The following is a 52,727-nucleotide window of genomic DNA, read 5'->3' on the forward strand; positions in this document are numbered from 1 at the left end:
AGGGTAGACACGGGGGCTGGCACACACAGAGGGTCCCTAATCCTTTCCAGTGCGCCAGGCGCGCGCGCACACACACACGCGCGCGCACACACACACACAGTCCGCAAGCTCCCTTCACCATCGCCGCAGTCCAGGCCCCCCCCCACCCGCCCCTGCTGCTCCGTTGACCCTGCAGTGAGGGATCTGGGCGGGGCGCAGGGGCGCGCCAGGGTCCGGGTCCGGGTTCGGGGGCGGGGCGCACCTGGGCTCCTCCCCGGGGCGGGCCCGACGCAGCGTCGCCAGCGCAAGCGGCCGCACCTGGCTCAGCAGCAGCAGCGGCGGCGGCGGCGACGGCGGCAGCGGCAGAGGCAGCAGCAGCGGGCCCGGCCCGGGGCGCGAGCGCGGCGCAGCCCAGCCCAGCCCAGTCCGAGCGCGGACCCGGCGCCCGCAGCCCCGGCGCCGCCATGGTGGAGGCGGCGCCCCCCGGGCCCGGGCCGCTGCGGAGGACCTTCCTGGTGCCCGAGATTAAGTCGCTGGACCAGTACGATTTCTCGCGGGCCAAGGCGGCGGCCAGCCTGGCGTGGGTGCTGCGGGCCGCGTTCGGGGGCGCAGGTACCGGGGCTCGGGCGACCGGGGTGGGGGGCGGCGGGCCGGGCGCGGCAGGTGCGGGGGGGGGCGGGGCGCTGGGCCGGGAAGGCCGGGGGCCGTGGGAACAATAGCGCCGGCCGCCGGGGGTCCCCGAGCTCTGGCCCCTGCCGCGCCGGGGCCTCCGAGCTTCCTGCTCGGCCCGGGCGGTGGACTTTGCCCCGCCGGCTGCGGGAGCGCGGTGGGGGTGGGGCCGGCGGCCCAGCTCCGCGCGGGGGTCCCCGGCGTCCAAGCCTCCAGGTGAGCCGGGCAGGGTCTGCGGGCTGGCCGGGTGGGGTCTCCCCGTGCAGACCTCTCGTTCCCGCCTCCCGCACCCCCGGGGCCTTCCCTTGCACGCCTTCTTCTCTTTTACACACATCACGCCCCTGCGAGGATCTCCGCCTCGGTCTCTTCCCCCCCACCACACACCCTGGAGACCCAGACCCCGGCCTCGCTGGGAGGTCTCAAGTGCTCCGGTCTCCACCACCGCACGACCCCCAGGCCCGGACACACACCCGGCGTCGGCCCTGGCCGCGCTGCGGGCGGCGACCGTGGAGCTCTGGGAACCCCCTCTTTCGCCTCCATAGCCCCCTCCAGCGCCTGGCAGCTGTGACTTATGGCCCCGTTTTACTGGGGAGGTTGGCGAGCCCAGCCGAAGGGAAATGGCTAGTCCAAGATCGCCCGGGGTGGGCCCCTCCACCCCCCCCTCCGGCTGCGGGGCCTTCTGCCATTAGAGCAGATCCTTCACTCCCTCCCCGAGGCCCGCTTGCCTGAGAACCCGAGCCACCCGAATGGGGAGGATGCTGTAATCCCGGGTCCCCGGGATTAGAGGCCCTGGACACACTCAGTCCCGGCTTCGGGCAGCTTCACAACCCCAGGCCAGAGCTGGGAGTCAGGGCCTGGCCTTGGAGAAGACAGGGGTTAATTAAGGTCTGGGCCTTACAGCGGGGAGCCGTGGGGGGGGACACCCTTTTCTCCCAGTGGTTCTGCCCACTGGTGTTGGCACAGCCCATCCCCCCTCTCCCTGGCCTTCCCAGATCAACCTGTTCTGGGTGTGGGTCTCGGTGACAGCTGTCCGTCCGTCTCCTGGTTCCGCCCCAGCCTGTCCCTCTTTCTCCCAGACTCTCTCTCTGTCTGCTCCTTTCCATGCATGCATGGCCCACTCGGGGGTCTACCTGCCTGCAGATGTTTGCTTGAGGAAGAAAGAGATTGGGGACTGGACAGCCAGGACAGCCCCAGCCCCAGCCACAGCCCCAGCCCCAGCCCCAGCCCCTCACTCGCAAGGTTACGAGGCTGTAGAGAACTCAACGTGGAGAGTCAGAATTGAATGTGAATCCCAGCTGCACCAGAATGCGAATTATTCCAATTATCTGAGCTTCTGTTTCCCCTTCTGTAAAAGAAGGCGTTCGTTCCCTGATTTATCCATTTTGCAAGTGTTTGTGAAGCAGAGGCACTTACTATGTATACAGCACTGCTCCGGTGATGGAGACCCCAGTTACCCCTTTACAAGGTTGCTGGGAGGCTAAAAAGCCATAGTGACCACAGAATCCTTCACGTGGCATGGGGCGCGCGATACGTGCGAAACAGATGCTCGCTGCTGGTGTGATTGGCGGTGGTATATTTTGATGAATAATATTAACGTTATCCATTATCCCCTGGCCAGGAATCAGAGTAGAAATTATCCCATTTTGAAGAAAGCAAAGCGAACTTCTGATGAGGGGTGTTGGTGAGCTCCCAGTGCCCTGACTCACCCAGTTCTGTTCTTGTTGACCCAGCTTCCTCTGCTGTGTGACACATGGCAGTGGCTGCCTCTACCCTGAGGGTCAAGTTCAATCTGTTCCCTGTTCAGCTCCCCTAAAAAGAGGAGGGGGGCTGAAGGAAATGGGAGCAGAGTTCTACAAGATTCATGAGCTCTGGGGACTCTTGACGGTATGATGCCTATCAGGTGCCGGGCTGAGCGCTTAGGGTGTAGAGGAGATGGCAGGGGATGGATACGGGGCGGAGGGAGATGGGCAGGAAACCAGATCATAGGGAAGCTGGCCAGCAGGGCCTGGGGGAGGAAATTCTTGAAATCTTCCAAGGAGGGAAGAGATCCCACAGGAGGAAAGATCTGAGTCTGGAAGGATGCATGGAAGTTAGACACGGAGAAGAGACGTGTGGGCAAAGGCTCGGAGTGTGGACTGGCAGGGAGTTCTCAGAGAAGAAGATGCAGGTCCCCGGGGTGGCGGTGGGAGATAAGGGAGGTTGGAGGTTGGTGAGACTGAGGACGGCCCTTCAGGTCCCTGGTTGTGGATCCAAGGGTACTGGGGAGCCACAGACCATGTTGGGAACTGACAAATTCAGGTATGCAGTGGCCCTGTGAGAACAGTGATGGCTCAGAGGAAGGGATAGTTCTGGTAAATCCCAGGCACAGGTGTGAGAAGGCTGTGCAGAAATAAAAGCGGAACACAAGCTCGGAGATTAGATAAGAAAGGGTTCCAAGCCTGGCCAACATGGTGAAACCCCGTGTCTACTAAAAATACAAAAAATTAGCCAGATGTGATGGCGCACGCCTGTAGTCCCAGCTACTTGGGAGGCTGAGGCAGGAGAATCCTTGAACCTGGGAGGCGGAGGTTGCAGTGAGCTGAGATCACACCACTGCACTCCAGCCTGGGTGAAAGAGTGAGACTCTGTCTCAAAAAAAAAAAAGAAAAAAAAAAAGGGTTCCACGTTAAACAAATTTGGGAAACACCCCATACGGTTCCTTATGCCTTCAGAACAGCTGCGTGATGTGTGAGGGAAACTTGAGTTCATGTTGGACGTTTTTATCCTGGACACGTTATCTCAACTCTCCAGGCCTTGGTTTTCTCATCTGTACAAGGGATATAATAATAAGTGTTGTAAGGATTCAATGACTGGATGCAGGGAAGGTCACGGTATAAATAAATGGTCGGGTGTGGTGGCATGCTCTTGTAGTCCCAGCTAGTCAGGAGGCTGAGGCAGGAGGATTGCTTGAGCCCAGGAGTTCCAGGGTACAGTGAGCTATGATCATGCCACTGCACATCAGGCTGGGCAACAGAGTGAGACCCTGTCTCAATCTTCCATCCATCCACCCACCCACCCACCCACTCATCCACCCACCCACCCACTCACCCACCCACTCATCTACCCACCAACCCACTCATCCACCCACCTACTCATCCTCCCACCCTCCCGCCTCCCCACCCACCCACCGACCCATCCATCTATCTACCCACCCATCCACCCACCCACCCATCCATCCACCCACCCACCCACCTATCTACCCACCCACCCATCCATCTATCTACCCACCCATCCACCCACCCACCCATCCATCTACCCACCCACCCACCCATCCATCCACCCACCCACCCATCCATCCATCCACCCACCCACCCACCTATCTACCCACCCACCCATCCATCCATCTACCCACCCATCCACCTACTCACCCATCCATCCACCCACCCACTCATCCACCCACCCACCCACTCATCCACCCACCTACCCATCCTCCCACCCTCCCGCCTCCCCACCCACCCACCGACCCATCCATCTATCCACCCACCCACCCACCCACTCACTCATCCACCCATCCACCCACTCATCCACCCACCCACCCACTCATCCACCCACCTACCCATCCTCCCACCCTCCCGCCTCCCCACCCACCCACCGACCCATCCATCTACCCACCCATCCACCCACCCACCCATCCAACTATCTACCCACCCACCCACCCACCCACCCATCCATCCACCCATCCATCCATCCATCCATCCATCCATCCATCCATCCACCCACCCACCCACCCACCCACCCATCCATCCTAGCTATGTTGTAGACTTGTGCTATTCAGTATGGTGGCCACCAGCCAGAGGTGGCTTCTGAGTCACTTAAATGTAGTCAGTCTGAACCAAGATGCACTGTAAATGTAAAATATACTCAGGGTTCCAAAGACTTGGTACAAAAACAAACAACAAAAACCAGTGTAAAATATATTATTAATAATATTTTTATGTTGATTACATGTTAAAATAAGAATTGGATATGTCTTGGGTCAGTATATTACTAAATTCTTATTGTTTGTACATATGTAATGTGGTTACTAGAAAACTTGACGGCTTATGTGGGCTCACATTATATGCATTATATTTCTCTTTTTTTTCTTTTTGAGACAGCGTCTTGCTCTGTGGCCCAGGCTGGAGGGCAGTGGCACGATCTTGGTTCACCACAGCCTCCACCTCCTGGGTTCAAGTGATTCTCATGCCTCAGCCTCCTGAGTAGCTGGGATTACAGGCATGCACCACCACGCCCGGCTAATTTTTGTATTTTTAGTAGAGATGGGGTTTCACCATGTTGGCCAGGCTGGGCACACTGTATTTCTATCAGACAGCAGTGTTCTGCTGTAAATAATGCTCAGTAAACATTTTAGCCAGCTGTGGTAGCACATGCCTGTAGTCCCAGCTATTCAGGAGGCTAAGGTGGGAGGGTCCTTTGAACTCAGGAGTCCAAGACCAGCCTGAGCAACATAGTGAGACCCCCAGCTCTAAAATAAAATAAATGAATAAATAAAAAGAAAGTGGGGCCAGGTGTAGTGGCTCATGCCTGTAATCCCAGCACTTTGGGAGGCTAAGGTGGGTGGGTCACTTGAGGTCAGGGTTCGAGACCAGCCTGGTCAACATGGTGAAACCCCATTTCTACTAAAAAATATGAAAATTAGTTGGGCGTGGTGGCGCACACCTGTAGTCCCAGCTACTTGGGAGGCTGAAGCAGGAGAATCGCTTGAACTTGGGAAGCAGAGGTCTCAGCGAGCTGAGATGGCTCCACTGCACTCCAGCCTGGGTGACAGAGTGAGACTGTCTCACAAAAAAAAAAAAAAAAGAAAAAGAAAATAAGTTTATAGTATAAGGAAGTGGTTCTCAACTGGTGATGATTTTGACACTTAATTGACATTTGGCAGTGTCTGGCGATATTTTTGGTTGTCATTACTCGGGAGGAATGTACTGCTGACGTCTGGTAAGTAGAGACCAGAGATTTTGCTAAATGTCTTACAGTGTACGGTACAGGACAGCATCCCCTGAATACAAAGAATTTTCCAGCCCCAAGTACCAGTGATACAAAGGTGGAAGAACATCGGTCTATAATAAGTGCCTGATACATGTCAGTGTAGCCCTCGCTCAAGGTTTTGGTGTGTGTTGTTTGTCTTTCATCTTAAACGCCCTGAGAAGTCCTGTAGGAAAGAAACACGTGTGATTTTGCTGGTGGGAGCAAGCTGTGCCCAGAGCTGGGGTGATAGAGAGGAGGGTTTGGATTTGGGAGATGTCAGGAGGTTGAAAGCCAAGGATGCATTAAATGTGGGTTGAGGGCGTAAAGAAAGGGAGGGAAGGTGATTTCTCACTGCCTTGGGGGCAGGGAGGAGGGGAGGTGTGGGTGAGATGTTGAGAGTTGTGGGAGATGCCCAGGGCACAGTGGGGGGCTCATGGTTGGGGCTGCCGCAGTTGCAGTCCTCAGGTGGCCCTGGAAGCTGTCACGGGGTAGGGTGGCCTGGGGTGGGGGTGGGGCACGTCCATTTACAAGGAGACGCCTGTGGGAGGAAGGTTTCTGGAAGAAGGAGGTGCTGGGCACAGAGCCCAGGCGAGATATGGGCCCACAGATATGCTTCGGAGGTCCCTGCTGGCCTTGGGGAGGCTGGAAGCCATGAGGGCAGCACCGAGCTCAGGGAAATTGAGGGAGAGTTAGAGCGGGGCTGGGAGGGCAGGGAGGAAGTGAGCCTGAAATACCTCTTCTTTCAAGGAGCCAAGATAGGAGGGGCAAAAAGAAGGCCCAAGTCTGTATGCAGGTGGCGCGTTAAGTGGGACGGTCCAATGTGGTTTTAGAAGGTGGGAAAGGAGCCAGGACAGGGAGGGACGGAAGGCAGCTAAGAGTGCCTGGGTCCTCACGGGTGGAGGAGTCACGTTCAAGTATGTGCTGGGCCAGGCGTGGTGGCTCAAGCCTGTAATCCCAGCACTTTGGGAGGCCGAGACAGGCAGATCACGAGGTCAGGAGATCGAGACCATCCTGGCTAACACGGTGAAACCCCGTCTCTACTAAAACATACAAAAAACTAGCCGGGCGAGGTGGCGGGCTCCTGTAGTCCCAGCTACTGGGGAGGCTGAGGCAGGAGAATGGCGTAAACCCTGGAGGCGGAGCTTGCAGCAAGCTGAGATCCAGCCACTGCACCCCAGCCTGGGAGACAGAGCAAGACTCCGTCTCAAAAAATAAAAAAAAGTATGTTCTGAAGCACTAGAACCCCCCCTCGCCCTCTTCTTTTCTTTTCCTTTTCCTTTTTTTTTTTTTTTTTGTGAGAGTCTTGTTCTGTCACCCAGGCTGGAGTGCAGTGGCGTGATCTCAGCTGGCTGCAACCTCTGCCTCCCAGGTTTAAGTGATTCTCCTGCCTCAGCTGCTCGAGTAGCTGGGATTATAGGCATGCGCCACCACGCCCAGCTCATTTTTGTATTTTTAGTAGAGATCGGGTTTCACCATGTTGCAAAGGCTGGTCTTGAACTCCTGACCTCAAAAGACCTGCCCACCTTGTTTTCCCAAAGTGATGGGATTACAGGCGTGAACCACTGCACCCGGCCCCCACTCTGTTCTTTCAAACACACACACAAAACCCCAATATACAAAACAAGGCTGGGCACAGTGGCTCACCCCTACAATCCCAGCACTTTGGGAAGCCGAGGCAGGTGGATCACTTGAGGCCAGGAAATTCGAGACCAGCCTGAGCAACATCATGAGACTTCCATCTTTACAAAAAATTTAAAAATTGGCTGGGTGTGGTGGCATGCGCCTGCAGTCCTAGCTACTAAGGAGGCTGAGGCAGGGAGGATCCCTTGAGCCTGGGAGTTGCAGGTTGCAGTGAGCCATGATCGTGCCACTGCACTCCAGCAAAAACTCAAACAGAGAAAGCTGTGCAGGTTGGGCGTGGTGGCTTACGCCTGTAATCCCAGCACTTTGGCAGGCCGAGGTGAGCAGATCGCTTGAGGCCAGAAGTTCAAAAGCAGCCTGGCCGAAATGGTGAAACCCTGTCTCTACAACATACAAAAATTAGCCCCGTATGGCAGCATCGCGCCTGTAATCCCGGCTACTCGGGAGGCTGAGGCAGGAGAATCATTCAAACCCAGGAGGCAGAGGTTGCTGCGAGCCAAGATTGCGCCACTGCACTCCAGCCTGGGCGACAGAGAGACTCTTATCTCCAAAAAAACAACACAAAAGCTGTGCAGATTAGAACAAGAGCTGGACGGGTTCCCTGCTGTTGATTTCAGTCATCTCTTCCCTGACCCCTGCCAGGCCCTCCTGGCTTTCTCCTCTCTACTCTCGGTCCTGTGTGGATTTCTGCCCCCAGGCCACCGTCCACCTGGGACTTCCTCACGCCTCTTCCCACTGTCCTATTTAGGGACCTTAGGCTGTCTCTATGATGTGACTTCACCATCTCCCTAAGCCCCAGCCTTTCACATAATCTGCCTCAAGCATGTCCTCAATTTCACCCCTTCACCTCCCATTCCTCCTGCATCCCACCTCAGTCATTCCTCCTCTGTTCCATCTTCCCCCTCAGACCCAGCAAGGCCCCGGCCATCTCCCTCTCTGTCCCTTGCCTCTTCCCTTCAATCACCAGGTTTACATCACTCAACTCCCTTGATGTGCCTGTGGTGTGCCCACCTCCCCTGCTCACCCATGTGCCCCCCTACTCATCTCACCCTGCCTGCAAGGCTGAGAGACGGCGTCCAGTTTGCTGGGTCTAACCTCAGTCCTGGCGTTGAAGAGCTGTTTGGCCTGGGCCAAGGGACTTTCCTTCTCTGTGCCTCAGTTTCCTCCTTTGTAACATGGGGGTTGCCAGTTGGGCCCTGGCTGCCTCCTAGCGTTGACGTAAGGCTCAGTGAGTCTACACTGGCAAGTGCAGGAAGGCTCTTAGGATTGCCGATGTTATTGTCTTTCCTGGGACCTACAAGAGCCAGTCCAGCTGGCCTGGGATTGGGGGTAGCCTCCCCTCCTTTCCACTCTAAGTGCCCGTCAGCACCCTGAGGCACGGTGTTCTCTCCCACCTCCTGGACTTTGCATCTGCAGGCCCCTCTGTCTACAACGCCGTCACCCCTTCCTCCAGCAAACTCCTGCACATCTGTACTCTCCTCCCAGATTCCCTCTCTCCCTTCCCAATGCCTTCCCCCCTGGTCCAGACCCACTCTTAATCCGGGCCATGTGGTCTCTCTCTGTGTGTGTGTGTGTGTGTGTGTGTGTTGTATCTGGTGACCTTGTGTGTGTGTGTGTGTGTGTGTGTGTGTGTGTGTGTTGTATCTGGTGACTGTGTGTGTGTGTGTGTGTGTGTGTGTGTGTGTGTGTTGTATCTGGTGACCCTGTGTGTGTGTGTGTGTGTGTGTGTGTGTGTTGTATCTGGTGACCCTGTGTGTGTGTGTGTGTGTGTGTGTGTGTGTGTGTGTTGTATCTGGTGACCCTGTGTGTGTGTGTGTGTGTTGTATCTGGTGACCCTGACCGTGTGTGTGTGTGTGTGTGTGTGTGTGTTGTATCTGGTGACCCTGACCCCTGTGTTTCCCCTCTATGCCCCCACAGAGCACGTGCCCCCGGAGCTGTGGGAGCCCTTCTATACCGACCAGTACGCGCAGGAGCATGTGAAGCCCCCGGTGACACGGCTGCTGCTCTCAGCCGAGCTCTACTGCAGAGCCTGGCGCCAGGCGCTGCCACAGCTTGAGACACCCCCCAACCCCTCTGCACTGCTGGCCCTGCTGGCGCGGAGGGGCACAGTGCCTGCTTTGCCCGAGCGCCCGGTGCGCGAGGCCGACCTGAGGCACCAGCCCATTCTCATGGTAGGCCCCGCCACTGCCTGTTAGACCACGCCTACCATGCTCATCTCCTTCCCCCAAGCTCCTCCCACTAGGACTGGCTCCTCCTTTCAAGCTTTGTCCATTAAGCCTAGCTCCTCCCATCAGGCTTGGCTCCTCCCCTCAAGCTTTAGCCATTATGCCTAGTTCCTCCCACCAGGTCTGGCTCCTCCCCTCAAGCGCTACCATTAAGCCTAGCTCCTCCTACCAGTCTTGGCTCCTTCCCTTAAGCTCTGTCAATCAAACCTAGCTCCTCCTATCACTCTTGGCGCCTTCCCTTAAGCTCTGTCCATCAAACCTAGCTCCTCCTACCAGTCCTGGCTCCTCCCCTCGAGCGCTGTTCATTAAGTCTAGCTCTGACCCCCAGCCCTGGCTCCTCGCCTCAAGATCTTCCCATCAAGCCTGGCCCCTCCCATCAAACCCAGCTCCCCAAAAAGGCGCCACTCTGGCCCTTGAGGATTTGCGTACACAGCCCACCCTATCCTAAGGCCTAGCATCTGACCTCAAAGTCCCGCCCATTGTGCGTGGCTCCTCCGGGACCCCATTTCTAGTTCCCTCCCTTAAGGCCCCACCCATGAACCACTGGCCCCACGCTCTCAAGCCCCACCCCCCATCAAGTCCCTTCCATCTCCAGGTTCTTCCTTTTCCCAGGCCTTTGGGGGTCAAGGTGCGCCCCCTGCAGCTCTCGGGTCTCACCCTCTAGCCCTTGCCCCCACAGGGAGCCCACCTAGCTGTCATTGATGCCCTCATGGCTGCCTTTGCCTTCGAGTGGACAAAGACCCTGCCAGGTCCCTTGGCCCTGACCAGCTTGGAGCACAAGCTGCTTTTCTGGGTGGACACGGTAGGTGGGGTTGGGCCCGGGGTGGGTTCAGGGACCAGCATTGTCCAGTGGCCAGACCACTGACCCCCTCCCTGCCCTCTAGACCGTCCGGCGGCTGCAGGAGAAGACAGAGCAGGAAGCGGCCCAGCGAGCCTCTCCAGCAGCCCCTGCAGACGGGGCGGCCCAGGCGCAGCCTTCGGTGAGGCCAGGGCATAGAACCATCGGAAGGATGGGGGACTGGAGATCTGGGAGGGCAGGGCGGGGCTGTGCTTCCCGGCCACTCCTGAAGTGGGGAGGGGGCTAGAGGTGACACACTCTCTCTTTCTTCCCCTTTTTCTCAATCTCTCTGTGCCCCACCCGTCCCCTGTGCCGGTACCCGCTGCCCTCCTCTCTGCCTCTCTGGCCTCAGTGCCCTACGCGCTGGTACTGGAAGCTGGTTCCTGTAAGTGGGGCTGTCTGTCCGCCCCGTCTGCCTGCCCTGCTTGTAGCTCTGTCTGTCTGTATGTCTGTTTCTGCCTGCCTGTCTGCACGCCCTCTCATACCTCCCCAAGCTGTGAGCAAAGGAAGTTGGACCCCAGTCCTGGGAGACAGAGAAATCCTCTGTGCACCGAGAAGGGTAGAATCTGGGCCATTAACTGAGAAGGCGGCCCCTCCCCAGCAAACTGATGGGTGGGGACGAACTTCCCCTCCCGTTATTCAGAAGGGCAAACGCTCCCCGTTCCCATTAATGAAGAGGGTGGGACCCCCTGAACCTGTCCCTCTTAACCGAGGTGGGGAGACCGCATAAATTTCTGGAGGGGGGACCTGCAGCCCATCACAAACGTGGATCCTGACCCTAGCAGGCAGGGCACCCTCTAGCCAGTGCAGAAGATAGAATAACCTTCCTGAGATCCCCAGCTTCCCTAGAGAAAAATCCCAGCTTTGAGAGGGAGGAGGAGGCCCATCCCTGAAGCTAGAGGTTGAAATTTCTCTCTTCCCTGAATGAGCTGTGTGACCTTGCAGAAGTATCTAAACCTCTCTGTGCTTCATATAAATTACTCCCATAGTAGATAAACAAGGAGGAAGTGGGGGAGGTTTTGGGCTGGCTGGCGTCCCCACCTTTGCTCACTCCTTCCCCCGACCCTGGGGCCTGGGTTGGGAGGTTCCCTTCCTGCCTACCCGCTTCCTCTGCATCCTCTCCCCAAGCTGGGGGCCTGGGTCTTTTGTGGGAGGAGGACTTCCCGCATAAGAGGGGGTCCCTACTCTGTGGGGTCCCTTGGGGCTGGGAGGAGCTGGGGTTCGCAAAGCCGGCCAGAGCAGTCAGGGAGCTGGACGGCCGGGGCTCAGGACCAGGGTCAGGGCTACCCCCTCCCCCCAAGGTGGGCTTGGGGGCCCAGCAGGTCAGCATCCCTCCGCCTTGCTGATGGCTGCTCCTCTCCCCCCAGCACGCAATTGCCTTCTGTTTGAAGGAGTCGGGGAGCAAACCCCCCATGGTAATGTATCCCCCGCCCCGGGGTCCCAGGAGTCCCTGTCCCCAGCCCCCGCTGCTGGCCTGGCTGCTTGAAGACATCTCCTCTGCCTCTTGCCGCTGCCCCTCCCCTGCTCCAGGCTGGCCCCCCAACTCTGTCTCTGGGACCCCCAGCTTCCCGCCCCCTCATGGCGGAAACCCCAGGCCTCCCCGCCCAGCCTGCATGACCGCTGACCCGGGGGGCCAGCCCGGCCACTCACCTGACCTGGCTCCCATCTGCAGATCCGATACCGCAAGGACCGTGTGGTGGCACGACGTGCCCCCTGCTTCCCGACGGTGACCAGCCTCCAGGACCTGGCCAGTGGGGCCGCACTGGCCGCCACCATCCACTGCTATTGTCCCCAGCTGCTTCGACTTGAGGGTGAGTAAATGGACGTGGACCAGATCTTGTGCAGGGGACTGGATATCCTAAGTCCCAGCCCCCAGGCCCTCTATCCCCAGGTCCGCGAGACCAGTAACGATGCCATGGTCATGAGGGCAGCTTCCGGAATTGGCAGGCCTGAGTTTGTGTCTCTCTCTTCCCCAATTAGCTGTGTGACCTCACGCAAGTGTATAAACCTCTCTGTGCTTCCACGAATTCATTCCTGCAGCAGATGAAACGTATGGAGTGTGGACTGCGTGCCAGACCTTGTTTTAGGCACTGGGGATCCAGCCACAATAGAGACACACTCCCGACCTCACAGATGGCTCTAGCTGGGGGAGAAAGATACTAAGTTTATCCAGAAGTACTTTTTTTTTTTTTTGAGACGGAGTCTCGCTGTGTCTCCCAGGCTGGAGTGCAGTGGCCGGATCTCGGCTCATTGCAAGCTCTGCCTCCCGGGTCCACGCCATTCTCCTGCCTCAGCCTCCGGAGTAGCTGGGACTACAGGCGCCTGCCGCCACCTCGCCCGGCTAGTTTTTTTTGTATTTTTTGGTAGAGACGGGGTTTCACCGTGTTAGCCAGGATGGTCTCGATCTCCTGACCTCGTGATCCACCCGTCTTGGCCTCCCAAGGTGCTGGGATTACAGGCTTGAGCCACTGCACCCGGCCTTTTTTTTTTTTTTTTTTTGAGACAGAGTCTTGTGTTGCCCAGGCTGGAGTGTAATGGCACGATCTTGGCTCACTGCCACCTCCACCTCCCAGGTTCAAGCCATTCTCCTGCCTCAGCCTCCCGAGTAGCTGGGACTACAGCCACATGTCACCACGCCCGGCTAATTTTTGTATTTTTAGTAGAGACAGGTTTCACCATATTGGCCAGGCTGGTCTCGAATTCTTGACCTCAAGTGATCTGCTCGCCTTGGCTTCCCTAAGTGCTGGGATTACTAGCGTAGACCACTGCACCCGGCCCAGAAGTATTTTTTGCATGCTGGGTACTCCTAAAAGCAATGGGTGGTGAGAAAAAACTTTTTTTTTTTTTTTAAACTTTTTTTCTTTTTATTAAAAAAAAAAAATTATAGGGCTGGGTGTGGTGCCTCATGCCTGTAATCCCAGCAGTTTGGGAGGGTGAGGCAGGTGGATCACGAGGTCACGAGTTCAAAACCAGCCTGGTCAGGATGGTGAAATCCTGTCTCTAGTAAAAATACAAAACTTAGCCAGGCGCGGTGGCAGGTGTCTGTAATCCCAGCTACTCAGGAGGCTGAGGCAGGAGAATCGCTTGAACCTAGGAAGTGGAGGTTGCAGTGAGCCAAGACCACGCCATTGCACTCCAGCCTGGGTGACAGAGTGAGACTCCATCTCAAAAAAAAAAAAAAAAAAAAAAATTATATAATAGAGATGGGGTCTTGCTATGTTGCCCACGCTGGTCTTGAACTCCTGGGCTCAAACATCCTCCCACCTCAGCCTCCCAAAGTGCTACAATTACAGGCATGAGCCACCACACCTGGCCCGGAAAAGCTTTTTGAGTTGAGGTCTTGGGGGAGAGTGTTCTAGAAAGATGCAAAGGCCAAAGGCAGTAGTCGCCAACTTTTTGGCTCCAGGGACCGGTTTTGTGGAAGGCAGTTTTTCCACGGATGGAGGCAGGGAGGTGGTTTTGGGATAATTCAAGCACGTTAATCTGTATTATGCACTTTATATCTAATACATTGTAATACAGAATGAAATAATTCTACAACTCACCATCATGGGGAATCAGTGGGAGCCCTGAGCTTGTTCCTGCAACTAGACGGTCCCAGCTGGGGGTGATGGGAGACAGTGACAGATCATCAGGCATTGGATTCTCATAAGGAGGGTGCAGCCTAGATCCCTCTATTGGAACATGCGGGGTTCCAATAGTGTTCGATCTCCTACGAAAATCGGCCGCTGCTGATCTGATGGAGGCGGGGCTCAGACGGGCCTGCAAATAATGGGGAGTGGCTGTAAATACACTCACTGCGGCTCACCTGCTGTACGGTCCGGTTCCTAACAGGCCACGCCCCGGGGGTTAAGGACCCCTGGCCTAAGGATGGTCTATCATAGAATTCACCTCGGCCGGGCGCGGTGGCTCACACCTGTAATCCCAGCACTTTGGGAGGCCGAGACAGGCAGATCACGAGGGGAGGAGATCGAGACCATCCTGGCTAACACGGTGAAACCCCATTTCTACTAAAACTACAAAAAATTAGCCTGGTGTGGTGGCACACTCCTGTAATCCCAGCTACTCGGGAGGCTGAGGCAGGAGAATCACTTGAACACGAGAGGCAGAGGTTGCAGTGACCCGGGATTGTGCCACTGCACTACAGCCTGGGTGACAGAGCAAGACTCAGTCTCAAAAAAAAAAAAAAAAAATTCACCTCTCGAACGGCACCTGGCGGAAGCTGGGTTCATAGGAGGTCTTCGTGTGTGGGGGCTGCTGGTCCCTGGCTTCCCTGGGGCCCGCGTTTTCCTCCTTATAGAGTCGGGGACCCACTCCTCCTGTCCCCACAGAGGTCTGCTTGAAGGACCCCATGTCTGTGGCGGACAGCCTGTACAACCTCCAGCTGGTGCAGGATTTCTGTGCCTCCCGCCTTCCTCGTGGCTGCCCCCTGTCCCTTGAGGACTTGCTGTACGTCCCACCGCCGCTCAAGGTAAGGCCATCCTGGGACCTCCTGGCCCGAGGCGGGCGTCTGGGGCCAGGGGTATCCCGTCTGCTGACCCAGCCTCCCACCTCCAGGTCAACTTGGTGGTGCTGCTGGCCGAGTTGTTCATGTGTTTTGAGGTGCTCAAGCCCGACTTCGTGCAAGTGAAGGACTTGCCCGATGGTCACGGTGAGGCCCTGGGGGCCTGGGGGCTGGGTGGGGGGTGGGTGGGATAGCCAAACCCCACCTGAACTTCTTCTGTGTCCCGCAGCTGCCTCCCCCCGGGGCACTGAGGCCTCCCCACCTCAGAACAACAGTGGCAGTAGGTACGGTCCCCACACCGGGCGAGTCTCTGGCATGTGGGTGGGCGGCGCCATGTCTGCCCTGCTGGGCACTGGGACGCAGCTGGGCGACGCTGATGTCTACCCCCTGGGGAGAGGCGGAGGAGGAGGTGGGGGTCCTGAGGCTGAAATACGTCTCTGTACAGTTCTCCTGTCTTCAACTTCCGCCACCCGCTCCTGTCACCTGGTGGCCCCCAGTCCCCACTCCGAGGATCCACAGGTGAGGAGAGGGTAGGTGGCTTCTGTCCTGGGGGACCCCCCCATCCACTGACTGCTCCAGTGGGCCTCATGTTGTCTCCTCGTGAGCCTTCCAGTAGCCCCTCCATCAGGTCCCCCTTGGGCATCCCAAGGTGACCCCCAGAATGGCCTCCCCAGTGGCCCCACAGTACCCTGTAGTGACAGCAAATGGCCCCGGGTATCTGTTTCTGGAAACCTCTGGTCTCACTAGACCACATGATGAGCCATCAGTGACTCAACCAGTGACCTTGCAGAGGTTGTCCCCAGATGCTGGCTGACCCCACTCAGGGTCCCCAGGGTCCCCATAGTAACCACTCATCGCCTACCCCAGGCTCCCTGAAGTCTTCCCCATCCATGTCCCATATGGAGGCCCTGGGCAAGGCCTGGAACCGGCAGCTCAGGTGAGTGCACCTCATGGGCCAGGGTAGGGGGTGGAGCAGGCTAGGGCGGGGGGTGGGGCCAAGGCTGGTCCCACGGGCTGACCCCTCCCTCCGGCCGCCCAGCCGTCCCCTCTCCCAGGCTGTGTCATTCAGCACCCCCTTTGGCCTGGACAGCGACGTGGATGTCGTCATGGGTGACCCCGTGCTTCTCCGCTCTGTGAGCTCGGACAGCCTGGGCCCCCCGCGCCCCGCGCCGGCCAGGACCCCCACCCAGCCACCCCCGGAGCCTGGTGACCTGCCCACCATCGAGGAGGCTCTGCAGATCATCCACAGTGCCGAGCCCCGGCTCCTCCCAGATGGGGCGGCCGACGGCAGCTTCTACCTCCACTCCCCTGAGGGGCCCTCCAAGCCATCCCTGGCCTCCCCCTACCTGCCTGAGGGGACCTCCAAACCACTCTCCGACAGGCCCACCAAAGCACCAGTGTACATGCCACACCCCGAGACCCCCTCAAAGCCATCTCCCTGTCTGGTGGGGGAGGCATCGAAACTGCCAGCCCCATCCGAGGGGTCCCCGAAGGCGGTGGCTTCGTCCCCAGCAGCCACCAACTCCGAGGTGAAAATGACCAGCTTTGCCGAACGCAAGAAACAGCTGGTGAAGGCAGAGGCTGAGGCTGGAGCGGGGTCCCCCACATCCACTCCGGCCCCGCCGGAGGCCCTGAGCTCGGAGATGAGTGAGCTCGGCGCCCGGCTGGAGGAGAAACGCAGAGCCATTGAGGCTCAGAAGCGACGGATTGAGGCCATCTTTGCCAAACACCGTCAGCGGCTGGGCAAAAGCGCCTTCTTGCAGGTGCAGCCGCGGGAGGCCTCCGGGGAGGCAGAGGCGGAGGCCGAGCCAGGCTCAGTCCCTGGTGGGGAGCGGCCGGCGGGTGAGGGCCAGGGTGAGCCGACCTCACGGCCCAAGGCAGTGACTTTCTCGCCAGACCTGGGCCCGGTGCCCCCTGAGGGGCTGGGGGAATACAATCGAGCGGTCAGCAAGCTGAGTGCCGCCTTGAGCTCACTGCAGCGGGACATGCAGAGGCTCACGGACCAGCAGCAGCGGCTTCTGGCCCCGCCGGAGGCCCCTGGACCCGCCCCACCACCCGCTGCGTGGATCATCCCTGGCCCCACGACAGGGCCCAAAGCTGCATCCCCTAGCCCCGCCCGGCGGGTCCCAGCCACCCGGCGCAGCCCTGGGCCCGGGCCCAGCCAGTCACCCCGCAGCCCGAAACACACGCGGCCGGCGGAGCTGCGGCTGGCACCCTTGACCAGGGTGCTCACGCCACCCCACGACGTAGACAGCCTCCCCCACCTGCGCAAGTTCTCGCCGAGCCAGGTGCCCGTACAGACGCGCTCTTCCATCCTCCTGGCAGAGGAGACGCCCCCCGAGGAGCCGACTGCCCGGCCAGGCCTCATCGAGATCCCTTTGGGCAGCCTGGCAGATCCCGCTGCCGAGGATGAGGGAGACGGGAGCCCTGCTGGTGCTGAGGATTCCTTGGAGGAGGAGGCGTCTTCAGAGGGGGAGCCCCGGGCGGGGCTGGGGTTCTTCTACAAGGTGAGTCCCCGAGCAGGTGGCTGGAGGGGCCTGGGCCTGGGCCTGGGCCTGGGGCGGGGGTGGGGGGTGCTGGACAGATGCATTGTTGGATGAATAGGGCTTTACTGAAGGGTGGGTGGGTGGGTGGGGGATGGATGGGGAACCAGGTGTGAGTGGACAGAAGAGGTGTGAGTGGCTGGGTAAGGCCTCCATGGGTATAGGGACAGGGACATTTGCATGGTGGGGGGCAGGTATGTGGGGTAACAGGGGCCTCAGATGGGATTTGACGTTGTCTGTTGGGTTAGGACTTCCACAAGGGGCTGTAGGGGTGCAGTGGGGTGAGAGGTCCTCCCTCTGTGGCTTAACGAGTGAGGCCCTCAGGTATGTTTGGGGGTGAGGGGTTTCCAGTGGGGGCTGGCCCAGTCATCTCCCTCCCAAACAAGGTATGGGTGGCCGGACAAGGGGGATAGATAGATGTGGGGAGGAGTGGAGAAACAGGGAGGAGTGATGGATAGACAGATGGATGAGTGGCTGGTTGCATGGGTGGGTGATGGACAGATGGACGGACAAGACCAGGATCTTCAGGGCATCTTCTTTTTCATCCTCTCCTTCACCCCCTCACCCCCAGCACGTTCCTTTCCTGGCCCTTCCCTGTGTCCACTGTCTCTCCATTCCCATGGCTCTCCCAGCTGGGGCCACCACCGTGTCTCATCTGGACACCTAGGATCACCTTCCGACTGGCCTCTGCTGCCCGCCTCCATCCCGAGCCATTTTCCACTGAGCAGTGGACTGCTCCCCTTACCCTTGCTTTTAGAATGAAAGTCCTCCCCAGGGCTTTGGGCTATGCTCATTTTTTTTTATTTTTTATTTTTTGAGACGGAATCTTGCTCTGCGGCCCAGGCTGGAGTGCAATGGCGTGATCTTGACTCACTGCAACCTCCATCTCCTGGGTTCAAGTGATTCTCCTGTCCCAGCCTCCTGAGTAGCTGGGACTACAAGACTACGCCACCATACCCAGCTAACTTTTGTATTTTTAGTAGAGACAGGGTTTTGCCATGGTGGCCAGGCTGGTCTCAAACTCGTGACCTCAGGTGATCCACCAGCCTTGGCCTCCCAAAGTGCTGGGATTACAGGTGTGAGCCTGACTTAGTCCTGCGCCACTGTCCTCAGCTCTGTGTCCCAGCCACACTGGCCCCCCTGTACTTCCGTGCCCCTCAATAGGTTTGTTCCAGCCTCAGGGCCTCAGCACTAGCCGTCGCATCTGCCTGGAACGTGCTGCTCCATACCCCTGTATGCCTACCTAGTTAAGTTCTGATCATTCTACAGGGTAGTTCCTCCGGGAAGCCTTCCTGGGTGTCCAAAGCCCAGGCCAGGGTCCTCCCACAGTGTAGTGTGTCTGCCCAACACGAGCTTTTGCTGGCACTCACTGCTTTCTGCTGCCTTTGTCTTCCCCATTGGGTTAAGCACTGCGTATGTGAGCAGCACCCAGTGTGCCCCATCCCTGTATGTGTCCCAGTACTTAGTGTGGCTGTGCATACAGTAGGCACCAACTAAGTGTATTTAGAACAGTGATGAAAACGAAAGCATAGGTGGGTGGCAGGCAGGCTGGGTGGATGGAAGATGGGCCTCCAGCCATGCTGGGGGAGGGGGTGGCTAGCTAGACTCGGCATCTGTCCCCAGGATGAAGACAAGCCTGAGGATGAGATGGCCCAAAAGCGGGCCAGCCTGCTGGAGCGGCAGCAGCGGCGAGTGGAGGAGGCGCGGCGGCGCAAGCAGTGGCAGGAGGCGGAGAAGGAACAGCGGAGGGAGGAGGCCGCGAGGTGAGACCGGGCCTGCCCAGGTCGGCTGCTCCTTGGCCTGTCTACCACCGCGGACCCCGTGAGTGGTTCTGATGCCGATTCCCTGTGATCTGCAGGTTGGCCCAAGAGGAGGCCCCTGGCCCAGCCCCACCTGTGTCCGCAGTCCCCGTAGCCCCGATGGCGACCCCAGCCCCTGCTGCCCGGGCTCCAGCCGAGGAGGAGGTGGGTCCCCGGAAGGGGGACTTCACACGGCAGGAGTACGAGCGCCGGGCCCAGCTGAAGCTCATGGACGACCTCGATAAGGTGCTGCGGCCCCGGGCTGCGGGGTCCGGGGGCCCAGGTCGGGGCGGGCGGAGGGCCCCCCGGCCTCGCTCTGGCTGCTGTGATGACTCGGCCTTGGCACGAAGCCCAGCCCGCGGCCTGCTGGGTGAGGACCCTTGAGGGACGGGGCCTGCCCAGTGCCCTTTCCGGGGCTCACTGGGTGAGGCCCCCGTGGGTAAGGGGGGAGGGGGAGGGAGATGTAAGCAGGGGTACAGGGAGGGGACGGGTATGTGGGGTGACAGGGGGCCTCTGGGTGTCTCTTGGGTAAAGACTTCCATAGGGGGCTGGGCGCGGTGGCTCATGCCTGTTATCCCAGCACTTTGGGAGGCTGAGGCACGTGGCTCACAAGTCAGGAGTTCAAGACCAGCCTGGCCAACATGGTGAAACCCCATCTCTATTAAAAATACAAAAATTAGCCGGGCATGGTGGCACGCCTGTAGTCCCAGCTACTTGGGAGACGGAGGCAGGAGAATCGCTTGAGCCTGGGAGGTGGAGGTTGCGGTGAGCCAAGATTGCACCATTGCACTCCAGCCTGGGCGACAGAGCGAGACTCCGTCTCAAAAAAAAAAAAAAAAAAAGACTTCCATAGGGATGTGGGGTACAGTGGGGTGAGGGGTCTTTCTTCTGTGGCTTAATGGATAAGAACCTTTGGGAATATGGGGTGAGGTGTTGCCAGTAGGGGCTGACCCAGTGCTGCTCCCTACCACCTGCTGGGCAGAGCATCCTCCCTCATAGGGGGCCCTCCATTGGGGGGCTGCAGAGGGCCGACGGGTCTTGGGCAGGGCTGACTCCTCCTGTGTTCCCCCCAAAGCCTGCTGGACCGGGTGTTGTGGAGGGCAGGGGGCTTCTGGTGGGCACTGACCTGCACTTTCTGTCCCCAGGCTCTCGGCTGAGCAAAATCTATTCCCAGTCCACCCTGTCACTGTCCACTGTGGCCAACGAGGCCCACAATAACCTCGGGGTGAAGAGGCCCACGTCTCGGTGAGTTCAGCCTGCAAGGCCGGGGGAGGGGGGGTCATGTGCTGGGTGGCCTCTCAGAGCCTGGGAGGTGTGCAGGCATCTGGGTGAACCTACAGGGCGGTATGGCTCGAGAGTATGGATATGCCATGAAGAGATGGAGGGACGCCTGTGGGCACATGTGCATGGGGGATAGTCTGTACCTGGCAGACAGGACCCAAGTGTGTGCCTCGGTGCACCTGAGTGCCGGGTGTTCCTGAGGGAGGAGGACAGGATGGGGCGCTGCATGGACTTGTAGTGTATACCGCCTCCTCTGCAGTGTGTGGGGCCCACCTTTTCATTTTTTTTTTTGAGAGGGAGTCTCACTCTGTCGCCCAGGCTGGAGTGCAGTGGTGCAATCTTGGCTTACTGCAACCTCCGCCTTCTGGGTGCAAGCGATTCTCATGCCTCAGCCTCCCGAGTAGCCGGGGTTACCTGTGCCTGTAGAGATGAGGTCTCACCATGTTGGCCAGGCTGGCCTCAAACTCCTGACCTCAACTGATCTGCCCGCCTTGGCCTCCCAAAGTGCTGGGATTACAGGCGTGAGCCATGATGCCCAGCCATGGCCCTTCTTTTCCTTGGCCCCTCTTCACCTCGGGAAGCTTCCCATCTCTGACCTCACCTCCATCCCATCCTTCCCCCACGGCAGGGCTCCCTCCCCGTCGGGTCTCATGTCCCCAAGCCGCCTGCCTGGAAGCCGCGAACGGGACTGGGAAAATGGCAGCAATGCCTCCTCCCCAGCATCGGTGCCCGAGTACACAGGTGAGCGGGGGCTCTGGGTGATGTGGGGAGCAACAGGTGTCCACCTCCATGGCCCCTGCTCATTCCTGCTGTCCTCCGCCGCCCCCCTCCCCGCCCCGCCCCCGCCTCACTCTCTAGGTCCACGGCTGTACAAGGAGCCCAGCGCCAAGTCTAACAAGTTCATCATCCACAACGCCCTGTCACACTGCTGCCTGGCGGGCAAGGTGAACGAACCGCAGAAGAACCGCATTCTGGAGGTGAGCCCGCCCACATGTGGGAGTTGGGGGCTGGCGGGTGGGTAGGTGGCCTGGCTTGGCCGGCTGACCATTTCCGGCACTCCTGCCCAGGAAATCGAGAAAAGCAAGGCCAACCACTTCCTGATCCTCTTTCGCGACTCGAGCTGCCAGTTCCGGGCACTCTACACGCTGTCGGGGGAGACGGAGGAGCTGTCGCGGCTGGCGGGGTACGGGCCCCGGACCGTCACGCCCGCCATGGTGGAAGGCATCTACAAGTACAACTCGGACCGCAAGCGCTTCACCCAGATCCCCGCCAAGACCATGTCCATGAGCGTCGATGCCTTCACCATCCAGGGACACCTCTGGCAGGGCAAGAAACCCACCACTCCCAAGAAGGGCGGCAGCACCCCCAAATAGCCCCACCCGGGCAGTCCATGGGCCGGGCCCTGTGTGCTGTGGCCGCCGCCCCCCCGGAGGACAGTCGGTCGGTATTCCTGGGTCCTGTCTGTCCCCAGCCGTGTCTGGGTGGGGCTGGAGTCTCCACCCTCTGACTTTGAGTCCAGTCCTGCTGTGGGGGCTGAGCTGGGAGGTTCAGGGACTCAGGGCTCAGCTCAGTCCCCTTGTCTGTCCTCCCCCACTTCTTGAATAAAATAATTTAAAGAGAAGTTGAGCCTTGTCCCCTCCGAGGCTGGCCAGGGTCCCACACTCCCTGGCTACGTTTTCAGTCTCCTGTTCTTTCTCGAACCCACTCGTGTCTTCAACCCCCATAATCCCCTAAAGCAGCTTCAGCCAGGGTCTGAGGGCCCCACCTTCCTGCCATCACCCCTAGCCCCCCAACCAGGGCTGTTTCGAAGCTGCCTCTTAACTGATCTCTCGGGCTCCAGGCTTCCGACTGGCCCTGCAGCCTCGGCCACCCCCACTTGCTGGATTCTCCTCTTCTGTGTGGCTGTTACTAGCCCTAACCAGTGTTTGGCCTGGGGCCAACTTCTAACTTAATCTTGTCTACCCTGGCCAGCCTGGTGTTTTCAGGCCTGGCATCTACCTCTGGGCCAGCGATTCCAGGTTTGAGAGCTGACAATCCGGTTGCCCCCCTTGGCATTGCCTGGGTGTCTCAGATGCAAAGCCTGCCCTGCAACCCAGGCTGGCACTGGCTTCCCAGCTGCCGCCCAGTTCTACGAAGCTCGGCCCTCCCCTCCTGTCTCACTCACTTCTCTCCAGCCCTGTCACCTCCCTGCAAAGTCCAAGCCAATGGCCTGGGCCTCCCCATGTCCCCAGCTGCCTCCTGCCCACACAGCAGCCTGTGTAACCCGTTCGAAGCACAAATCTGATTATATCCCTTGATGCTTAAAACCCCTTAATAGCCTAGAGTCCACTAATGGCTTCCCAGGCTTAGGACTAAGGACCACGCCCTGGTCTGGGGCAGTGCACGAGGTCTGGCACCCAGCCCCCCTCCAGGCACAGAAGCGTCTTACTAATCAGTTCCCAGAGCTGGGCCAGAGCCTGCCTGACTCCAAGACTCGAGGGCAAGGGCCAGTCCCTGGTGGGGAGCAGAGAGCGGGTGCCACCCCAGGGAGGGGGTAGCTGCCTGGCGCCACACAAAGCCTCTGAGAGGCAGGGGCTAGCAAGACCTGGGCAGTCGGGCCGGATTGCCCTTCCCAGGCTGCAGAGGCTCAAGGAAGTTTCCGGGCAGGACCCACTCCAAGGCCCCAGGCAGCGGAGGGACTGGCCTCTCGAGTCCAGAACTGGCTCTGCGGGGTGAGGCCGGGCGGCGTCTGGCCTAGGGCCCAGCCGCCCCACCTCCCACAGCAGCCAATCCGGGCCCAGGGCCAGGCACTCCTGAGCTGCCCTTCCTCGGGCACCTGGGCAGCAGGAAGGAGGCTCAAACCTTGATGTACAAACGTGGCTGTATTGGGGAGGGGAGGGGGGACGGGTCAGTCTTCCTTCAGGCTGCCGAACACGGCGGCTGGCACGCTCTGCTGCTCCAGCCGAACCTCTGTGGGGAAGGCGGGAGCCAGTCACCCTCCTGGCGGTGGCCTGACCCCGGAGGCCTGCCCTGGCCCTGCCCCCGTCCCCATCCCCGCCAGGCCCTCACCGTTGGGCTCCAGGTCCATCTCGTCCTCGTCCTCGTCCTCGCCCAACTGGATCTCCTCGGGGTTGACCTGCTGTGCCAGCTCCGCCAGCTCCTCCCGGGAGGCGTCACTCCTGGGGACAGGCCAAGCTGCCTCAGTTCCCCACCCTGGGCCCCCTCGGGACCTGTCCCAGTCCTGTCCCATCCCAGGATCCACCCTCACCTCACGAACAGGATCTTGCTCTGGGCACGCGAGGGCTGGTCGCGCTCTGCCTCAGCTGCCAGCTGCTCTGCCCGCTGTTCCAGCAGCTTCATGTCGTCCATGCCGCTCTGCCCGGGGGCCAGGTCAGACACTAGGGGGCGGGAGCAGAGGGTCAGCACCACGGGGGCCCCTACCACACATCAGATGCCACACTGTCCCAGTCCCCCAGGCAATGGCTCAGCCCTCAAGGAGGTTCCCGTCAGGACCTGAGGCTCCAGACCCAGAAAGCCCAGGTCAGGCCGGGCTGAGATGCCCTGGATCAGGGACCCAGCCAGCTGGGGCGGCTCACCGGTGCCCGTGGCACTGCCGGAGACCTTGAGCATCTGCGAGGCCATGAAGTTGACCTGTGTGTTGTACGTGGCCTGCACGCTGCGCCGGATACGCAGCATCTCCTTGATGGTGTCCTCGTTGCCGTGCCGGACCTCGAAGTCCTTCCATGTCTGCCAGAACGCGCCGGTCGTCTGTGTGGGGGGCAGGGCAGGGCAGGGCAGGGGTGGGTGTGTGTGCCCGTGAGGTGGCTGACTCTGCCACACCCCCAACCCTGATGCCCGTCCCTCCCCAGCCCCCAGCCCTACCCGGGGGTCACAGATCTGGGAGCAGAAGCTGTAGATGGCCCGGGCGCGGTCGATCTCCCCGAGCTTGCACTCCATATCTGCAAACCGCAGGCACATCTCACGCGCGTGCTCGTCCGACAGCACCTGGACACCAGGGTTGGGGAGGCCAGGAATGAGGCCAGGGTAGGTCGGGGCTCCCAACACACTATGGCCATCCCTGTGCTTCCAGAAGGCTCCTCCCCAGCCCCTCCCACCTGCCTGGACCCCTTCCATCTGCTCAGGGACCTCCGGCCCCGGCCTGGACTCCCGCAGTGGGTACCTCAATGGCCTTCTGGTAGATGCCGCGTGTGTGCGTGACCCCATAGATCTCGGCCGCCCGCTTGATGTAGATGTTGAACATGTCATACTGCTGGGCGGGCTCCACAGCCCTGGTGGCACGCTCGTACACGGCCATGGCATGCCGAGCCAGGCCCCACTCCTCCTCCAGCTGTGCGTACAGCAGGTACAAGGCTGGGCGGGGCAGAGGGAAGAGGGAAGCACGGTCAGCCAGGGCCAGTCAGAAACCCAGCCCGCCTGCCCTCCCATGCTGTCTGCCCGCCTCACTCTTGGCATATTTTGGGGGACAGCCATCCAGAGCCTGTTCAAACAGGTCCCGCGCCCGCTCCAGCTTGCGGCCCCCATAGCGGGCAATGAATTTGGTCAGGTAGGTGCTCCAGATGTCGGACACGTTGGGCCACTTGAACAGCGAGATGCCGCGCTCGTACGCCTGTTACCAGAGGGACGGTCATACGTAAGAGTCTGTAGGTAGAGACCACCAGGCACCCGGGATGTCCTTGGGTGACGTCTGTAGGGAGCCCGCTGGGGTCTCCCTCGGGGCCCTTCCCTGTCCCTAATGGCAGTTGTTGGGGTCTGTCCTCTGCACTGTCTCCCTCTGCGAGAACCCCAAGAACAGGGGTGCAATGGGACCTGCTAAGCAGTCTGACCCCATAGGTGGTGACGTGATGGGGGATGGGTGAAGGTGGGTGGCTCCCCAGCTCCGCTGATACTGGCTGCCCATCCCCAGGGAGAAGGCCATAACCCCAGGCAGAGGGGCAGGCAGCAGCACATATGTGCATGTACGACCTCCCCATTTGTGTATCTGTATAATGCCCACACGATCCATAGAAACACACACAAACATGACTGCTCCGGCCGCGGGACAGGGCCTTGCCATGGAGACACGCAACCCACCCCATGGACCCCACAAGCCATCTCCTGAGCAGCGGGGCAGGGACAGCCCGCACACACTGGCACCAACACCCTCCCCACAAGTCACAGGTGCACACGGAAGCAGAACTCCGTGCCTGCTGTGGAATGAACTGTGCCCCACCACAACATTCGTATGCTGCAATCTTAACCCCCAGTACCTCAGAAGGTAGATTCGTTTGAAGATGAGATCATTAAGTTAAACTGAGGTCATTAGGGGCCGCCTAATCCATTATGACTGATGTCCTTTTAAGAAGAGGAAATTTCGAAAGTGACACACACAAAGAGAAGGCCACACAAAGACACAGGGAGAAGGTGGCTGCCTATAAGCTAAGGAGAGAGGCCTCGGGAGGAACCAGCCCTGCCCACGCCTCCATCCTGGACTTCCAGCCTCCAGGACAGGGAGAAGCTGAATCTCTGTTGTTTAAATCACCCAGTCTGTATACTGTGTCACACAAACCCCAGCGGACTTGTAAGGTGCCGAGGCTCCCTGGGGGAGGGGACACCACTATCAGGGGCCTCTGGGTCTGCCCCAGCCCCTCACCTTGAAGCTCTCCTCAAAGTACTTGTGCTCCTCCAGGAACATGGCATAGTTGATGACGATCTGGGGTGTCGCGATGCGCAGGTCCAGGATGCGGTCATACACGGCTTTGGTGGACTATGGGGGCGGGGATGGGGACAGGTCAGAGGTGGTTCTGCAGCTGAATCTGGGGCCCCGTCCCTCCCCAGCCACAGGCAGCTCACCTGGAAGGTGCCGAGGCTCTCCTCCAGGTCGGCGAGCATGGACCAGACCTTCAGCGACTTGTACACGCGGTTCTGCACGGGCTCTGAGCCATCAAAGTACTCGGCCCGGTGGGCAGGCAGCGCCGTGGCCTTCTGCAGGGGCAGACAGCGGCCGGGGAGGCGCTCAGGGGCTGTCCTGGGCCCTGGCCGTACAACCTGCAGCCCCCACCCCACAACCTGGGCCTGTTCTCACTCGCAGCAGCCGCAAGGCCTCATCGTAGTTCTCGTGTCGGAGCTCCAACTCCCCGCACTGACACCACACGCTTGCCAGGTCATCCACCTGCTTGAAGTTCACCTTGGTGGCCTTCTCCAGGATGACACGGGCCTGCAAGGGCAGGCAGAGGCCAGGCTGAGACCCTGCCCGCCTGGACAGCCCCCATCACCAAGGGTCAGAAAGGTGACCGTGCTCACAAACGTACAGGCACAAACATATGTGCATACACACAGGCACACACGTGTGCACACACATGCATGCACCCAAACATGCACACACGCACACACGCACACATCCATGCACACACATGTGCGCACACAGGCACACGTACATACATGCACACACACAAGCACACACGTGCATGTGCACATACATGAACACACGCACACACATATACGAGCACACACATGCGTGCACATACATGAACACAGGCACACGCATGCACACACGCATGCACACATGCATGAACACACAGGCACACGCACATACATACACACACATACGAGCACACATGCATGCACACATACATGAACACAAGGCACAAATACATGCACACATACGAGCACACACATGCATACACACATGAACACACAGGCACACGCACATACATGCACATATACGAGCACACACATGCATGCACACATACATGAACACAGGCACACGCACATACATGCACATATACGAGCACACACATGCATGCACACATACATGAACACAGGCACACGCACATACATGCACACATACGAGCACACACATGCACGCACACATACATGAACACAAGGCACACGCACATACATGCACACACATACGAGCACACACATGCTTGCACACATGCATGAACACAGGCACACGCACATACATGCACACACACGAGCACACACATGCATGCACACATACATGAACACAGGCACACGCACATACATGCACACATACGAGCACACACATGCATGCACACATGCATGAACACACAGGCACACACACATACATGCACACACATACGAGCACACGCATGCACACATGCATGAACACAGGCACACGCACATGCACACACGAGCACACACATGCATGCACACATACATGAACACACAGGCACACGCAGCAGGGTGCTCACATCGTCCAGCTGCCCGTTGTCCTCATAAAACTTGGCAAACGCCACCCACAGAGTGTGGGGCTTGCCTGTGGCCTTGAAGGGGTCCACCGTCTGCACAGCTTCTGTGTAGGTGTTGATGATCTGGAGACAGGAGAGAGGAGGTCATATGGGACTCAGGACCCTGCAGATGAGTGTCGGGGCAGAGCTGTGGCTCTGAGGGGTGGGGCCTGGAGGGTGCTGTGGCACCTGCCAAGGGTCGGGACCAAGAGAGCTGTGGCCCCCCAAGGGGCGGGGTCAGGAGAGCTGTGGCCCTAATGGGCGGGGCTGGGAGAGAGCTGTGGCGCTCCAAGGGGCGGGGCCCAGAGGGAGTTGTGGCCCTCCAAGGGGTGGGGCCAGGAGGGAGCTGTGGCTCTGAGGGGCGGGGCCATAGCAGGACGAGAATCCCAAGAACACGGGTGGAATGGGACCTACTAAGCACAGTCAGGCCCCAGGAGGTGACATTATGGGTGAAGGTGGGTGGGTCCCCAGTTCTGCAGGAAACGGGCCCTCAGGGGCAGGACCGGGGCAGGCTTCACGCACCTCCCGGGGGCGGCCCTGGTGCAGGGCGACGCGCTTGTGCCACTCGTGCACGTGGTGTGGGTTTTGGCGCAGCAAGACGCTGTTGAGCAGCAGGGGACGTCGGCTGATGAGCTGCTCGAAGCGGGCCAGGCGCAGCTCCAGGTCCACATCGTCTGGGAGCCGCAAGGGGAGTTCGTGAGGGGTCGAGACCCAGGATGCAGGGCCCCGAACGCCGCCGCCTCTGCTCCCTGCCCTCACTCCGCTCCAGCCCCCAGCCAAGTGCTCTGGGCCCTAGACACTCAGCTTGGGTGTGCACCTGAGTCCCACCCCCAACCCCAGGTACTGAGGATACCCCTCCTACCCCCACTGTTCCCCTCGCCCTCCTGCCGTGCCAGGCTCTGGTCCAGGCCTGAGATATGTCACCATTCCTGGCTCCTCCGAGACCCCCACAACCCCTGCATTCACCCAGCCTCCTTCCCTGCTGGCCCCCAGCTGAGCCTCCTGGGGCTGCCCCACCTAAGTTGTGCCGCGCCCCTACCCGCTGAGGTCCACTCAGCTCTCTCCCCACCAGCCAGGGCCCCCAGAGGCTCACCCTCCTCCTCGCGCCCCAGCTCTGAGGCGGTCTCCATCTTTGCGGCGATCATGCTCTCCTCAAACTGGGCATAGCTGTCAAACACCTGTGTGAAGTCCCGCACGGTCATCACCGTCCGGATGGCCTCCTCGTACACATCCCGAGCCTGTGGGGACCCAGGGAAGGGGAGGTGAGAGGAAAGCGACGCAGGGGACAGGCAGCAGCACTCTTAGCACCAGCCCCAATCTGGAACCCCTGGGGCCTCCCGGGGGCCCATCCAGCACCTCTGGGCGGTGATCCCAGGACAGAGTGTCAGTAGAGGCTTCTCGCCCCCACCCTGCCCTGCACTGCCAGGGTGATCTTGGGAGCTTCAGGACCCCCTTAGTAAACCGGGCGACTGCTCTTTGTGCACAGTGACCTCAGGCTCAACTGAGACACGTGTGTGAAGCACTTGGCACCCAATAGGTGGCCAAAACCCCCCCAGCACCTATGGGTCCACCCTGCAGGGACCCTTGCCTCAGCTCATTCTCCGAGGGCTCAGACTTGGCTCCAAAGTACCCCTCTGGCTTGCCTGACCCTCTTCCCCAGCCTGCCTGTCCCCCGCCTGGTTCACCCACCCCAGCTCAGGCCCACTCTCCACCCAGCCCTGACGGGTCTCACCCTGCTGCCTCCAACAGCCTTGGCCTACATGTGCCCCTGGAAGGGGCGCTGGGAAGCACATACCATCCACACCCCACTGGCAGCTCCCCTAGTCAGCAGCACGGCCAGCCCATTTGGCTTTCAAGGCTCCCAACCCATCTTCCCCGGCTTCCTGTGCCTCCCTGCTCTCGGCTCCAGCCCCCTCTGCGCCCACCTGCCCCCAGACCGTCCCCTGAGCTTGCCACTCCACCACCTACCAAGAGCCATAGTCAGCTAACCCCTGAGGGAGTGGCCCTCACACCACGTACCTCCTCAGTGCTGTGCCTGTGTCACCGTGCTGATTGGTGACAGGCATTAACTGTCACCCTGATTGTACAAATGAGGACACCCAGCCTTAGTGGGGCCAAGGCCACACAGCCAGAGGGTGAACCCTGAACGCAAGTGTGGCTGACTCCAAGGCTGGTGGGCTTGCAGGCAGGAGTGTCTCCCTCCCGTCACCAGTACGGCAATCGTGTGCAGGGACACGCATGTCTGTCACAAATGGCACTTTTTTTTTTTTTTTTTTGAGATGGAATCTCGCTCTGCCACCCAGGCTGGAGTGCAGTGGCGTGATCTCGGCTCACTGCAACCTCCACCTCCCAAGTTCAAGCGATTCTCCTGCCTCAGCCTCCCGAGTAGCTGGGATTATAGGTGCCCGCCACCATATCTGACCAATTTTTGTATTTTTAGTAGAGATGGGGTTATGCCATGTTGGCCAGGCTGGTCTTGAAGCACTGACCTCAAGGGATTCTACTGCCTCGGCCTCCCCAAGCGCTGGGATGACAGGCGTGAGCCACCGTGCCCAGCCATAAATGGCATATGTTTTCTGCCTGTGTATGTGTCAACATGTATCCCCAAGTGTCGGAGGGAGACCCCACTCCGAACCCAGAGCCCCGTGTGCCAGTGTGCACCTTCTCGAAGTGGCCGCTGCGGATGTAGTAGTCGGCGAGCGAACACCAGAGCTTGCCCAGCTGGTCGGTGAAGCGGGTGAGGCCCCCACGGATGATGGCGTCCACATTGAGGGACTGTACCTTGTCCGGGTTCTGGGAGATGAGGTCGCACAGCTCGTGCCACAGCTGCAGGGCATGGGGCAGCGGGGGGAGAGTCTCAGGCTCAGTCATGGAGGGGGGTGGCCCTCCCACCCACTCGGCTCCCAGCAGGCCCACCTGGTAGTTGGACTTGCCGGCCTTAGACACGAAACGCTCGTCGTTCACCACAGTGGCCAGGCGCTGTGCGGCCTCATCCAGCCGGTCACTTGACTTGAGGTACTCAATGTACTCCTCTGCACTCTCGGGACTCAGCTGGGGACCGACCCACCCCTCAGGCAGTCAGTGGGGCGGCAGGGCTATGCCCACCTCCCGATTCAGTGGCTTTGGGGTGCCCCCCACCCATTTACAACTGTCTTGGGCAAAAGCAAGCCCTGTCAAACCAGCCTCAGCCCCACTGGTCCAGCCCGGTTCCTACTGGTCTAGCCTTGGCCCCACTGGGTTAGGCTCAACCCTCCATGGGTCCTGCCTGGGCTCCACTGGTCCAGCCTCAGTCCTGACTAGACCAGCTGCGGACCTTTTGGGTTAGCCTTGACCTGCAACGGCACAGCCTTGACTGCAGTGGTCCAGTCTCAGCCCCAAAGGTCCAGCCTTGATCCTTTTGGGTTAGAATTGACCCCTAACCCACAACGGATCCAGCCTTGGCTCCACTGGTCCAGCCTCAGTCCTGACTGGTCTAGCCTTGGCCCTTTTGGGTCAGCCTTGATCCCATGGGTCCAGCTTTGACTATAGTGTCCAGCCTGGGCCCCATGGGTCCAGCCTCAGTCCTGACTGGTCCAGCTTAGAATCCAAATGTCACAGAACAGATACTGTAAGTTTGAGCAAACCATGCCCCACTCCCGCCCAGCTGATGCTTCCACTCTCCACCCTGCCTGCTTCTCCCCACCTCCTATTCCTGGCCCTCATCATGGCTGTGGTTTTACTCTAGTTCATGCCATCAGCTCACATACATCCGTCTTCCTAGTTAGACTAAAAGCTCCATGCAGGTAGGGAGTGTCTTAGCCACACTGTCCTCAGCACCCATCTCTATGCCTAATGTGAAACTGGCGTGAGCAAACTATTTGGAAAATAAAGACATGAATCACGGACAAGACATATGCATCTCCTGGTGCCTCTTCCCACATCCAGTCTGCTGGGTGACATCCTATACGGAGCTAGTGTCACAGTGAGGCAGTTTCTGGAAACTAACCTGGGGAACCAGCGTACCTGCTGGGCTCACCTTGAGGAAGCGCCGATAGCCTCGCACAGCTGTCTCGGGCAGTGGGTGTGAGCGCAGGAAGCGCAGATACAGGGGCCAAATTCGAGAGTGCTGCGTGATGGGCAGTGCCCGGAGGGCACGGTCGAAGGTGCGGCGGGTGTGTGTGACGCGCCCCTGGTCCATGAGGAACTGGCAGTAATCTAGCCACAGACGGGGCATCTGGGGGTGTGGGGAGAGGCAGCTGGGGCTAAGCCACGGACTCCATGGCCTACCCACAGACACTTGATGTCCTGTGGCTGAGTCACACCTGGGGCCTCCACATAAATGCAGCAGGACCCAGAAACCCCCAGCTCCAGGACTGAGTCCAGCCCAACTTCCCATGCACAGAAGCAACAGGAATCCAGGCCCCCATCCCTAACATGCTGAGCCCAGCCCCTGTCCCTGCCCCACCCACCACCATGGACTGAGCGCCCCCTCCCGATTTATCCCCTCGCCTAGCCCCAGACCTTGTGCATGAACACAAAGGCCCTCTCATGGCAGTTGTTGACATCTTCGTAGGCGGGGTCGGTCACACAGCGATGCTTCACCTGTGCCCGACGTGCCTTCAGGTATCGGTACCAGAGTTTGTAGCTGGGGAACAGGAGGGGACAGATGCTGATCGGTCAGCTTTATGGACCCCCCCCCAGAACCATCTGCCCTGCCCCTGTTGGCAAATGTGGGTGTGGGAGGGGTGACATGTCTCAGCAATGACAGGGACAGACTGGGACATCAGAGGAGGTGTGCTGACCCATCAAGGGATGTACAGGTCAGTGATGGGACACAAAGCAATCACCTGGGACCTACTTGGCAGTTTTGTTATAACTGGACCGGGGGGGCAGGGGCTGGTGGGCAGGGCAGCTGGAGCCATTCCCACCTGCAAGGTAGCAGCTTGAGTGCCCGCTCATATAGCTGATTGAGCCTGGGCTTCGGGGCACCCTGTTTGAACTCGATGTAGCGAAGCCAGCATTTGACAGAGAACTGGTTCCGCATGATTTCCTCCTCATAGGGGAGGTCCTCTTCCTCCTGCCAGGGCCAGGGAATGGGGAGAAGAGAGGTCTACCCTCAGAGCCTGCGTGCGGCACCACCCCACTACTGGGGCTCAGGTCCAAACTCTGGACTTTTACCCAGATCCCACCACCCACCAAGGAAGTCAGGTCACCAGATGCCCAGGCACCAAACCAGGCACCAAACCAGATGCCCAGACACCAAGACACTGGCCCAGACCTTTACCCCTCAGAATTCAACTACCCAAAATTGAACCCAAATCATCAGACTTCTCAGTTATTAGGGCTCTGGGCCAGGCATGAGTCCACATCACCACTCGCTTTCTGCCCCAAATGGTCAGACTCCTTAGCTACCAAGGCCCTGGCCCAGATGCCAGGCCTCTGTCCTGGACACCAGACCCCACTTCTTCAAAACATGCCTCTTCCCAGACACCAGGCCTTTGGCCCCTCAGACTCCCACTGTCACCAACTGACCCATCTCCACTCCAGGCCCAGACGACCAGATCTTCACCCCAGCCACCAGGGCTCTCAGGTCCAGATTTCAAGCCACTGGCCCCACCCCCAGGATCCCACTAGCCAGCATCTAGCTCAACTCTGCCCCAGAAGTTAAAAGCTAGGACTTTATCTCATAAGAGCAGTTATACACCAGAAGCCAAGCCTTTAACTCTGCACACCAAGAATCTGGTGAAGATGTCACGCCTCTACTCCAGACAATAAGCATTTCATTGGCCATTGCCTGACAAGCTCCACAACACCAGGGTTCTTCTAGCCTGGCCACCACCCCCAGAAACTGTCATGCCGCAGTCCAGACCTAGAGACCGCTATCTAGAAAACCAAGCCTTCATTCCAGAAACCGGAGCCCTGGCCTCGTAATCACGCCTTTACTTCAGACACCGGTCTTCACTTCTCAACGTTCAATTATGCGGTCTCCTTCCTCTCCCATTCCCTGCAAGCCCCCATTTCCGCCCCTGGCTCGGGAGGCTAGACGCTTTCCTTCGACAGTAGTTTTCTACTCATACCCTAAGACACAACACCGTATTTTTTACTCCTGGCCAGTTAGGTGTGGACATCACAATCCGGTCTCTGGCCCGTTAGGGTCCCCAATCCTTGGCCTGGCAATTTTGGCCTAAATCCCCTTGGCGACCCGGCCCCGATCCCCTGCGGCGTCCAGGTCCCAATGCCCCAATGCAGGCCACCCCTGGCTCCTCTGTGGACTCACGAAGACAAGGTCCGGCCGCTCGGGCCGCGAGAGTCGCGCCATCACCACCATTTTCCTGGATGCCCAGGTACAGGCGAGAGTCGCGCGCTTATGACATCTACCACTGACGGCCCGCCCCTCCGGGCCAGGCCCGTTTTCTATTGGTTAAATCCTTTTTGACGGACAGGCTCACGTTATTGACTTCGTTTCGAAGACGCCAGCGACCGGAAGCAACATAGAGACGCCCGAATATACGTCATCAGGATACACATTGGCCAATCAGCTTCAGCAATGGAGCGTGCAAAACACCAATGAGCTTCTGTCTTGCTGGAGGGTCGGCTTTGGGCGGAAGTTGCTTTGTTGACCGGGAGAAACGAGATGGGGGTGAAGCTGGAGATATTTCGGGTCAGTGGACACAGGAGTGGATTGGGAGGCTGAGCAGGGGATCTTCCTGGATCTGAAGATGAGGCTGGAAATGGGGGTCTTAAAAGAAAGAGGGTGCTCCAAGGAGAAAGCTCTTAAGATTTGAGAGGGACCTTTCTGGTTGGAAATCCAGGAGAGGGGACGCTGGGTTGTGGGGTGGGGGGGTTCTCAGATTTGGGCTTCTGGGTTTGGGGGCTGTGAGAGGGCTGGTCCGAGGAAAGACCTCAGAGAGGGGTTGGCTGAGAAGGGGGCTCTAAAGAAGGAAGACTTAAGATCCTGGGGGAGCTCTCGGGCTTGTGGTGGGTGGGTGTCTATGATAGGGAGACTCCCAGACTTCGAGAAGTGAAGTTGAAGAGTGACGCCTCCTGGGTTTGGGGGTGCTCCCGGGATCTTAAGTGGGGATGAGTAATGAGGTCTCGAGGAGATGCTTTTGATTGTAGCTCGGGCCTCTGTATGTCTGTCTGTCTTTGAGAGGAAGACTCCAGCTCAGGGGGGACTTTCAGGAATGAAGCCTCCTGGATTATAGAAGTTAGGTTTTAGGATGCGAGGTTTCTGTACCCTTGGTGGGAGTTCTGGGGTTCTTGGGTCGGCCCTAACGAGGCGCTTCTGGACTCTGCAGTAGGATGGGTCCCCCAGGCTCTGAGCAGCCTCTGCACATTGCTTGGGGCGAGGGGGGCGGTCACCTCACCCACCCTCTGCCATTCCAGATGATACTCTACCTCACTTTCCCTGTGGCTATGTTCTGGGTTTCCAATCAGGCCGAGTGGTTTGAGGGCTACGTCATACAGCGCAAGGTGGGCATAAGAGGAGTGTTCGAGGGTTCACTCCAGGGGTGGGAGAGGGTGCGGGGCACCAATCTGCTGGGAGCCAATGTCTGCCTCCCATGAGCTGACCCTACCCTGGTGTGGGGCTCTGGAGGCTCTTGGCTTGTGTCCCAGTTGTGACTTTTCCTTACAGAGGGAGCTGTGGACACCTGAGAAGGTAAGTGATCTCATCTTCTTCCTGCCAGAGGGATGGAGGAGGCTGGATGCTTGTATCCGGGATGGGTTTCAGGTGAAAATTTTAGGCCAGGTGCAGTGGCTCATGGCTGTAATCCCAGGGCATGGGAGGCCGAGGTGGGTGGATCACTTGAGGTCAGGAGTTCAAGACCAGCCTGGCCAACATGGCGAAACCCCATGTCTACAAAAATACAAAAATTAGCCGGGTGTGATGGCAGGTGCCTATAATTCCAGTTGCTCGGGAGACTGAGGGAGGAGAATCACCTGAACCCCAGAGGCAGAGGTTGCAGTGAGCCCAAGATCGCGCCACTGCACTCCAGCCTGGGCAATAGAGCAAGACTTCGTCTCAAAAAGGAACATTTTACTCTCAGCCATGAGTAAGGAACCGAGAGCAGAGGAGGAGATGGTTTCCTTATTGCCTTCTCCTGGAAGAGTGAAGCGGATCCCCCTTGGACCCCTTTGTCATTGGCAGGGGGCTTCCAATGAAGACACTGAAACCTGAAGCCGTGGTCTGGGGCAGGGTGGTGGGAGAGTGGTAGAGGGATCCCGGCTCAGCGCTGAGGTGTGTGCCCCTCCCCCCTTCCTGTCCCACCCACTTCTCCATCCACAGCTTCAAGAGATAGAAGAATTCAAAGAGAGGGTACGGAAGCGGCGGGAGGAGAAGCTTCTTCGCGATGCCCAGCAGAAATCCTGAGGCCTCCAAGTGGGAGTCCTCGCCCCTCCCCTGATGAAATATACGCATACTCAGTTCCTTGTTACTCATGGAAGTGTTTTATTCTTTTATCAGTTTTTGGGGACCGAGTAAGGCCCAGGATGCCTCAGGCCCTCAGGGGGCTTGTGTCGGGGGCTGGGGGCTGCTGTTCCGACGGAAGCCAAGAGCGGTCGGGTCCTGAGGGGTGAGCAGGGGTTGGGGACTGAGGGTCCCAGCTCGTTTCTGCACTCCGTCCTGTGGATGAAGAGGGGTCAGCCGGGGGGAGGGCTCAAGGGCAGTGCCAGCCAGAGGTGGCGAACGTTGGAGAGAGGGTGTGGGTGGGCACCGTGTCCCACCTCATCTGAGCACTGGTCTATGTTTACCTTCAATATCTGCCATTTAGGGTGGCATTTGAGCGTGAGGTGGCAGGTCTTGGGACCCTCACTGGGGTCCTGATCAGAACCCAAGCTTTGTGTATGTGTGAAGTCAACACATGTGAGTATGCAGATGTGTGTGTGTGTATATACATATATATATATATATGTATGTGTGTGTATATATATATATATATCCTATGCGTGAGCTCACGTGCCCTCCTCCCTGAGGTATCCTAGGAGGGGGTCCTGTTTTCTCCCTTTGGCCTCCCCAGAACCTTTAGACTTGGGGGCAGGAGCCACAAGTTCCAGCCATGGGTCTGACACTAGCATGGCCCCTATATAACCTTAGGCCCCTCTAGCCGCTGCCTGGGCCTTGGTCCGTCCTCCCATCTGAAGTCAGGGCAGCGGATGGACAGAGGTGGGGCAGGCCCTGTTCTCTCCCGGCTGGGTGGAGGGCAGGATTGGAGAGCACTGCCTGGTGGGTTTCTCCTCGGCATCGCCAGAACATCACCTACCTTGGGCCCCACGGGCTGGAAGCCGGGCAGGCTGCTGACTGTCACACGTTGGTCATCCATGCGGCGGCCCTGGGTGCTGGCCAGCATGTCCATGAGGCTGTCCATCTCAGGGGTGGGGTCGCTCTCTGCGTGGACATTCACAGACTTGGGAGGACACAGCCGGACTGGGGGCCCCCAACCCTACCCCTTAACCCCCATGCAGATGCTTCAGGTGCACCACCGCCTCCCACACCCCGTGCCCCCAGGCCCTCCAGATGACCACACGCCCCGCACTCCCACCCTGTTCACGGCCCATGGACAGCACCCCCGTGCCCGTGCTCACCGCTCTTGGTGGTCTGGCCCGGCCCGGCCTGCAGTGAACAGCGCTGCCCCTCCATCCGGTCACCCTGCACGTGGCTCAGCAGATTGAAGAAGCCCTCCTGGTCTGGGGAGCCCGCCTGCGGACAGACCCGCTCAGTCCGGTTGGCCCTTCAGCTTGGGGGCCCCTCCCCAACCTTCCCAGCCAGCCTGCTCACACCCGACCCCAGGGCCTGCTGTCCCCTCTTCCTCAGCTCTCACCATGGTCCCCGCCGATCCGCTCTGCAGAGCTGTTCTGGATGAGACATGAGTCTCCTTCCCAATCCCGGCCCCCGCCCCCAGGGCCCCGGCCGGCAGTGCCACTTCACGTGGTACCGTCTCAAGGGACAGGCTCCGATGCCAGTGTCCTGCCGTCCTAGATTAGGGCCTGATGAGTGTGGCCTGGGAGCTGGGACATGAGTCAGGGAAACATGGCCCAGGAGCTACCCCCAGGTCCCAGCATCTCCCATCAATAGGGGTCCACACAGAGAGCCCTGCCCTCTGCCCTGGGGCCTGGCACTCAGACCTCCAAGCCCACCAGCCCCTTTCTACAGCCACAACTGGGTCAGGGGGTCCTAGGAGACTCACTCGCTAATTAGGTGCCCTACAAACTAATTAGTCTTGTCAATCATGGGCTCTGAGACCTTGAGCTGGGGGTGGGGTGGGGGCAGGGCCTTCTCACCTCGGCACAGGGGCCTGAGCCCTCCTCCGGCTTCTCCTCCTGATCCATCATGTCCCTGGACTCCGGTCACTTTCCTGCTGGCCCCTGCCCCGGCCCAGTGCCAGAGAGGGCCTTTTAAACGTCCGGGACGTGGGGGTGTGGATTCCCCCCATCCCCAAATCCCCAGCTCATGCCCCATCTGCTCCCACCCAAGCTTAAGCCCCATAAAGATCATCCAGATAATTGTTTGCCCACAACGATGCCTGATCTGGCATGGGGGGTAGGGGGCAGGGCGACCGGAGCTTGAACCTCGCCGGGCCCAGCAGCAGTGACCGGACCCCAAGGACTCCCGGGTGTGATGTCACGAAAGGCCTGAGCAGCGTCCCCACAGTTGGAGAAGGGAAGCCAACAGAGTAGGGTGGTAGCTGGCTTAGGCGAGGACTTGGCAGGTGTCCCTACCCAGCCACCCAGGTCCCCCCACTGGCTCCTGGAAGGGCAGCTGCCACCTGCAGTCAGTAGAGAAAGAAGAGATTGGAGTCAAAGGCCCCTTCCCTCCCTCCCTCCCTCTCTCTCTGCACCTGCCTCAGATGCCACCCTAGCACCAGCTCTGTCTCCTTGGCAGCAAGTCAAGGGGTCTCCCAGCCACCCTTCCCTTGACTCACTGTCCCTGGAGCCTGGCTGCCTGCCCCAGACCCCAAAACAAGAAAGTCTGGGGTCTCCTGTTCCCACACCACCCACATGCCAGGTTGAGCTATCTCCTATCGATCACCCCAGCCCCAGGTGGAAACAGGAGGTGAGACTCCCTGGGGACAGGCAGGCGGGGAGAGGACGTCCCTGCCTTCTTCCCCAAGCCACTGTGGCTTTCCCTCGGTGCCCGAGAAGGGGATGCCACTGGGAAGTCCCCATCCCCTTCCCTGCGCTCCCCAAGATGCCTTTACAGAAAGCAGTGGAAGTTTCACCTCAGAATGAATGGACGGCCCTATCACCACCTCTGTCCGAGTCTCCCCTGTTCCACAAAGGGCCAGGTTCACGCCCTCTCCCTCTATGCCAACCAAGTGTCCCCCTCCTCAGCACAAGTATCCCTTTCCTAGGCCTGCCAGAACAAAGTGTCACAGACCAGATGGCTTAAAGCAACGTATGTTGACTTTTATCACGTATTTTTATATAGAGATGAGGTCTCACTATATTGCCCAGGCTAGTCTCAAACTCCTGCATTCATGTGTTCCTCCGGCCTGGGCCTCCCAAAGTGCTGGGATTACAGGCATGAGCCACCATGCTCAGCCTTTAAAATGTTTTTTAACAGAAATGTATTGAGCCAACGTTCCAGAGGCCAGAGCCTGAAATGAAGGTGTTGGCAGAGCTGTGCTCCCTCTGAAAACCAGGTCTCAGGAGCCCTCTTTGTCCCTCCCTGGCTTTTGGCAGCGCCTGCCGTCCTTGGTGTCCTTGGCTTGTCACTGCAGCTCTTCACTCCCTGCCTCCGTGGTCACATGGCATTCTCCCTCTGTGTCCTGGTCTTCATATACCCATTCCCCCACTTCCCAACCACCTACCCAGAATCAGGCAGCCATATAACTATCTTACAAGGACACCAGTGATATTGCATTAGGAGCCCATCCTACTCCAATGTGGCCTCATGCTCACTGCTAATATCTATAATGACCCCATTACAAATAAGGTCCTATTGTGGGGTATTGGGGATTAGTACTTCATATCTTGTGGGGGTTGGGGTGGAATGATTGGCCGTATCAGCTCTCCCTCCCCTCAAGAGGTCAAGCTGAGAAGCTGGAGGCGGTCCTGTCTTCTGTCCTTCCCCTCAGGATCTGGAGGGTTCCCTGCCTTCCCCCGTTCAAAACTCTTCCCTTGGGTTTTATCTTCTCAAGACCAAACCCAAACCCCTTGGGGTCGTGGATATGTTCTGAAGTGGATTGTGGTAATGGACACACAGCTCCAAAAATACTAAAAGCCATTGACTTACGCACTTTAGGTCAGCAACTTGTATGGTATGTGAATTATATCTCAGTAAAGCTGTTAAAAAAGGAGGAAGGGGCAGGGTGTGGTGGCTCATACTTAAAATCCTAACACTTTGGGAGGCCAAGGCAGGAGGATCCTTTGAGCCCAGGAGTTTGATACCAGCCTGGGCAACATAGGGAGACCCTGTCTCTTAACAACGACAACAACAACAACAAAATCAGCTGGGCGAGGTGGTCCCAGCTACTTGGGAGGCTGAGGTGGAAGAATCCCTTGAGCTCAGGAAGCAACAGAGCGAGACCCTGTCTCTTTACACAACAAAAACAGAAACAAACAAAAACGGGGAGGAGGGAGAAGAAGGAAGAAAGGAAGGGAAAAAGAGAGGAAAGGAAGAAATAGCTCAAACTCCTACCTACGGTCACCAACCGTCCTGGTTTGCCTGTGACTGTCCTATTTTTAGCACTGAAAGTCCTGCATCCTGGCACTGGGATGGGTCAGTCTGACCTTGTCCTACAGAACTCTGGCCCCTACTGCCCCCACCCTCCAGCCTTCTTAAGCTCGGGGCCCCTCCCTTCTCTACCTGGACATGCTGTGTAGATGCTTCTAGAATTCATTCAGGGATAATGTCAAAAGGCTGCTTCTTCAGAGAGGTCCTTGGGGGTCACCCTCAATAAAGTCCCCTCCCACTCCTACCTTTCATGGCACTTGCTGTCACATCAGTTTATTTCCTTTAGGGCAGCATGGATCCTTTCCTTTCTCCGCCAGACCTTCGGGTCTGATTCACTCTCTGTGTCCCGTGTAAGTGGCAGGGGTCTTGGTACCTTCATCAACACGGCAGAGCGAAGGAACCAGCTCAGACCCGTAAGAGTCTGTTTACACACATACCTCGCACCTTAATTTGGAGACCTCATTTTTGTATGGGTGCTGCAGGGGCTGTGCCTTTAAAGTAGCAGGACACACAGCAGAAGCAGCTCCTGAAATTCCAAGTTGAGTGTGTGTGTGTGTGTGTATGTGTTTGCAAGCATTTGAGGGCGTCACTCACCCCATGTGTGTATCAGCATGTTAATTCGATTGTTGGTCCACAAGGGTAAGTGTGGCGCCTCCCGGAAGAGGGTAAGGCTGTGACAAGTGCTCCCCAGGGACAGGCTCCCGGCTGGAATCCCAGCAGGCTCACTCGTCGTGGCCTTGGATTAGGGATCGCGCTAAGCCTCGGTTCCTCATCGGCACCGCAGTCCAGGTCGGGGCATCGGGCAGGGCTGAATGAAAATTATGTCCAGGTGCCGGCACACAAGAGGTCTCCAGGCCTCCTGAATCCATCAAAAGTTATCCAAGACGGCTGCTGCTGCTGCTGCCTCTAAACCCTGAAGTACAGAAGACAAGTGGGTCAAGATCCCAGGCCCAGACGGTGGCGGCCTGGTGGCATCGAGTGGGCGCGTGTATCTTGCAGTCACCGAACCTTCCAGGGAAGATGGAGGGATTATTGCCCTGCGATCCCGCTTCGCACGCAAGCCAGGAAGTGTGTGTCTGAACTCCCGTCTGTGAGCGTGTCATCGAGGTGTGCCCCTCCAGCGACTTCGTGCTCGGCTGCGCAGACGCACCTGCCTGTCCTCTCCGCCAGGGACTCAACTTCCTGGGCCTGGGCGAGAACCGACGGCGGGGAGGGGCCAGGTGCGCAGGGGGCGGGATCAGGGCCCGCGGGGCGGGGTCCACGTGGGTGACGCGCGGGGCCACGCCCCCACCTTGGGACACACCCGGAAGCGGCGACAGCGGCGCCCCTCGGGGAAGATGGCGCCCTCGGGGCTGAAGGCAGTGGTGGGGGAAAGTGAGTGCCTCTCCAGGGCCGGGCTCTGGCGTCCCGTGGGGGATCGGGGTCGGGGGCGCACGGGCTCTGGGACCCTGGGTTCGTGGCGGCTAGGAGTTGGGAGCCGGGCTGGGCGTCCGAGCACCTGACCCTCGAGGGGGCGGGCGGGGACGGGTTCCCAGCTGGACGCCCCTGCTCGCCGGTACTAGAGCACAACAAAATTGGGGGGCCGGACTCCGGGGACCCAAAGGGGACGGGTAGAGGGTGGCGTAGGCTGGGGCGCAGACTCCTGGGCCTCTTAGGGTGCCTGCCGGGGGAGGAGGGCACAGCTGGATGCCCACACTCTAGGATCTCTTAAGCTGGGCAAAGTTCAGGGGCTGGACTCTTGGGACCTCCTGGGGCTCTGATCAGCGACCCCAGATGCTGTGAGCGCTCAGGGGACGTGTCCAGGCCCCACGGGGGTGGTGTAGGGGGTGCCTTCCTCCTTGCCTCATTCCCAGGAGCGCCTTGCAGCTGGAGGACCCAGACTTCCAGGCCTCACCGGCCCCCGTTCTTGGGGGAAGGGTGGAAGGCGCCTCTTCCTCCACCCCGGGGAGTTCCGGCCTCAGCTGCTCCTTCCGCCCTGGCCTCCTTGATAACAGTGGACATGACACAGTGGACGTGGCTGGGCGGGGCCACCCCGTTACTTCTCTCCACTCTCTCCTCTAGGCAGGGCAGTCTGTAGCTCAAAACCCTGTAATTGGGGGAGATTGGAAAAACAGTGATTCCATTTTACAGATGAGGAAACTGAGGCCGAAGGTCGGTGGGCTAGCCTCAGCTAGGCATGCCTCAGAGCTGGGAACCAGGGGTCCTACATTTTAGACCAGGGTTGGGGGACTGGCTGAAACCCATACAGCAGGAATACTTGAGGCAGCAGGTGGGGAATCGGAGAGCCTGGCTCTAGAGGCAGATAGAGCTGTGGATGATCCCGGCTCTCCACTTTTCATTCATCTAAAATATGTTTATCGAGTGGCACCTTTTGACCCGGCACTCTGCCACTTAAACACTCAGAATGCTTAGGTGAGTTGCATGTTGCCTAAGAATCTGTTTCCCTGTCTGTACATTGGGGGTGTCCCCAGAAGCCACCTCGCAGAACTGGGGGGTAAAAATAAATGGTTCCCGTGTAGTGTCTCATGCCTGTAATCCCAGCACTTTGGGAGGCCGAGGCAGGAGGATTGCTTGAGGCCAGAAGTTTGAGACCAGCTTGAGCAACATAGTGAGACCCCATCTATACCGAAATAAAAATAAATTAGCTGTGGGTGGTACACACACCTGTAGTCCCAGCTACTTGGGAGGCGGAGGCGAGAGGATCGCTGGCTCCCAGGAGTTGGAGGCTGCAGTGAGTTACGATCACACCACTGCGCTTTAGCCTAGGTGACAGAGTGAGACCCTCCTCTCTTAGAAAGGATAAATGGGAATTAAGATGGGGGTTCAGCCCCAAGGCTGAGAAGGCTTGGGGCAGTGGTGGGACCAGAGAACCAGCGTTCTGACCCCTCCCCTCCCTTCCCTGCAGAAATTCTGAGCGGAGTTATTCGGAGTGTCAAGAAGGATGGAGAGTGGAAGGTAGGGGCAAGGAAGATGGCTGGGTACCCAGAGGCAGCCCCTCATCAAGCCCATGGGGAAGACTCTGAATGTGGAACCCCCGAGAACTGCCTGTCCACATGGGTGGAGTTGGGTGAATGGGTCCTGGGTCCTCCCGCCCAGCCAGCCCTTGAAACTGCCCCTCCCACTGCCTTGGCTCCTCCTGGGGCCAGCTGTGGCCTCTTCCGCCTGCTCCTCCGTCCATCTGTCCATCCATCTGGACAGGTGCTTATCATGGATCACCCAAGCATGCGCATCTTGTCTTCCTGCTGCAAAATGTCAGACATCCTGGCTGAGGGCATCACCAGTGAGTGAATGCGTCCCAGTGAGATGGGACTTGAGTGTGGGAACCCCTGACTGTGCCCCGCTCCCAGGGTTCAGCCCTTGAGCGTAGGATCCCCTCAAATCGTCCAGAACTCCCAAGTACGCAGCTCCCTGCAGGGACAGCCTTGATCATGTGACCAAGTCAATTTCCTAAATGTTGCAAGCTGACCGCAGGAGCCCATGGATTGCAGACCTCCCCTGCAGGACTCCCTGGCTGCAGCCCCTTCCTAACCGTGCAGCCCCTGTGTGGAGCGCTGTGTGGGACTCCCAGGGTGGACTCTGGATGTGAGGCCCCAAGAATGCAGAGCCTTCTATGGGTGACCCCAGGAGGTGCCCCAGTCACTTTGCCATTGAGGGACAGGTGCTGAGGGAGCCTGTCCTCTCAGAACCTCAGTTTCCCTGTCTGTAAATTGGGGAACCCAGTTTGGAACCCAGTTGGCTGCACAGCCCCCAAGTGTGCAGAACCCTGCCGTGTGACTCTTAGCTGGGTGACCCCGAGGTATGTTTCTTCTGCAGTCCCTCCTAAGCATCCACTCCCCCTCCCCAAGCCTCCAACTCCCCATACCTGAGACTCCCCATGTGGCCCTTCCTGGATGCCACCCACCTGTGTCCCTTCCTCTGTTCCTACTAGTTGTTGAAGACATCAACAAACGGCGAGAACCCATTCCCAGCCTGGAGGCCATTTATTTGCTGAGCCCAACGGAGAAGGTGCCTACATGAATGAGCGTGTGTATGCGTGTGCATGTGTGTACATGTGCCTGTGCGCATGTGCATGTGTATGTGTGCGTGCATGTGTGAGTGCGTGTATGTGTGTGCATCTGTGTATGTGTGTGCACGTGTATGCATGTGTGTATGTGTGTGCATGTGTGTCTGTGTCTGCGTGTCTGCATGTGCATGTGTGTCTGTGTCTATGTGTTTGTGCATGTGCATGTGTGTGCGCGCATGTGTCTGTGTGTGCGTGCGTGTGTGTCTTGTGTTTGTGCACATGTGCCCATGTGCCCATGTGGATGCGACACTAGTGTGCATGTGCACATATGCATGACCCTGTGCATCCATGTGTGCCTATGGTGGCAGATAGGAGGTGGCTGGGAGGCCTGGGCAGACAATGAACCTGGGTGTGCAAGCTCAGGCCCAGAGAGTGACCCTCCTTCCCCAGTCGGTTCAGGCCCTGATCGCAGACTTCCGGGGGACCCCGACCTTCACCTACAAAGCGGCCCATATCTTCTTCACCGACAGTGAGTGAGGAGAGCCCAGGGTGTTGGCGGGTGGGGCGAAGAGGTGTGGGGGCTGCTCTGGCCTGATACCCCACTCCTGCCTCACCCCAGCCTGCCCCGAGCCCCTGTTCAGTGAGCTGGGCCGCTCTCGTCTGGCAAAGGTGGTGAAGACATTGAAGGAGATTCACCTTGCCTTCCTCCCCTACGAGGCCCAGGTACGGCCCGGGCTCATCCTGGGCAGGGGGTGGGGATTTGTGACCAAATGTCCCCTGTTCTCTCAGAAACAGACACTGAGGCTGGGCGCAGTGGCTCACACCTGTAATCCCAGCACTATGGGAGGCCAGGGCAGGAGGATCTCCCAGGAGCTGGAGATCAGCCTGGGTACAGAGCAAGACCTCGTCTCTTAAAAAAAAAAAAAAATAGAAATTAGCCTGGCGTGGTGGCGTGCACCTGTAGTCCTAGCTACTCAGGGGGCTGGGGTGGGAGGGTCGCTTGAGCCTGGGAGGTCGGGGCTGCAGTGAGCTCTGATTGCACCGCTGCCCTCCAGCCTGGGCGACAGAGCGAGATCCTGTCTCAAAAACAGATACATAAAGTAAAATTTAAAAAAGGGGAGGCACCCACAGAGTCCAAGGAGCTCTTGCCTTGATTTCTATCCCCCTGGGCCCCTGCAGGGGGCAGCATAGAGCGCACCGTGGGGTTGTCCAGCCAGCCTAAAGGACAGGGCCTGGGGTATTTATCCACTGACTCCTCCAGGCATGGGTTTAGGGTTGACCTGGGCCTGCCTCCAAGTTGGCAAAGCAGGCTTCAGGGACCAGGGACAGCTCCCAGGAGGTGCAGGTGGTGGCAGTGGGAAGCGGGGCAGGTGTGCACCTGCAGCAACAACCCTGGTGCTTCTGTCCCCCTCCTCGCCCAGGTGTTCTCCCTTGATGCCCCCCATAGCACCTACAACCTCTACTGCCCCTTCCGGGCAGGGGAGCGCGCGCGGCAGCTCGAGGTGCTGGCCCAGCAGATTGCCACGCTGTGCGCCACACTGCAGGAGTACCCGGCCATCCGCTACCGCAAGTGGGAACCCCACCGAGCCCTACCCCGATGCCGCCCCCTCCCGCTTAACCACGAGCAGCACCTGACCTTTAACCTCTCTTGTGACCCCAGCCCCGGCCCTCACCCTGGTCCCTGTCTCCCACCTTCAAAACCCATCCTTGACCCCATCCCCTGATGATGTCCCCCATGTCTGGCCTCCCCGCCAGGGGCCCAGAGGACACAGCCCAGTTGGCCCATGCCGTCCTGGCCAAGCTGAACGCCTTCAAGGCAGACACTCCCAGTCTGGGCGAGGTAAGGGGGCGTGCTTGGGAGGTGAGGGGCAGCCCCAGCCAGCTCAGGGTCAGTGCCTCATTCCTGCCCTAAACCTCACCCCAGGGCCCAGAGAAAACCCGCTCCCAGCTGCTGATCATGGACCGGGCGGCTGACCCCGTGTCCCCACTACTGCATGAGCTCACGTTCCAGGCCATGGCCTATGATCTGCTGGACATAGAGCAGGACACATACAGGTCTGCAGACTTGGAAGCCGCCCCCATCCTTGCCCCCGACCTGGTTCCCCAGTCCTCAGCTCCCCTGACCCCCAGGCTCCCTCCATCCTCCCCAGATATGAGACCACTGGGCTGAGCGAGGCGCGGGAGAAGGCCGTCCTGCTGGACGAAGACGATGACTTGTGGGTGGAGCTTCGCCACATGCACATCGCAGACGTGTCCAAGTGCGTGCACATGGCAGCTGGATCCCCCCTTCCCCTCCCCTACTGTGGGCCTGGTAGCGGCCCTGGGATCCCTGGCTGCTGCCAGGTCTTTGGCCCTCATGAGCACCCCTCAGTGTGACTCCAGACTGGCCTCCAGTTTCACCCCACCTCCCCTTGTGCCCCCTGAGTGGGCTTACCCATGGCCGGGTGCAGGGACACATGACCTCTGGCTCCTCTCCCCTCATTCTCATCCCTGCCCACCCTCATGGCCAGGAAGGTCACGGAGCTCCTGAGGACCTTCTGTGAGAGCAAGAGGCTGACCACGGACAAGGTACGGGCAGACCCAGGTCACCAAAGGCACCAGTGCAAGGAAGCCCCTCCCCATGGGGGCAGGGTCACAGCCTGGATTTCGAGCCTGGAGTGAGGCCCAGGTGGGCACAGCCTGGCCCCGCCCCCCCACTTCCTACCCTCTTCCCCCTACCTTCCCCAGGCCAACATCAAAGACCTGTCCCAGATCCTGAAAAAGATGCCGCAGTACCAGAAGGAGCTGAATAAGGTACGCTTGGGTGGGCAGGGAGTGGGGGCACCTTGGCCCCTCAACCCCATGCTCTGTCTGCATTCTGCCTTGACTCAGCCTTTGTTACCCCCCAACTCCCACCCTGCCCCCCGCAGTATTCTACGCACCTGCATCTAGCAGATGATTGCATGAAGCACTTCAAGGGCTCGGTGGAGAAGCTGTGTAGTGTGGAGCAGGTGGGGCGGGGCCTGCGGGGGGCGGGGGCGATGGTCCTGCCAGGGCAGTGTATTGGGGAGGGGCTGAACTGTAAAGATGGGGGGTCTGGGGGAGGGGCAGGGTTTGTGGAGAGGTGGAGGGGCCTTGGAGAGAGGTGGGACCTGGTGGGAAAGGAAGGGGGTCTTGTGGAGAAACGGTCCTAGGATGAGGGTGTGGCCTGTGCCTGGGTGGATGGGGCCCTGGAGAGGAGGGACCTGGGTGAGGGGCAGAGCCTTGGACAGGTGGTCCCAGGACAGGGGTGTGGCCTGTACATAGGTGGGTGGGACCTTGGAGAGGTAGGCAGAGTCTTGGAGAGGTGGGACCTGGGAGAGGGGCAGAGCCTTGAAGAGGTGGGACCTGGGAGAGGGGCGGAGCCTTGAAGAGGTGGGACCTGGGTGAAGGGCGGAGCCTTGGAGAGGTGGGACCTGGGTGAGGGGCGGAGCCTTGGAGAGGTGGGACCTGGGTGAGGGGCGGAGCCTTGGAGAGGTGGGACCTGGGAGGGGGTGAAGCGTTAAGAGAGGTGGGACCTGGGAGAGGGGTGGAGCCTTGGAGAGGTGGGACCTGGGAGAGGGGCGGAGCTTTGGAGAGGTGGGACCTGAGTCAGTGGTGGGGCCTTGGAGAGGTAGGACCTGGGAGAGGGGCGGAGCCTTGGAGAGGTGGGACCTGGGTGAGGGGCGGAACCTTGGAGAGCTGGGACCTGGATGAGGGGTGGAAACTTGGAGAGATAGGACCTGGGTGAGGGGTAGAGCTTTGGAGAGGTGGGACCTGGGTGAGGGATGGAGCCTTGGAGAGGTGGTCTCAGGATAGGGGTGTGGCCTGTGCATAGGTGGGCGGGGCCTTGGAAAGGTGGGACCTGGGTGAGGAGCAGGGCCTGTGGAGAGACTGTCCCTGGACAGGGGTGGGACCTTGAGACCTGGTGCTGAGATGAGGTAGGACCCAAATGTCTTCTTGCCAAGGATCCTGGGAATATCCCTGGCCTGCCTACCCCTGGGGACGTCCCTGGCCTGCCTCTCCCATCCCCTTCCCTGACACATAGCGGCCGCTGGACAGCTGACCCCATGCCCACAGGACCTGGCCATGGGCTCCGACGCGGAGGGGGAAAAGATCAAGGACTCCATGAAGCTGATCGTGCCGGTGCTGCTGGACGCGGCGGTGCCTGCCTACGACAAGATCCGGGTCCTGCTGCTCTACATCCTCCTTCGAAATGGTGGGTGGGGGCTGTGGGGAGTTGGAACGCCCCCATTTGCCAGGGTCTCCCACAATCCTGGGAACTGCTGAACCCCACAGCTCTCCTTGGGTCATTTCCACTCACCGGGCTCACCAACCCCCACAGCTACCCCTCTGGACCCGGGAACCCTCCTCCATTGGCTTGGGGATTCCTCCGTTGAGGTGAGGGCTCCCTGCTGACATGGAAACCCTCACATCTGTGATTCCTATAGATGTGGGGCTCCCTCAGCTCATCTGGAGGAGCCCCTGATCTACCCCCTCCAGGTTCCCCACTCTTGCTCACACTAGCCCAGGGCCCTGAGGCCCTCCCCACTGCAAGATTCTCCCATCAGAGTCCTGGGAGCTCCTCAGCCCACCCCAAATTCCCCTAAACCTGGGAGCCCACCTGGCCGCTGCCTCCACCCTGCCCATCCCCTAGGTGTGAGTGAGGAGAACCTGGCCAAGCTGATCCAGCATGCCAATGTACAGGCGCACAGCAGCCTCATCCGCAACCTGGAGCAGCTGGGAGGCACTGTCACCAACCCTGGGGTACGCCAGGAGCGGGCGTGGGGGGACTCTGGGAGAGGGCGTGGATCACGGCCGGGGCACTGCAAGGCAGAGGGCCAGTGGTGCACAGGCATGGTGTGGTTCCTGGCATGGTGTGGTTGCTGGGAGGCCAAAAGCAGTGTTTCGGGTCTGGTCTGGGGCCCAGAGGATGCTGGGGCCTCCCCCAGTCCGAGCTCACACAATAGGCAGGGGGAGAGAATGGGCGCTGCCACGCCGGTCCTGGCAGTGGTGCGGTTGGGGGCGGGTGGTCTGAGTGCTAGAGGCAGGTGGGGGCTACAGCACACTGTCTATCTGGGCTCCCAGGGGTCTCTGAGGGCCCCCCGCACCCATCTAGCACCCGCACACAGCCATGTGTGTGCTTTAGTCTTGGGTGAACCTCTCCTGTTTCTCTGGCCCTGCGCGTCCCCCTCCACAGTGCCCTCACCCTGTCCCCATCCCTCCGCCATCCCTCATCCATCTCGCTGTGCACCGTTTCTCTGTGTCTCTCTCTCCATCTCTTACCCTTCTCTCCGCCTTCCCCTTTCTCCCTGTTCTCTGTCTCGTTCCCCTCCCCTCTCTGTGCCCCTTCTGTCCCCGTCGTCTTCTCTCTGTTTCCTGCTTCATCTCTTGTCTCTCTCCTTGCCTTCATACTTTGTCTCACTGCCTCTCATCTCTTTGCCTATCTCTGCCTCTGTCTCTCTGGCTCGCTCGCTCTCCCTTTGGCTCTGTCTCTCTCTGGCTCACTGTTTCTCTCTCTCGCTGTCTCTCTGTCTCTCACTCTCTCTCACTCTCTTGCTCTCCGTTCCACTTCCCCATCTTTGCCTGCCGTCCCCCACCCCACCAGCCACACCAGGGCCAGCCCCTCTGTGACCAGCCTCCTTCCCCTCAATCCTCCTGCGGCCCTCCCTGCCCCACCTGTAGGGCTCGGGGACCTCCAGCCGGCTGGAGCCGAGAGAGCGCATGGAGCCCACCTATCAGCTGTCCCGCTGGACCCCGGTCATCAAGGACGTAATGGAGGTACCGGGTGGGCAGGTCAGGGTGGGGACCAGCCCTCCGCATCAGCTGGCAGCTCAGCCTCCCTCCTGCCAAGGCGCTAAGCCTCAGGGCTTAGGGGAAAATGCTCATCGCTGGCACTCCCTTGGCACCGATCTGCTCTGCCGAGGGGGGCACGCCAAGCCTGCAGCTGAGGAATTGGGGCGACATCGGGGCCTGTGCTGGGGAGCCTCACTTCCTCCCTACCTGCTGGCTGCCTCCTCTATATCTCTGTAGTCTGTTCGCCTGCCCCCCAGGACCCCCCTGAGCCCCAGCCCTGGCCTTTCCCAGGATCCTGGGGCAGCACCATCCAATAGTAATGGGCCTGGCGGCTTCCTGCTTCCTTCTTGTTCCTCTAAGAGCCCCGGCTCCTCCTCTTGCCTGGGGGCCAGAGACCTGGGCCTCCTCATCCCCACGGACCTTGAATACCCGGACTTCTGGGGCTCCGAGGGGTTGAGAGTTCAGACTCTGGGTTCCCCAAAGGGCTGCGGGTATTGACTGATGGTCCCCAAGGGCCTGGAGGCCCAGACTACTGGGTCCCCAAGGAATTATGGGTTTAGACTTCTGGGTCCCCAAGGAGTTACGGAATTAGATTCGTGGGTTCCCAGTGAGTATGGGTCTAGCTTTCTAGGTCCCCAATGGCCTAGAGGCCTAGACTCCTGGGTCCCCCAGAGGCAGCTGGTGGAAATGTTGGTTCCTGTCTGCCAGGATCTTGGCCCCTGAATACCCTGTGGGGGGCACTCCTGACCCCGGGCCCATGCCTGGGGTTCCTTCCCTCACCCCCGTCTCGGCCACCAGGATGCCGTGGAGGACCGGCTGGACAGGAACGTGTGGCCCTTCGTATCCGACCCCGCCCCCACGGCCAGCTCCCAGGCTGCCGTCAGGTGAGGCCCCGAGGCCGCCCCCACCCACGCCTGGGTCTGTGTTAGCGGGCGGCCTGGTGGCGGTGAGGACCTCCTGCCTGGACTTTCTGCCCCTGCCCTGCAGTGCCCGCTTCGGTCACTGGCACAAGAACAAGGCCGGCGTAGAGGCCCGGGCGGGCCCCCGGCTCATCGTGTACGTCATGGGTGGTGTGGCCATGTCAGAGATGAGGGCTGCCTACGAGGTGACCAGGGCCACCGAGGGCAAGTGGGAGGTGCTCATTGGTAAGTCATCAGGACTGGGACCCTGGGGCTCCAGGGCTTGGCTTCCCAGGGGCTGGACTTGGACCTTCTAGGTTCCTAGACTCCAGAGTCCTTCGAGTCAGGGACCTGGTTTGCCGAGGGACAGGGACAGCTCCACACCAGCTGGGACCCTGGCGGGAGCCTGTCAAAGACAAAGGCAGCGTCCCCCAACATCGTCTCCAAACCTCTGCTCCTGCACAGGCTCTTCACACATCCTCACCCCGACCCGCTTCCTGGATGACCTGAAGACGCTGGACCAGAAGCTGGAGGACATTGCCCTGCCCTGACCCCTGGACCTGCCCCCTACCCCTCCCTTTCCAGAGAAATAAACTATTCCCATCTCTCTGCCAGCCAGTGCCCGCCTCATTTTCTTTCCAAGGGATCCCTTGGGAGTTGTGCTGAGCCAGGCCTGTGCCCCAGGCCCCACCAACCCCTATTATCCTCTCAGAAGGAGAATTAGCCTCTCCCTGCCCCCCAGGGCATCTCAAGCCCTTGTGGAGGTTAAGAACTTGGACTTTTGGCAGGGCACGGTGGCTCACGCCTGTAATCCCAGCACTTTGGGAGGCCAAGGTGGGAGGATCACTTGAGGTCAGGACTTCAAGACTAGCCTCGCTAACATGGTGAAAACCCATCTCTACTAAAAATACAAAACAATTAGCCGGACGTGGTGGTGTGCACCTGTAGTCCCAGCTGCTTGGGAGGCTGAGGTAGGAGAATCGCTTGAACCCACAAGGTGGAGGCTGCAGTGAGCTGAGGTCACGCCTCCGCACTTCAGTCTCAAAAAAAAAAAAAAAAAAAAAGAATTGAACTCTCGTTTGAATATCGGCTCTAAGATTTTCCAGCAGTGAGGCCCTGGCCAACTTACGGGGTTCCCAATCTAAAAACAGGGAGCCCAAAATAGCAGCTGCTTTGCAGAGGAGAGAACAGAGAGAGCGCAGGAAGGCTGGTGGCGTGCAAGCGTGACAGCTGCTGCTACCCCATTTTCACTGGAACCATTTTGGCTGCTCCATTCATATTGTTATTAACAAGCAGAATGGACCCTGGAACTGCAACCCCCCTAGGACTGTTCCAAGGGGTCCTGTAGGCACACGATGCAAGAAGTTGTGTTCAGCTTCCCGTGTATTCATGTGAGGCACACAACAAACTGCTTTCTCCTCCCAGCCCCATGGGGTTCACAGAGGCTCCTGACTGCAGGACTTATCAGGACCTTCAGTGGGTGTATCTATTTGCTAGGGCGTCGTAACAAGGTACCACAGACTAGGTGACTTAACAGAAATTGCCAGGTGCCATGGCTCATGCCCGTAGTCACACTTTGGGAGGCCACGGCAGGTGGATCCCTTGAGGCCAGGAGTTCAAGACTAGCCTGGGCAACATAGTGAGATCCTGTCTACAAAAAAAATAGAA

General features: G+C 59.2%; 5 protein-coding genes across 24 annotated transcripts; 3 read left to right on the forward strand and 2 right to left on the reverse strand.

Moving 5' to 3' along the window:
* The first annotated feature begins 293 nt into the window (after positions 1 to 293).
* On the forward strand, positions 294 to 22,104 carry CAMSAP3 (calmodulin regulated spectrin associated protein family member 3). 7 transcript variants are annotated; one of them, XM_028839071.2, is made up of 19 exons: positions 294 to 591; positions 9,211 to 9,464; positions 10,198 to 10,320; positions 10,403 to 10,498; positions 10,709 to 10,741; positions 11,724 to 11,771; positions 12,029 to 12,167; positions 14,688 to 14,827; positions 14,914 to 15,007; positions 15,090 to 15,144; positions 15,306 to 15,379; positions 15,728 to 15,797; positions 15,900 to 17,367; positions 19,027 to 19,166; positions 19,262 to 19,572; positions 20,348 to 20,447; positions 21,112 to 21,224; positions 21,342 to 21,460; positions 21,551 to 22,104. In XM_028839071.2, the coding sequence occupies exons 1-19, from the start codon at positions 444 to 446 to the stop codon at positions 21,854 to 21,856; spliced, it is 3,831 nt and encodes a 1,276-aa protein (XP_028694904.2). In that variant the 5' UTR covers positions 294 to 443; the 3' UTR covers positions 21,857 to 22,104. The 7 variants fall into 7 exon arrangements, with proteins under 7 accessions (XP_028694904.2, XP_028694908.2, XP_028694907.2 ...); XM_028839074.2 differs by having other exon boundaries at positions 304 to 591; positions 15,951 to 17,367; XM_028839073.2 differs by lacking the exon at positions 11,724 to 11,771 and having other exon boundaries at positions 304 to 591.
* A 1,221-nt stretch (positions 22,105 to 23,325) lies between these two features.
* XAB2 (XPA binding protein 2) lies at positions 23,326 to 34,037 on the reverse strand. Of its 5 annotated transcripts, none has more exons than XR_013409660.1 (19): positions 33,969 to 34,037; positions 32,620 to 32,768; positions 32,213 to 32,336; positions 31,728 to 31,925; positions 30,629 to 30,763; positions 30,374 to 30,538; positions 28,806 to 28,950; positions 28,235 to 28,386; positions 27,677 to 27,796; positions 26,545 to 26,676; positions 26,313 to 26,444; positions 26,113 to 26,226; positions 24,927 to 25,089; positions 24,643 to 24,833; positions 24,345 to 24,467; positions 24,037 to 24,230; positions 23,731 to 23,899; positions 23,532 to 23,641; positions 23,326 to 23,432 (listed from the first exon to the last, which is right to left on the reverse strand). XR_013409660.1 is itself a non-coding variant. In XM_015122688.3 (19 exons), the coding sequence occupies exons 1-19, from the start codon at positions 34,017 to 34,019 to the stop codon at positions 23,371 to 23,373; spliced, it is 2,568 nt and encodes an 855-aa protein (XP_014978174.2). In that variant the 5' UTR covers positions 34,020 to 34,037; the 3' UTR covers positions 23,326 to 23,370. The 5 variants fall into 5 exon arrangements, 2 of the variants coding, with proteins under 2 accessions (XP_014978174.2, XP_077835874.1); XR_013409661.1 differs by having other exon boundaries at positions 23,731 to 23,952; XR_013409659.1 differs by having other exon boundaries at positions 24,010 to 24,230.
* A 247-nt stretch (positions 34,038 to 34,284) lies between these two features.
* On the forward strand, positions 34,285 to 36,126 carry PET100 (PET100 cytochrome c oxidase chaperone). The gene is made up of 4 exons (XM_001097045.4): positions 34,285 to 34,352; positions 35,078 to 35,164; positions 35,328 to 35,351; positions 35,979 to 36,126. Exons 1-4 carry the CDS (start codon positions 34,326 to 34,328, stop codon positions 36,060 to 36,062), a joined length of 222 nt encoding a protein of 73 aa, XP_001097045.1. The 5' UTR covers positions 34,285 to 34,325; the 3' UTR covers positions 36,063 to 36,126.
* Positions 36,121 to 41,575, reverse strand: PCP2 (Purkinje cell protein 2). 6 transcript variants are annotated; one of them, XM_015122684.3, is made up of 7 exons: positions 41,373 to 41,575; positions 40,959 to 41,277; positions 40,610 to 40,737; positions 37,970 to 38,454; positions 37,274 to 37,388; positions 36,952 to 37,076; positions 36,121 to 36,314 (listed from the first exon to the last, which is right to left on the reverse strand). In XM_015122684.3, the coding sequence occupies exons 4-7, from the start codon at positions 38,018 to 38,020 to the stop codon at positions 36,195 to 36,197; spliced, it is 411 nt and encodes a 136-aa protein (XP_014978170.2). In that variant the 5' UTR covers positions 38,021 to 38,454; positions 40,610 to 40,737; positions 40,959 to 41,277; positions 41,373 to 41,575; the 3' UTR covers positions 36,121 to 36,194.
* A 40-nt stretch (positions 41,576 to 41,615) lies between these two features.
* STXBP2 (syntaxin binding protein 2) lies at positions 41,616 to 51,673 on the forward strand. 5 transcript variants are annotated; one of them, XM_015122687.3, is made up of 19 exons: positions 41,616 to 41,738; positions 43,270 to 43,319; positions 43,563 to 43,644; positions 44,293 to 44,369; positions 44,818 to 44,896; positions 44,987 to 45,090; positions 45,789 to 45,937; positions 46,123 to 46,207; positions 46,292 to 46,422; positions 46,518 to 46,625; positions 46,878 to 46,935; positions 47,095 to 47,160; positions 47,277 to 47,357; positions 48,445 to 48,583; positions 49,022 to 49,131; positions 50,050 to 50,145; positions 50,959 to 51,044; positions 51,148 to 51,305; positions 51,525 to 51,673. In XM_015122687.3, exons 1-19 carry the CDS (start codon positions 41,702 to 41,704, stop codon positions 51,608 to 51,610), a joined length of 1,782 nt encoding a protein of 593 aa, XP_014978173.2. In that variant the 5' UTR covers positions 41,616 to 41,701; the 3' UTR covers positions 51,611 to 51,673. The 5 variants fall into 5 exon arrangements, with proteins under 5 accessions (XP_014978173.2, XP_077835877.1, XP_077835878.1 ...); XM_077979751.1 differs by having other exon boundaries at positions 41,624 to 41,738; positions 44,987 to 45,129; positions 45,684 to 45,937; XM_077979752.1 differs by having other exon boundaries at positions 41,632 to 41,738; positions 44,764 to 44,896.
* The last annotated feature ends 1,054 nt before the right edge of the window (positions 51,674 to 52,727 follow it).

The sequence above is a fragment of the Macaca mulatta genome, chromosome 19 (genome assembly GCF_049350105.2).
Source record: "Macaca mulatta isolate MMU2019108-1 chromosome 19, T2T-MMU8v2.0, whole genome shotgun sequence".
Lineage (NCBI taxonomy): Eukaryota > Metazoa > Chordata > Mammalia > Primates > Cercopithecidae > Macaca > Macaca mulatta.

Bases quoted from the DNA above. Each gene is read 5' to 3' on its own strand.
- CAMSAP3 (XM_028839071.2), top strand. From the start codon at position 444: ATGGTGGAGGCGGCGCCCCCCGGGCCCGGGCCGCTGCGGAGGACCTTC. The intron at 14,828-14,913 runs GTAAGGCCATCC...TCCCACCTCCAG, and splicing joins ACGTCCCACCGCCGCTCAAG to GTCAACTTGGTGGTGCTGCT. The intron at 21,461-21,550 runs GTGAGCCCGCCC...ACTCCTGCCCAG, and splicing joins AGAAGAACCGCATTCTGGAG to GAAATCGAGAAAAGCAAGGC.
- XAB2 (XM_077979748.1), bottom strand. From the start codon at position 34,019: ATGGTGGTGATGGCGCGACTCTCGCGGCCCGAGCGGCCGGACCTTGTC. The intron at 32,769-33,968 runs GTGAGTCCACAG...TGGCCCTGGCAG, and splicing joins AGCGGCCGGACCTTGTCTTC to GAGGAAGAGGACCTCCCCTA. The intron at 28,951-30,373 runs GTGCACACTGGC...GGGTCCCCACAG, and splicing joins GCAGCGGCCACTTCGAGAAG to GCTCGGGATGTGTACGAGGA.
- PET100 (XM_001097045.4), top strand. From the start codon at position 34,326: ATGGGGGTGAAGCTGGAGATATTTCGG. The intron at 34,353-35,077 runs GTCAGTGGACAC...CTGCCATTCCAG, and splicing joins TGAAGCTGGAGATATTTCGG to ATGATACTCTACCTCACTTT. The intron at 35,352-35,978 runs GTAAGTGATCTC...CTCCATCCACAG, and splicing joins AGCTGTGGACACCTGAGAAG to CTTCAAGAGATAGAAGAATT.
- PCP2 (XM_015122684.3), bottom strand. From the start codon at position 38,020: ATGATGGATCAGGAGGAGAAGCCGGAGGAGGGCTCAGGCCCCTGTGCC. The intron at 37,077-37,273 runs GTGAGCACGGGC...ATGTCCACGCAG, and splicing joins GGGCCAGACCACCAAGAGCG to AGAGCGACCCCACCCCTGAG. The intron at 36,315-36,951 runs GTAGGTGATGTT...CTTCATCCACAG, and splicing joins TCCAGCCCGTGGGGCCCAAG to GACGGAGTGCAGAAACGAGC.
- STXBP2 (XM_077979751.1), top strand. From the start codon at position 41,702: ATGGCGCCCTCGGGGCTGAAGGCAGTGGTGGGGGAAA. The intron at 47,161-47,276 runs GTACGCTTGGGT...TGCCCCCCGCAG, and splicing joins ACCAGAAGGAGCTGAATAAG to TATTCTACGCACCTGCATCT. The intron at 51,045-51,147 runs GTGAGGCCCCGA...CCTGCCCTGCAG, and splicing joins AGCTCCCAGGCTGCCGTCAG to TGCCCGCTTCGGTCACTGGC.